Below are 66,016 nucleotides of genomic sequence, written 5' to 3' on the forward strand. Positions count from 1 at the left end.
ATATTATGTGTCAACCATTATCAAGTTAGTTGTTTACATGTATAGAAACGGTTAACTATAGGTACAAAATATGTTAACTGAAAGTACAAAATTTTTGTATTAAGATTCATAATGCAATATGAACCCTGGTCCATGGAATTGATTACTGAAACTAAAAATAGGGGTTCTTTTTAGTTATTTAATTTTGCGACATTATCACATTTTGTCATACTTTTTAAATTTTAATTTTAATTTATTTGCAACAATTAAAATTTTTAACATTTTAGTGTTTAATAAACATAACTAACATATAATTTTATCATTTAAATATATATCTTGTCCAGAAGGTAAATTTTTTCCCTTTTCTTTTAAACTATTTTAGTTGAATGATATAATTAAAAAAAAAAAAAAGTTGGCAATTTTAGACTATATTACATGCCTCAAGATTAGACTTTAATATAATATAATGTGAAATTGCTTCCATACTCATGCGATCAAAAGTATTTTTATAAAAATAAATTTTAATTAAAGACTATCCCCTTTCTTAGGTGAAAAAGAAATATTATTCATATTATACGTGCCTTTGAAAGAGTGATTAGAGCAGTTAAAGTGGCGGACCACTTTTACAGTTTTTTGGGGGATTGCTTGGATTAATTGTGGTTAAAGTGGTTCATTATATTATTACTCAATTACAATAAATAAATAAATAAATAAAATTGAAAGTAAATTACAAAATTTGTAATTTAAGGGATAAAGATAAGGTGAAAGTGGTACAACTAGACCAATTTTAAAAAATACGGAGTAATAAAGAAGAATAAGACCAATTCACTCTGTTTGATCTCGTTGCATTCTCAAAGGGAGACTAAATCTTATGGCACCTACCTTAAATCACATTAAATAGGTGAAGATTTATTATTAAAATTTTAATATAATTGAATTATACTTTTGCTCTTTGTGTTATATGGTAGTGTGATGATTTTTAATTCTTTGCTCTCAAAAGGTTGAATCTCCAACCCTAAGGGCTCCCAAGCCCCGATTCAATAAAACATATGAGAGGATGTGAATCACGGGAACTCAACTGAACACAGAGGCTAGACCTTTGCTAACTGTGCACAAGGATAATTTTTTATTTTTATTATTGAAATCAGGATGATTTTTAATTCTTGAATTATAAAAATGTTGCATTTTTAGTCTTTTTGTTAACATTTATGTTATAATAATTTATTGTTACTCTTCATAAATTTAGTTAACAAGAAGTAGTAATAAACTTTGATGGTTCTGAGCAAGCTAAAAGTCTAGAAAAAAGCGGTAGAGGTTGAATAGACTTTTCAGAATTTTATCAAAATTGCTCTGAGCATGAATGTTTCCTTACCGCGGAAGGCTTGAAGCTTGCCAATAAAAATGATGCAATATAGCTAATTCAAAAATTTTAACGTGTTAGTGTGTGTAGAGAGTATAGAGTTAGTTGCACAAAATTAATAATAGCGAAATGTGAAGAGAGAAAGAGAGAAATTTTTACTGTAGTTCGAAAAACTTTCATATATATAATATACTCCACTTTTCTCCAAACTTCAAAGAAGATTTCAATAAGGGGGTGTATTCAATCAAAACTTTTAAAAACTTTCAAAGACTTTTAAAGTGATGGATTTTAATTGACTTTTGTAGAGTTTTTGTAAACTTTCATAGAATTTTTTTAAATTTTATAAACTTTGTAAGAGTTTATAAATATCCATAGAACAAACATTTATAGAGTTTTAAAAACTTTTTCATATTAAAAAGTTTACAAAAGTCATTAAAACTCTAAATAGAATACACCCTCATTAAACATTCCATAATAACTTCTATTAATATATTATCTACAAATTATTAGTGCATTGTAAAAATATTTAAAAAAAATATTGATGTTACAAAAATAGAGTATATTATTCATAAAAAAAATATAATCAATTTTTATAAATATAACCAATAAAAATATTTCTTGAACAAATGAAACAACTAATGTTAAATTATATAAAATAAATAAAGAATCTCTTAAAAAATTCAACTTAATACAAATATATATATATATATATATATATATATATATATATATATATATATATATATAAATTAATAATTAATAAACATACAATTATATAAAATTATAAACATATTAATTAAATAAAATTTAAAAATTATAAATTAAAAAATTTGCTGCTGGTTGCAGCAAATAATTTTGCTGCGAACAGCAGCAAGCTGCTGCTATTCACAGCAGGTTCTTGCTACTCAACAATTATTTTGTTGCGATGGCAACAAAAAAATTGCTTGAACATAAAAAAAAAGTATTTATGAAAGATTTGAAACGTACCATAAAATTGATGAAAAATTTGCCTAGTTTAGATAGAAGAAAAAAAGTCTGTAGAGAATGTTGAAAAGTTTGGGGTTTGAGGGTTGGATTTCATCTATTTATATTAATAAAGAGAAAGTCAATAGAAATCATATTCTGACAGAGTTTGTGAAAGTCAATAACTTTTTAAATACCAGTAGAGTTTTAAAAACTCTATAAAAGTCTGAATCGAATACCTATATACTTTTAAAGAGTTTTGAAAAGTTTGAATTGAATACAAGTAAACTTTTAAAGAGTTTATAAACGTCTAAATTGAATACCACCAAACTTTTAAAGTGATAAAAGTATTTAAAAGTTCATAAAAGTCGTGATTGAATACACCCCCTAAGTATTTGCTACAAGAATACAAAGTGAGTTTAAGACATAATTAAGCTTCTATCGATGTCCTTCATACAATCACTACCTCTCGTAAACTTTTCTTTCATTGCCTGATCAGAGCTAGCAAGGGTTAATCACGAAGTCTCTTTGCTAGATTGATCCCCCAACTTTCTTATCCTGAAAGATGGTGTACTGTTGGACATGAAATATTCAAATTGATTCTTCTTTCAGCTTATAAGAGTAGATTATTGCAATGTGACAGTTTATCTCTCAATAGTTTTCAACAAAAGATCACATTTATCGTTTTTAGGCTCTTGGCATTTTCTTCTATGCTTGGGGTGCTCCTTTTATAGTTGAGGAAGAGTGAGCACCAACTTTGAAATTTGAATTTGCCGGTTGTCACTTAGCAAGTTGTAGCCGTCCAAAAGCTGTCATAATCTCCTAAAATTCATTGTCTTATCTCTGAACTTAACCACCTTGATAACCATCGGGTAATGACAATTTCCTTATCAATGTATAAGCACACTTTAGTCCAAAAGACTTCATAGGTGTCAAACAAGTTGTCTTGTCTAATGGTTCGTTTTGTTCTTTCTCGTATGAACTTCTTCCGAGTATGATCTTCCATAAAAGGTCTTCATTAAAGTTCAATTCACATGATCTTGGGTGATAGCATTAAATGAACTTCCATTACGATTCAAAATGTCTTATCTTGTTCAGGGCTTCTCTTCTTTCGATTTCTTTTCCTTCCAAACGCTTCCTTCTAAAACCTTTCCTTCTAATCGCTTCTTTCCGAAGTCTTTCCTTCTGGTTATGTCCTTCCAAATCTTCTTTCTTCATGTTAGATGGTTGATAAATAAAGCCTATTTGAAATGGGGGTCCCTAAAGTCTATACATGCAACAATATTACATCATCAAAATCTATTGACAATTATTCTCAAGTGATCCTATTTCTCTTTGTCCTCCCAAATCACATTCTGATCAAACTTTACATTTTAATTTATTGGCCATAAATACAAAAATATAAACCTCCATTAAACTAATAGAAATTAAACCTAAAGAAAAAAAATAGTGCAATGGAAGCTAGTGTCTAAATTTTTGGTTACTAAACTATGGAGTTAGATTGATATTTAGGGATATAACAAATACGTAAATTTTATTCGTAACACTAATCTAACTAAGAATTTTGAAAAAATTTTAATATATAAAATGATCAAAATATCATTTTATTAATAACTCAAAAGCCAAAAGTAATTACGCTTATATCATAGAGACCAAATTCATTATTATCTTATATTCTTATTATTCAAAGACCAAAAATACAAAACTTTTCATGAGATTATATTATCCACTAAAATGTGTTTCTTGCTTCCAAGTACAACTTGGATCTATCAGCTATTGACTTGTACCACACTATCTTTCACTTTATTCTTTATTTGCACATATTATATTTGTTCACAAGAAGACAAATGTAGCATTTTCCTAGATTGCACTTCCTTGCATCTTTCATAAAACTCCTCAAGATCGAAGATAAGAACTCTTATCCACTAGATAGCCTGTTAGTGTTCGTGACGTCTTAGTAAAGCGCTGTTTCAGTTCCACAAGAATAATTAATTTTAATTGACCAAACCTTGCATCCATTTCTCTTTAGTGGTTGGTATTAAATTTGTCAACAGAATAGTTCCATTCTCAACCAAAAAGATATCTCTCTTTTCTTTTTCCTTTTTTCTTTTTGTTTTTAATGTCAAAATTATGATGGGTAGCTACGTCCTGTTTTTTAAAAATGATTATTTAAAAAGAAAAAAAAAAGAGTTTCGTCCTTTTTTTTAAAAAAAAATTAATTTTAAATTTAGATGACCTGTTAGAAACTAGGAAAACCTGTAAATTAGACGAATCGCATGGAATGAGTTAGTTTAAGGATTCAATTATAATTTTTTTTTATAGATTCAATGGCCTAATATTACATTATCGTGTGCAGTTCGGAGAACATCTGTTCTGCATCCATCTAATTGTGCCCAAATAAAGGCACTATTCAATCACACAATAATGACCCATTTGAATTAAAGTGTCAATTATACAACCTATATATATATATATATATACATCACATAAGTTAAGAAGGTAGCCCCACATCAGCTACATACAACATGAGAGTTGGGCATACAAAAGTTGAAAAGGAGGATATAAGGTGAGAGACAAGAGCATGGTGGTGAGACAAATATAGAAATGCGTGTGATATTAGGAGTTTCGTAATGTTACGTTAAGTTAGTGCTATTGCAATTATTGTACACTAAACAGATATAATAGTAAGTTTGTATAAGAGGAAATATGTTAGTCCACTTTAGGTTATAGGAAAGATGACGACGATCCATAACTGTATTAGTATTAGTGCATAACACTACACCAAAAAGGTTATTTAGTGACGGTTAATTTATTATTTAGAGGCGGTTAATTTATTATTTAGAGGCGGTTCAAAACCGTCACTAAACCGTTTAGAGGCGGTTCCCCAACCGTGTCTAAATAGTGTGTCGCGAAGGATATAGAGGCGGTTTTAGACAAGTGTGAGAATTAATAGAAAACTTATTTAGCAGCGGTTTTTAATGCATTTAGCGGCGGTTTTGTAACCGCCGCTAATAATCAATTATTTTTGTCTAGAGTTTAGCGATACTTACATAACCGCTACTAAATTATTTTATTTATTTTTACTTTAAATATTAGAGGCGGTTATATAACCGCCACTAAATTAAGCTTTAGTTTTTAAATTATTTTTAAAATTATTTCTTATCTAATTGTAATGAAAGTTTTTGAACTGACATTAAAATTTTTCATTGTATTTTTATTTTTATTTTTATAATCCTCATCAATTTTATTTTTATTTTTTTATTTTTTTTTGTAAATCTCTACATTCAAATTTGCATTGCAACCACAAATAAACTCTATATACACATTTAATTGAAAAGAAAATCAATTGTAACGAATATTTATCAAATAATATCAAACAATATTCAAGTACAACCAACCGTCTACATATTAATTGAACTGTACACATAACTGAAAATTATTTTAAATGAAAAATATAAAGCAACATAATAGTTTATTCACCAATATGATGGTTTCATGCAAAAAATATTGCCCATTTACATCATCACTAGACGATGAATATCATTTTTCACCCTCGATGCCTTGTAGTATTTTGAGTCTTCGAGGACTCAAACAACTAAGGAGCTTAGAGAGCGTATGTATTGATTGAAAAGCTAATATCTTCATTTTTGCTTTCCTCAGAATAGCTCATACAACCTTCAGCCTGTATATACAACATATAATATAACCTACATTTCCTGTTTAAGTAGAAGAGATTTCCTGTTTAAGTAGAAGAGAATGTGAATAACACAATGAATTTTGATATGATTACATAATAGATAAAAATCATGAAATGTATTTCCACAAATACACGAAGGCATTTAAAAAAAAAAGAAGAAGAAGAAGGAGAAGAAAGGTAGGATTCATCTTATTAAAAGGCAATGTATGAAAATGCCTACCAAATTCGAACAAACTACAACAACTTGCTTCCCCAGAAGAGTCCCTGCGAACAATGTTAAGACATGCATGTAGCATGAAAGTATGGAGAAAAGATAAGAATTTACAGTAATTGCTCATATACACCCACTGCAAAACACAAACACAATTGAAACACAACCACTTTGAGTTGTTTTATTACTTATCATAGACTAATTCAAATAAATGAATATGAATATTTCTACTAATTAGAGCATTATTAGCTAAAGATAACAGCATCACTAGATCAGTACCTCAAATATTTGTATCAAGAATGTCTTGATTGATTTACTTTTGTCTATAAAGGTCTCGCTTCTAACTTCCAGTCTACCAATTTGCTTTGGATCAACCTCATCCTTCTCAAGAAGTGAAGTAACAGCAGTCAAATTGTAAATCAGCAAATAAATAGGTTGGACCAGATCACATAAAGACAATATTTTGTAAAAGTGAAGTTGTTCTACCACTTTAGACAACACAAATTAAAGGCATAAAGCTATTGAACTAATTAGCCCAACCAATTAAGCAAATTCCGTACCACAGCTTGACCATCTAACAGAATCCATTTTGTTCAGAAATAGAGCTAATACCTCATTGATATGACATCCTCCACCTTACTTCGAAGATGTGATGTCTCTCACAAGACAATTTGTACTTTTTAGATCTCGATGAATGCACATCAACCCTCTTACTATGCAGGTAGAAAATAACAGTCAGTTAATAAACAATAATCTACAACACAAAATCTATAATCATAATTTCATGAATGTTTTTAAACATAAAAATAACCCACCTGCATATATCACATAGCATCTTAAGTCTCCTCCGCCAGCTGAGCAGCTTCTTTTGACCACTTAAATGAATTAAATAGTAAAGTGATCCCATATCCATGTACTCAGTAACCATGGACAGATATGGCAGCTTTGTGCAAGCACCGAGAAACGATATAACTGTAAGGAAAGGACATCCGCTAAATTAGTAATGCTTCAATATCAAATAAATAAATCAACAGCAGTTGGAGAAAGGCATACAATTTGGGTCCCCGAGGCAGATAAAAACTCAAAAGAGACAAGTTAGTGTAAATACATATTGAAAGAAATAGAGTTGATTACATGGACAATATGACCATTTAAAAAAACAAGACAAAAAAATTTTAAAAAATATATAAAAGAGAGAGAGAGATGACAAGATACCTTAGGATGGAAATTTCATTGCAGAAATCCTCCATGTTTTCAACAGTCAAATCTTGCAACAAGAAAACTTTGATTACAACTTTTGTTCCATTCCAAATGCCATGAAAAACTTCTCCAAAGAATCCTAGAAATGGACAGGAATTAAACAGTAACAATAAACTGAAAAAAAATAAATAAATGGCATGAATATTTTTACCCAGACTTGCAGGTGAATCTATTTTGGCTTTCTATGCATATCTATAGATAATACTTCGTAGTGCTTTGAGAAAGAATTTGAAATATTGATAAAAAAAATCATAGTTCAGAGTGGTTAATTTTAAGCACCTAGACATATGGTTTTACTGTGATAAAGGTTGAAAGCATATTCACATTCATGAAATATAAATTATGGTAAATAAGCCACTCTTCTTGGTGGTCTTCTAATCCTTCTTCCTGCTCTGTTAACCTTTAAATATGTTCAAAAGTTAATGATATTCGTGCATCCTTGTATACTTCAATCTTCATTAGCCTTAGAACTAACCTTCTCCACCCAGGAGTACTTATACTGCGCAATCAATGGATTTTGCATTTTCAAAATCAGTGTCATCTATAGAGGAAAGATAAAGACCTAGTCTAAAGGCATGTAACAATGTGATCTTCAATACACATGCTTTAACAGTTCTCTTAGTTGTACACTCCTGTAAAGAAATATGATGACGATTTTCTGGTTAAAGATTATGCATTTCTTCTATCCTAGAAAATTCTATAATTGAACAAGTATACCTAGTTACATAGAAATCTACCGTATCTATCGTGAAAACAGAAATTTTTAAACCACATTGTTCAAAAATTAATACGAAAAATATGTTATTTTAAAAAATGAGCATTAAATGTAAAGCAGAGCAAAATGCTGAATATAGTATAACATTATAGAATTATCAGCGGTAAATGAAAAGAGAACTAAAATTCCAAATTAATTAACAAAATTCAAGCAAGGAGTATCTAAATGTAGGGCAAAGATCCAAATTGAAAGTGAGCAGAACCTTTAAAAACACACATTTTGGCATTCAACTAGGAAGCGGCGCTCCAAGGAGGAAGAGAAATAGCAAGCCATGATGAACATAGATAGCAAATTTGATTCGTACAGAAAAAGGAAAAGCTGAAAGTGGAAAAGAAAAAGAAAAGGGAGAAATTACCAGAAAAATGACTGTGAGAGCCGACGGATGGCGTGAGGCGGTGACTGTGAGAGCCGAGAGATGAGTGGAGAAGCCGAAAGTCGAAACTGAGAAGCAGAGAGTCGAAGACGACAGAGAGGCTGGAGAGACCGGCAAAGGCAGAGACGATCGACTATGAACTAGGGTTAGGATTTTTTATTACTAAATTTTTAGTGATTTAGCATAGTAGAATGGAGGATATATACATCATAGAAGGAGAGTTTTACAGAAAAGAATTTAGCCACTTATTTTTTGTGGCGGTTTATATAACCGCCGCTAAACACTTATTTAGTAGCGGTTATAACAAACCGCCACTAATATTATGTTGCTAAATGACTGATTTTTTGTAGTGTAATATAATAACAAAAGATGAATTAATTAAACTAAATTGGATTTGATGTTCAACGCATAACTAATTCTGATCTACTATGCCATATCCACTAAATAATGTATGGCCTAAACAACCATTCCTTTCAATTGCTTTTCAGTTTCATCATTCACTTGATTGATAAAGCCATTCGAGAGTTAAGGATTGGCCCATGGGGTCCATGCATGCAATGACTTGTGATATGCATTGATTGAGTGAAACAAAATTAAAGAAAAGGAATAAAAAAGTCACTATTCGAAATTTAGAATTAATAATCAATCAACATTACATTAAAAAATGTAGGCTAAAGTGCCATCCACGACCATGAACCATAAACGATTTGTCATGCCGCACCCTAGACTTTAATAAGTGACTAATCGATGCACAAACTACTAATTTTTTTTCGTCTAGAACTTTTTGCAGGTTATCAGGTTATGGGATGACGTGGCACCGGTAATGTGCTGATGTGGCATTTTTTTTTAAGTCAATTTAAGTGTTGACTGTCCTCTCTCTCTCATGGCAACTCTTCCATTTTTGCTGCTACCACCGCGAACCTCCACTCCGGTCACCACCGTGTCATTTTCCGACAAAGCTATTGTCCGAGTACAGCACACATAGTGCGATGTAATGCAAAGAACCCGAAACATAATTCCCTTCTCCAGTCTCCGACCACCACAGAAACTAAAGCTCCAGAAGGAATTGCAGAGCTTTCCTCCGATGGGTGGTCTGGAGTGGTTGATCGATCCCTGATTGCAGAGCTTTCCAGAGCGCCCACGTGACACGGAAACACGCCCGATGAATCCGGCCAGCGAGACGATGAGGATCACGAATCCGATGACGAGAAGCGGCGTTTGGAGGAACTTCTTGCAGGTGGTGCTGCTCCTCGCCATCCATAGCCCGGCGCCGATGATCGGAATGGACGCTAACAGCGTTAGGAGGTTCAAGAAACATATCACCGTGTTGCTAATGTTGTTATACATTCGATCTATCGATCTTTTTCCTTGCTTGTCTATATGATGTTTTACGTTTGGTAGGGATGATTTTGGATGTTCGTCGCGAGAGGTGCACGAGAGACGGTTCGCAGAGAATCAATGTCTCGCGAGAGATCAGTTCGCGGAGAATCCATCTCTCGAAGCTTTGATGATCCACACTAAGTGCATTGCGATGATGTCTCGCAAACTGTTTAGTGAAGCAGATCGCCTGCATGGCATTTGTTTTATGTCTGGCGTGTTGGAAATAAAGGGCAGTCACCTCTCGAACAGGCATGAACATTTCCCTTTGAAGTTCACTCTAATTCTATGCATGTGCTTATATACTTTAATATTTCTTGATTTGCATGTTCACATGCATGTGAAATATTATAATACAAATATAATCGTTTGAATTATATTTGCATGCATAGATTTAGAATTTTTACGTAAAAGCTTTTTACCTCTCGAATGAGGCAGTGAGGTTATTACTATGCATGTGATTTCACTTTTATTATTTCATAATGGCATGTACTCATGCTTTGAAATATTAAAGTATTTATATAATTGATTTAATTATATTACATGCATACTAAGATAATCCTACAGTTTCCGCCACCTTTGCCTGGAGCACTCCCATACAAGAGGATGACATAGCAGCCACGAACAAACCTTCAGAGTCCCTTAAGACACAACCAAAAGCATACACCCTGGAATTGATGTCAATCACGGCGTCCGTATTTAATTCGTCCAAACAGAATGCTCAGCCGGAGGTGACGGGGACGAAACCTGTACTTTTTGTCATGCCTCTAGATAACCCCTAGCACCCTCCAAAGTTACTGCCTGAGCTGCCGAGGACNGCGGTTATAACAAACCGCCACTAATATTATGTTGCTAAATGACTGATTTTTTGTAGTGTAATATAATAACAAAAGATGAATTAATTAAACTAAATTGGATTTGATGTTCAACGCATAACTAATTCTGATCTACTATGCCATATCCACTAAATAATGTATGGCCTAAACAACCATTCCTTTCAATTGCTTTTCAGTTTCATCATTCACTTGATTGATAAAGCCATTCGAGAGTTAAGGATTGGCCCATGGGGTCCATGCATGCAATGACTTGTGATATGCATTGATTGAGTGAAACAAAATTAAAGAAAAGGAATAAAAAAGTCACTATTCGAAATTTAGAATTAATAATCAATCAACATTACATTAAAAAATGTAGGCTAAAGTGCCATCCACGACCATGAACCATAAACGATTTGTCATGCCGCACCCTAGACTTTAATAAGTGACTAATCGATGCACAAACTACTAATTTTTTTTCGTCTAGAACTTTTTGCAGGTTATCAGGTTATGGGATGACGTGGCACCGGTAATGTGCTGATGTGGCATTTTTTTTTAAGTCAATTTAAGTGTTGACTGTCCTCTCTCTCTCATGGCAACTCTTCCATTTTTGCTGCTACCACCGCGAACCTCCACTCCGGTCACCACCGTGTCATTTTCCGACAAAGCTATTGTCCGAGTACAGCACACATAGTGCGATGTAATGCAAAGAACCCGAAACATAATTCCCTTCTCCAGTCTCCGACCACCACAGAAACTAAAGCTCCAGAAGGAATTGCAGAGCTTTCCTCCGATGGGTGGTCTGGAGTGGTTGATCGATCCCTGATTGCAGAGCTTTCCAGAGCGCCCACGTGACACGGAAACACGCCCGATGAATCCGGCCAGCGAGACGATGAGGATCACGAATCCGATGACGAGAAGCGGCGTTTGGAGGAACTTCTTGCAGGTGGTGCTGCTCCTCGCCATCCATAGCCCGGCGCCGATGATCGGAATGGACGCTAACAGCGTTAGGAGGTTCAAGAAACATATCACCGTGTTGCTAATGTTGTTATACATTCGATCTATCGATCTTTTTCCTTGCTTGTCTATATGATGTTTTACGTTTGGTAGGGATGATTTTGGATGTTCGTCGCGAGAGGTGCACGAGAGACGGTTCGCAGAGAATCAATGTCTCGCGAGAGATCAGTTCGCGGAGAATCCATCTCTCGAAGCTTTGATGATCCACACTAAGTGCATTGCGATGATGTCTCGCAAACTGTTTAGTGAAGCAGATCGCCTGCATGGCATTTGTTTTATGTCTGGCGTGTTGGAAATAAAGGGCAGTCACCTCTCGAACAGGCATGAACATTTCCCTTTGAAGTTCACTCTAATTCTATGCATGTGCTTATATACTTTAATATTTCTTGATTTGCATGTTCACATGCATGTGAAATATTATAATACAAATATAATCGTTTGAATTATATTTGCATGCATAGATTTAGAATTTTTACGTAAAAGCTTTTTACCTCTCGAATGAGGCAGTGAGGTTATTACTATGCATGTGATTTCACTTTTATTATTTCATAATGGCATGTACTCATGCTTTGAAATATTAAAGTATTTATATAATTGATTTAATTATATTACATGCATACTAAGATAATCCTACAGTTTCCGCCACCTTTGCCTGGAGCACTCCCATACAAGAGGATGACATAGCAGCCACGAACAAACCTTCAGAGTCCCTTAAGACACAACCAAAAGCATACACCCTGGAATTGATGTCAATCACGGCGTCCGTATTTAATTCGTCCAAACAGAATGCTCAGCCGGAGGTGACGGGGACGAAACCTGTACTTTTTGTCATGCCTCTAGATAACCCCTAGCACCCTCCAAAGTTACTGCCTGAGCTGCCGAGGACCCATTCCAGATTCTATTATTTCTTTCCTTCCAGATGCGGTACGACAACTTTTTCTTTCTTAATTTTGGTAATGCTTGGTGATGATGGTAGCTTAGCTAGAGTTTGATTGTCCGACGGCCTACAAGCTTAGCTATTGAGTCACCCATTCGTATGTGGCCGATCACAACGAGGATGATGATGAGGTTTCTTCTCCGTCAATAACTTCTCAAAGATGCCCATTTGATTTTCATGATTGGGTATCTAAAGCAGAGCTCCTTGAATAGTGTCTAAGAAATAATAATACGCCGGAATATTTTCGCATTCAAATTGCCATAGGCCGCCCAAGAAAAATATGAAAAAAAAAAGAAAAAAAAAATAAAAAATTCCATGTCACCATATATTACCGGTAACCCATAAGAAACCTGCAAAAAGTTCTAAACGAAAAAAAAATTAGTGGTTTGTGGATCGAATAATCACTTATTAAAGTCTAGGGTGCGGCATGACAAATCGCTTATAGTTCATGGTGCGGGATGGCACTTTAGCCAAAAATGTATGAAATAAAATGAGTATTTGATCTATGGGGTCCATGCACGCAAATACGCAATAACTATAAAATACTACTCCCTCTATCTCATTCATTTGTCAAACGGTCAAATCGACTCTTTTTTTTTTGCTTATTTTTTTTAATATTTTAAAATTATTTTAAAATTAAATTTTTTTTTTGTGTTTAATAGTATTTTTAATTTAGTTTCTAAATATATAAATTTTATATGATAATACTAATTTAACATTATGAAAAATTGAATTGAAAAGAATTTCAACCAAACATAGTTAAACTGAACTAGAAATATAAAATGAGAAGGATGGCATAATGTTTACTTTGTGGCTTGGATAATATATGCTGTTGTTGTGTAAATTGCATTTTTTAGGTCAAAAAACAAATAAAAAAATAGAAAAAAAAAAAAGTTGGCCCTGATTAAAACCAATATTAGTTAACATATCAACCCACCCCTCACCCATACGGATCCAATTATAATTCTCACCATATGATTAACTAAAACTCTCCCTCCAATAAATATGATTAGATTTATAAAATTTTGAAAATCCAAATATTTTAATTATTGAAATCAGCATTTAATTACAATACGGAGAAATCAATCCATATTCTGCAGTCACTTCATATGGGCCAATATGCGAATAAAAAGGGCTTTTTCTATAAAATTCTACCTATGGATCAATTCGATTCCATAGAGGCCCATATAACCTCAAATATTTGAACGAACCAAGAAAAAGGAAAAGAAAATACTTTCCAAGTTACAACTTAATGAAAATTGAAGAATAAAAATAATTGTGATTGAATATATATATATATATATATATATATATATATATAGTAACGCTACTTTGAGTTTGAAAGGAGAAATACGGTAATAAACTGTACAACTAAGAAAATATAAAATGTGTCAAATACCTTGTGGTTTGATGGCATTATTATTGTTGCTTTTCATAGAAAACGTCCAATTAAGGGTTGGCATAATTTGTTGAGCAGATACTATAGTTAGGTTAGAGTGTAATAAAAACAAAATGAAAGTATAAAATGTGAAGAAAATTTGATTATCATATTTATCCTCAACTTTTCAATTTTACTTTGGGTGATAACGGAATGCCGCAAACCGATAAGAGAGGTAAATCATATTAAAAAGACCACGCGATGGCTTTATCAAAAAAATTTTGACAAAAATTAAACTCATGACTTTTATAACCTCCACACAAAGTTTTTACTTTTTAGTTAGGGGTGGAAATCAATCGTTATACCCTGCACCACGGTGCACATAGCAATGTGCACCCAAAACGACGTCGTTTCGATGTTAGTGGACGCGGACGCGAATGACTCCAAGAAATTCATTATCTATAATACACATAATCATTATCTAGAACACACAGAACGTTTGCCTAGAATACACAAAATGTTTGCCCAGAATACACAGAATATTGACACAAAATACACAGAACTCATCATCCTAACATTCGAATGCACAAACACATCACAACCTGTGTTAATAACATGAATACACAGAATATTGACACAAAGTACACAGAACTCATCCTCCTAAACATTCGAATGCACAAACACATTACAACATGTGTTACTAACATGAATACACAGAACGGTTGCCTAGAATACACAGAATGATTGCCTGGAATACACAGAACGATTACCTAGAATACACAAAATATTAACATAAATACACAGACCAGTCGAAACGGGAAACATGATTTCCAAAAAAAGGGACGGTTAATTTACAATGCTCAAAACGACGTCGTTTACGTACGTAGTGCACCTTGCTGTGTGCACCACGGTGCACGATATAATTTGCCATATTAAGAGGCCTACAACTTGGCCTATTTTTGGCCTACTTATGGCTAGCCTATTTAGTAAAGAGGTCATGCCTACGTACACCTATTTAACTAAATAGGCCTATATGTGTGTGTGATTATTATAAATTTCACCTTTACTTAATATGTTTTTATACATACAAAATGTTTTTATAAATACAAAATGAAATGAACTGTATTTGAAAATTGTGATTGATGCAAAATTGTGATTGAAAAAAAAAAAAATTATAGTAACGTTACTTTGAGTTTGAAAGGAGAAATACGGAAATAAACTGTAAAAATAAGAAAATATAAAATGTGTCAAATGCCTTGTGGTTTGATGGAATAATTGTTGTTTTTCATAGGGAAGGTCCAATCAAGGGTTTACATAATTTGTTGAGATACTATAATTAGGTTAGAGTATAATAATAAAAAAAAAAAATGAAAGTATAAAATGTGAAGAAAATTTGATTATCATATTTCTCCTCAACTTTTCAATTTTACTTTGGGTGATAACGGAAAGCCGCAAACCAATAAGAGAGACAAATCATATTAAAAAGACTACACGCGATAGGCTCTACCAAGAAAATTTTGATAAAAATTGAACTCATAACTTTCATAACCTCCACACAAGGTTTTTAGCTAGGGATAGAAATAGGCTCTATCCCTATTAAGAGGCCTACAACTTGGCCTATTTTGGGCCTACCTAAGTCTAGCCTATTTAGTAAAGAGGTCATGCCTACACCTATTTAACTAAATAGGCCTATATGTGTGTGTGATTATTATATATTTCACCTTTACTTAATATGTTTTTATGCATACAAAATGTTTTTATAAATACAAAATAAAGTGAAATGAACTATGTAAATCAAACTCTAAAACCTAAATTCCCAATTTTCAATTTTTACACTTTCTTGTCTCTCCCTGTTTCCCTCCTAGTAGAATATTAGACTCATCCTTGCATATTGCATAGTTGTAGTGGAGGCGGTGAAGTGAAATGTTTGATTGATCAACAGTTGATCTTGAGTTTTTATCTTAGTTTTTTTTCAAAAAAAAAAAAAACAGTTAATGAGGTTAAGGATGTTTGTCGCTGTCACTACCTTCACACTTATTGTGTCTTACGACTGCAAATGGTTGTCTATTATTGTTATATTATGTTTAATTTTTTTTTTTTGCCAAATATGTAAGCCTTATAAAGTATATAACATGTAGATCTTAAATTGACTCCAAGCATTTTTAAAAGTCTACAATGAAGTATCTTTAATGACCTACAAATTAAATAGACCTTTAAAAAGGCTTTAGGTCAGGCCAGACCTATTGTAGGCTCAGGCTTGAGCCTAAAAAAATCCTACATATAGGCACAAGCCTAAGTTCTCATAGTGGGTCCATACCTAATTTTTCAAAACTCGGCCCAGTCTAGCTTATTTTCAACCCTATTTTTAGTTATTGAATGTGATAATACCTAAGAAAAAAAAAAGAAAAAAGAGATACCCTCCCCTTTCTTATGTATTATCACATTCATCAATTCCCTTGTGTTATTTCTCAAGTTCAAGCTCTTAGTTAATTAACTTTATATCATTTACTTCTATATTTTTACCATTATCTTATTTATTTATTTTAATTTTAAAATCTATCGAAATACATAAAAATAGTTTAACATTATTCAAGTAAAATAATCATTATAGAATTAAAAAAAAAAAAAAAAAACTCTTCAACCAAACAAATTTATATTACATACCTCAGTTTTAAACCAAACACATGAATCTAACATTCCCAACAATATAACATTCTCTAAAGTAATATAACATTTCGTGAACCAATTGGTATTCGATTAAGATTTTTAAGGAGTCTTTAAAAGTCTTTAGGCATTCGATTGAGACTTTTAAAGAACTATTGGTATTCAAAAAATTATTGACTTTTGATAGGACGATTTTTTACACACCCATAAAGTATCAAATTATAGTATAGAGTTAAAAGATGTCGTTCCACTAATGCAAAATGAAGTTAAGCACAAGCTAAAAATACCCTTAGCTTTATGAGGCTATGCTTATTGTTAATGAGTTGAGTTGATAAGATTAAGAAAATATAAAATAAGAAAAGTAAAACTAAGGACCGTGATTTAGTTGATTCAAGCTACGATGTCAAATATTGTGCTAAGGATTAGGGGATTAAATCAAGGCATATATATGGTAAGTGAGATGCACATAAGTGCCCAAATACCACTCTCGTATCTATTTGGACTTGCAACTTCACCTTGAACTCCACTCTCGTGGCAATTCGACCCAAAGTTTTCCAAACAAGAACATAAGGCAAACATTTTCCTTAACACTCAAAATACTCTCATATTGGATATCAAGTGTGTGAATGTGTGGCTAGTGTACAAGCTCTAATCTCGTAGTAATAAACACACTCCAAATAAAACATATAATTAGGATCCAACAATTATACACAATTTCACATCAAACTCAATTCACACAACAAATCCTAAAACACCTAAACAATCCCCTTTATTATATAATATAATTCAAATAGACATCAATAACAAGAAATCAAATCAAATCTTAGTCCCAAAACACTTAGGTACTTTTAATATAACAATAGATATTAGTGGACTATAATCTCACATTCAAAACTTGTTCTTAGCAACTCCCCGGCCAACGAGGTTAGAATTGCCTTCTTACAACCATTTAAATTAAAGTTTATTTAAATGGTTATTGTCGAAAAGTCAATGGTTATTTAAATAAGCCAAATTGAATGGTCGGTTTGCGTAAATTTAATGATTGCAATATTAAATTATTTATGTTAATGTTAATAAATTATGTTAGTAGCATCACTTTCCTTTGCTTCATGCGTATCTCATGGGAAGATTGTGGAGTATCTTGGTACAAAAGTTATGTGAAGGTGACTTGCAAGAAATCAACCTCTAATTACATTTTATCTCAGGCAAATTACACCGTGGACCAGGATCTACTTGCATTTTAAACCCTGGTTTAAAATTAACATTCAGATTTTGTATCGATAGTTGACATATTCTGTATCTGCAGTTGACAGCTTTTGTATTTGTAGTTGTCATATTATGTGTCAGCAATTATCAAATTATTTGTTTATATGTACAGAGACTGTTAATTGTAGGTACATAATGTGTTAACTGAATGTACAAAATTTTTGTATCAAGTTCGTAATGCAATATAAATCTGTTCCATGGTATAACAATGGTCAGGCCCGATCCTATCGTTTTATAGACCCGGTGCATAACAACAAAAATGGGCCCTATATGAAATTAATAATATATATTTTCCAAACTAAAATTTAAATAAATAAGGAAAAAAAATACTAATATCAAATAACTTGAAATAAAATTTATAAGTTTTGAACACTCTTGTGTACACAATAATAATAATAATAATAATAATAATAATAATAATGAAAACAACTCTAGATTCTTTAGTAAATGCAAAATAATTAATAACCGCATTGGTGTCTTCATAAATAAAGAATGATAGTTTATAAAAACGAATAAACAAATTAAAACCAAGTAAGCTTATAGACAATCACATTGTTATTATAGTAAATAATAAAGTAATTATTAATAAAAAATTTACAAAATAAAACTTAGAAATATGAGCAGAACATGATATCTTAATTATTGTGAGCAATAAATAAAGCACATTAAAATATGATAAATGATATTCATAACTAAATATGAAATATGATAAATGATATTCATAACTAAATATGAAACATAATTAATTGGATAAAATAGTTCAAATGGAAAAAACATTATAAATCACACACCTTCCCTATTGATATCATATTTATAAATACTTTTTCTTTTAGTTAGATCAATTTCAAGTTTTTTTTTTAAAGATTAATTTGAATACAATGACACACAATAAAGCTTCTAAACTACATTGACTAGATAAGTCATAACAGCATAAACTATCTTTTAAAACAAAGATGATAACTAAATCACAAAATATGTTACATATATATAACTCATTATAAAATTCACAAATAACACGTTCTAAATATAAATAATAAATTACTCAAATTGAAATAGATTCCAAATTTAATATGAAGCACAAATCAATCTACATTATAAATATCACTATAATTATAGAAAGGTAAAAAAAATCACAAAATTACAACTCAAAAAATACAATTAGAAATAGAAATAAATTTTATAACTTACAATTTTAATACTATATAATATCACTAAATCTTTAGAAAGCAATTTCCAAAAAAAAAAAAAAAATCTTTAGAAAGCACAAATCAATCTATATTATAAATATCACTATAATTATAGAAAAGCTAAAAAATCACAAAATTACATCTCAAAAAATACAATTAGAAATAGAAATAAATTTTATAACTTACAATTTTAATACTATATAATATCTCTAAATCTATCTTCTAAAGATAGGATGAAAAATTTTAATAGAGTATAGTTCATTTGGGGATTTGACACCCTGACTTCCAGCATTATTATACTATAATCACAAACCCATCCAACTACACTAAATAAGAATTTGTTAATTGAAACATATATTACTTACGTATACTAAAGCTCTATAGTATATATATAAATGTGATGGGCATGGGTGGTGGGCCCCTTTGAAGCATGGGCCCTGGGCAAGGACCCAGCCCGCTCTTGCCCAGGGCCGGGCCTGACAATGGTATATCTCCTTAGTTTCGCACCAAGAAAGGAAGAGACAAAGAAATGCCAGATATCCCTTGCGTACACATTTGGATACATAAATTTCTTATTAAAATGGGGTAAGCCAATTCACCAACAATTAATAAAAATAAATAGGTTTCTTTTTCTTTTTCACAAAAAAAAAAAAAAAGAAAAAAAGACTAATAAGGAGTAGTATGTAATTGTTACAGTGGAAAAAACTTTCCTTAACTTATAATATACTTTTAAAATAATAATAATAATAAAGGAGCATATAAGTACCAAAATATTTGTATTTTTTTCTTGAGAATTTTTTTGTACATATATGATTTGCTAAGCACTAAAACATAACTATAAATTTTAAGGAAAATGTTTTCTTTTTTCTCTACATATGATTTTTGGGGTGCTTGGCAATTAGATGTTAGCTGATTGAGTTATATGATAGTTGACAGCTGATCGGGTTAGTTGTTTTGACCCGTTGTTAATATTAGCTTATAGGTACGTAAAATGACTTATAAGGATATGAGTTTATTGTTGAATTTATTTAATTAACTAATATTAAATTATTTTAAATTTGATATAATTTAATAATAATAATATTAAGGTTAATAATAATGATAATAATAATATTATTATTAGTATAAAATAATAGCAATTAAATTATAGCGTATAACGTTCTTCTTGTGCACGTATGACCGTACCGGAGTAAGAGCGTACCGAGCTCGTACCAAGGGGCTATCCTGATTCTTCTCCAATTTAAGCTCCAATCATAGTCAAAATGCGTCCAACTCCCTAGAATCCACAAATGCACTCACACTTAGTCCTTGTACTTGACTTTATGCAATTTTAGGCAATTACAACCACATATCAACTCAAAAGGACATCATTAAAGAGCAAATTAACTTCAAATGACCCTATAGAATAAAGTATCTTTGGCACTTATTAACCATGGCGACTGCCAATCAAATTGATCTAGACCTCGTTGCGAGGTCCAAATATGGACAATAACTGTATAGTCCGTTTACAGACAGTCACATTGGTTGTCATTTGTCAATCACCAGAAATAGTCACCGGTCATTGACTAGACATGCGGTGACTCTTTTTTTTAATTAAAATTCTTTAAAAAAAATTGTGTATTCAGGATCCACGTAAGCATGTGATGTACCATGTGTTAATCTAGTTAGCGTTACCTAGTAGTAACCTATTGAATATGTAATAATAGGACCTAACAACACTATTTTACCTATTTAAGAAACTTTATTTTAAGTTTCTTCAATTAAGGAACACAATTGATGCCAAGGACCTTGTGGTCCAGTGGCATCAAACCCTTCCCTTTATACGGGAGGTGGTGGGTTTGAGCCTCACTGGAGGCAATACAGACTCTTGTGCTTCAATAGGTTGAGAAAAATAATTATGAACACATACTGCATTCTAATAGAGTTAGTAGGAACACAGTTGCATTATTTGTTACATTAAGGAGCCTATTTGGTAGTTTCTTTAAAGTTCATTGGCAAAAAGTCAATGGTTATTGAAATGAGCCAAATTGCGGGCATGGTCGGTTTGCGTAAATTTAATGATTGTAATATTAAATTACTTAATTATGTTAATAAATTGTGTTGGTAGTGTCATTTTGCTTTGCTTTGGTTCATGCATATCACATGGAAAGATTATTATCTTGGGACAGAAGTTATGTGAAGGTGACTTGCAAGAAATCAACCTCTAATTACATAATTATTTCTTCCGTTCGGCGTTCCACTCCCAGAAATGAAAAACCAAAGAACGAAATAAGGTCAGCTAGCATCCATTATTGCACTTTATAGTTTTTCTATGATTTGCAATTCATTTCCCATTTAATTTCAAGAAGTGAAAATTTCCAGAATTTGGTTGGAAAGAATTGCAAATTTATGAAATTACAATTTCTTAAATTTGACAAATTGCACATTATCCCACATCTCCCTTAGAAATTGCAATTTCATAATACATAAGAAGAAATTTTGGAGTATGAAGACCAAATTGCCTCCCTAATAATCTTACATCTATATTTTAGTCTTTATATTATTTGTTCCTTTTCAATTCTCATACATACCAAACACTATAATTGAAAGTATCAGTAATTCTACTTTTTCATACCAAACAATGAAATTTGAATCATACTTTATTCCTACCTTATTTCTTTCCAACAGAATTACAATTCATTTCCTCCTTGCAACCAAACTGTTAAGGTGCGATTGAGGCCTGATTCCATTGATGTATGGTAAGTTGATGGAATGCTTGCTTTTATGCTAAGACCATCTCCAACCAACCCGACAAAACACCAAATTAGCAAAAGAAATGGTGCAGGAGAGCTCCAATTAAAGCGGTATTGCGGCAAAAAACTGGTGTTTCATGTATGGCGCTGCACTATTCATCCTACGTCATTTTTGGTGCAGTAGTTTGTTTCTCATTTTGCCCGTCTTGATATGTTTTTTATAAATCCTTTTGTATCCTTTTTATTTTTTAAAAAAATATTTACATATTTTGTTAAATATTTAAATACAAATTGTATATTATTAAAAATAAATTATATCATTTGAAAGATCTCATCAACACGATTAAAATAAGACTAATATTGAATATAATCTAATTAAAATTTAAATTACATAACACATAATTAAAGTTGTAATTTACTAAAATACATTAAATTACAACTATATGTTATATTAAAATAATAAAAGTATAAATATAAACTTTAAATTTATGAGAATATAAATTATTTTAGTGTAGGAATAAAATTTGGTGTAAATAGGTTGGAGATGAAAGACATTTGGTGTAAGAATATACTGAAAATATTCATTTTGGTGTAAAAGTTTTGTACATAATTTGGTATTTTGGATTGGAGATGGCTTAAAAAACCAAGAAGGAACCCACAACAATTAAGGCCACAATGCCAGAAGGAAATTATACTCAAACAATCGTATCCTTTTATCATGGACCACGAGATTTAACAAAAAGGAAACACAAAAAGAGAGAGCAGTTAATGTCCAATCCTATATTGTTGTTATTTGTTAGGTGTACAGTAGTTAATGGTGTTTGTGACAGCAAATAATTGGTCAATTTAGGAAAACATGAATGGTTGTGCGATAAACATTCTATATATGATATATGATTCCCAAGCTGTCAAGTAATGCTAACCACAACTTTAGGTGTACTTGTATTAGGAACATGTGTTGCACACTGTTTCATTTCAAATATCTTGTCCTTCTAGGGAAGCTCTTACCCTGCTTTTTTACTTTAATATTTTATTATAAGATAATACTCCATAGTAAACAAAATAAGTAAAAATAGAAGAAGAATTGGTTTATCTAATAAGAGTTAACACCATGGGTCGTTCGAGTATAGTGATTTTTTCATATTTACCCATAAACTTTTAAATTAATCACCAATGGTCCTTTGACTTTCAAATTGTTACCATCTGTAGTCCTTCAACTTTCAAATTGTTACCATTCGTGGTCAAAGTTAACCATCCATAGTCCTTCAACTATCCAATTTTAACCACTTGTGGTCCTTCCAAGAGGGTCGCAATTGATTAAATTTTGAAAGTTGAAACACTATAGGTGGTTAACTTGGACCGCGGATGATAACAATTTTAAAGTCAAAGGACCACAGGTGGTCAATTTGAAAGTTTAGGACTAAACGTGACAAAATCACTATACTCAGAGGATCCCAGATGACATTAACTCTATCTAATGTAGATAAATAGTAAGTATGATATATAAAATATAAAACAAAGAATAATAATAAATAAGTAACAAGTTTGTCATGTAATAAATATTTTTATAGGAGGGGTCAAAAGACCTCACAGAGATTAGTAGATTCTTCTAGTGGCAATATTTCTGGCATCACGATCAAGAATAACCTTAACTTGTCGGGAGGGTGATTCAAGATTGATGTGCCCTATTAGCTGTCTTGGCCCAAGTTTGCAGGATAATCAGCACATTGATTACCCTCTTGAAATACATGTGTGATCTCACATACTTGGAACTGGTTCATGATGCATTTGCAGTCCACGATCAATGTGTCGGCTTCAGGTCCGAAATCCATGTCTTTACTTAAGGCCTGAACCATCTAATAGGAGTCTGTTTCTGCAATGATCTTATTAATGCCCCGTTTTTAGTAATGAGCAGCCCTTTCCGAAGGCTCCACAGTTCCGCAATGAAGCTATTGGTTAGGCCAATTTTGGATATATAAAATAGAACCCAAAGAATAATAATAAAGAGTTTTTTACACGTTTGGTCCTATGACTTTAGTGCTTTCGTCAATTTAGGTACACAACTTTCATTCCTGACATAAGTAGTGCTTGACTTTGATTTTTATTTTTATTTTTTCACTTTTTGTCCTTGACTTTGATTTGTTTTCCACTTTTAGTCCTTTTAGTGATCTGAGTGACAACATTTAATTGGAATCAACAAACTATTGTGCCATTAAGGGTAAAAGTGTCTTTTGATAAAGCCCTAAATATATTTATAAATAAAATCAGATAAAAAATAAAAAAAAGAAACGTTATTTGCTTGTTCTGCTTCGCTTTTTAAGCGACAACTTTTAATCGGAATCAACAAACTGTTGTGCCATTAAGGGTAAAATTGTCTATTGATAAATTCTTAAATACATTAAACGTTATTTACCCTTAATGGCACAACAGTTTGTTGATTTCGATTAAAAGTTGTCGCTCAAATGACCGAAAGGACTAAAGGTGGAAAAAAAATATCAAAGTCAAGGACTAAAAGTGACAAAAAATTAATGTCAAGCACTACTTATGTCAGGAATGAAAGTCGTGTACCTAAATTGACGGAGGCACTAAAGTTGTAAGACCAAAAGTGGAAAAAACTCTAATAATAAGTAAGTAACAAGTTTGTCATTTAATAAATATTAGTGAGCAACTAGCATTATTTGCTACAATACTATATTTAAAGAGTCACGTTTTAAAAATTAAAAGATTTTCTTTTTGAAGCGATTGGGTCCCACCCAAGCTCCAAGCAACAGGCTGGCAGGCTCCCAGCTAAAGACCCAAAATTTCATGCACCCAGAGAGAGCTTAAAAATATCAGTGTAGAAATTGTTGAGAAATTGTAGAAAAAACTCTTTCTCTCTAACAGCCACCACGGAGAATCTGTTCCTGTGGTGGGTGAACTTTTGACAGATTGGGTCCAACAATGTTTCCACTGGGTTTGTCTTCAGTCTACTCAATTTGCAGTTTTGGGGCTGGAGTTGCAGGTATCAATGCCTTTCTGGGTTAATTTTGAGCTTTTTTCAAATGAAAGTGGGAAATTGTCTTTATATTTGTGTTTCTTCTGAGAAGGGTAAGTAGTATTATGTCTTGTATGAAGAATTGGGCAGTGGAACGGAATCAATTTAAACTGTGAATACAGATTCTGTGGTTAAAGCTAGTAAATTTGGGGACTTCAATGTTTAAGTATAACTGTGTTGTTAGTTCCTTAATAAGTCTATGTCCTTTTATTGATTTCCTTAATAACTGTGTTGTGAGTTGAGATTCTTGGGATAAAGAAGTTTACTTAATTTCAAAGATTTCCTTTAATATATCTGAAATGAATTATGCTGTATAATGGAATGGCCTCTTGAGAGTTGAGATGGAACATTCATAATGTGGATCACAACTTAAAAAAAAAACAGTTTTTTTTTTGGGATCAGTGGGTAAATGTTGGATCTTATAGGCATTCTTCTCTGTTCTTTGTGAAAATGTCTGGATGAATTGCAGTAAGCATGTTTGGTAGAGAGGAATTGCAATTCCTTTTCCCGCATAATTGCAAGAAGTGAAAAATTTCAGAGTTTGGTTGGGAGGAATTACAGCTTCTCAAATTTGAGGAATTGCAAATCCACTCCTACTAGGAATTGGAATTCCATAATACATGGGAAGAAAGTTTGGAGTGTGGAGACCAAATTGCGGTCCCTAATTACATCATCCATAGGAATTGCAATTGCACAGGCATTTTGGTCTTTATACTACTTATTCCATTTCAATTTCCATATATATCGAACATTATAATTGAAATTTCCAATAACTCTATTCCTATCTACCTATCAATGAAATTTTATTCCTACCTTATTCCTTTCCTATTGAATTACAATTCTTTGCCCCCTAATTCCCTCCTTGCAACCAAAAGTGTTAAAAGTTAAACAGATTGATGCTGTTCTTGATAAACAACAACTATGTGGGATGGGTTATCTTTTTCCATGTTAATATATGTGATTTAAATTGGGATTTTTTTTGGTTTGTTTGACCAATTGCAGGGAATGTCTTTGCCTTTGTGTTGTTTGTATCTCCAATGTAAGTTAACTAACCTTGAAGAGAAGGTAGAATTGTTAGTCAATATATGTTTGTGTGTGTGGATTGATGGGATATTGGGATGTGCTGTTTCAGACCCACATTCAGGAGAATTATTAGAAGCCAATCAACAGAACAGTTCTCAGAATTGCCATATATATATGGCCTCTTGAATTGCTTAATATGCCTCTGGTATGGCACCCCGATCGTCACTCCTGGTATCATACTGGTTTTCACTGTCAATTCAATTGGAGGAGTTTTCCAGTTGGCATACATCACCATCTTCATCATATATGCAGAGAGAACGAAAAAGGTGAACCATATGTGCTTCTCAAGGTATTACAAAATGGTCTTTAATGCAATAAAACTTACACTGACAGTGTCTTTCGTGCAGTTGAAAACTTTGGGGTGGTTGCTAGGCGTTTTCGCTGTGTTTGCCATCATAGTTTCTGTCAGCATATTTGTGTTTCAGCCTCCAACTCGACAGATTTTTGTTGGATATTTGTCTGTCTTTTCCCTCATTTCCATGTTTGCTTCTCCGCTATTCATTATTGTAAGTTCACCCGCCCAGCCCACAAGCACCTTCTTCCTTAATTTGTTTCTGCCTGCAGATGGATGGCTTCTTTTCTCGAATCTCGAGACTCACTTTTGTTAAACATTTTTTTGTTTGTGTAGAACTTGGTGATCAAGACAAGAAGTGTCGAATACATGCCATTTTACCTCTCGCTCGCAACTTTCTTGATGAGTCTCTCGTTCTTCGCCTATGGATTGCTCCTCTATGATATGTTCATATCTGTAAGTAGTTTATACTCGTATATTTCAAGTGCGGTTTTCTCACCACTTCTTTCCCCTGTATAATCAATCATCACGAACCAGCAAAAGTGCGTTTTGCTTCGTGTTCTTTATGTCTGTTAACAAGACCTTTGATCTGATGATTTTTCCCCCGTTTTCAACTCCATAATAGACATTTTCCCCCCATGTATAACCAGGTACCGAATGGGATTGGAGCAGTTCTTGGGATTGTACAATTAGTGTTGTACTTCTATATCAGTGGTAGATCAGGGGAAGAGCCGAGAACGCCTCTGCTTGAATCTTATGCATGAAAAGAACATAATTTTGTTGTCTTAATCTGTTTTATGTGCTCGACGTGATTTGATCGAGGATTGGCATCATTTGACAACACAGTTCTGCAGTTGCATTCTTTGTGAACCTTAAAAGGAGCCAGTCTTGGCGGTTTTTAATGTAGTTTGGAGCTGATGAGAGGCTCAGAGGAGAGCACACTGATTATATATCAGTCTGTAAATCATTCTTTTCAAGAGTGTGTATATATGCATATAATATATGCTATATGTATGTTTGAATGCAGTTTGTCATACCAATAAAAGTTTAATTTCTATTGTTAGATTTGTTACTTTGTGCAGGTGATACTGTGATAGGGCTACTTCCACTTTTAATCTTATGAGTTTTATAAATGTGAGATGTGATTATTTGAAGTTGCAAAGTAGGTAAATAATCGAATATAATATTAGATGAGTTATTGTCATTTGGGGTCTTCGAGGATAGTGACTTTTTCATGTTTAGCCTTCAACTTTCAAATTAATATTTCATAGTCCATCAACTTTTCAAGTTAATCACATGTGATCCTTCAACTTTCAAATTTTAACTAGTTGTGATTTTTTAACTTTCAATGTTAACTAGCTGCGATCCTTCTAAAAGGATGACTTAGCCCTTATTTTACACTGCTAAAACTAACAGAAGAATCATGGTGGGTTAAAATTTAAAAGTTGAAGGACCGCGGGTGATTAACTGAAAGTTGAAGGACAATGGGTGATTAACTTGAAAGTTTAGGACTAAATTTGACGAATACTTTGAGAAGTACGAATGACATTAAGTCAACATTAAATGATGGATAAGAATTTCTAGTCCTGAGGTAATTTTTTTTTTTTTGAGTACTACTGACTCTTGTTACAATGTAGTATCTGTTCATAACTACTTTCTCAACCTACTGAAGCACAAAGAGTCAACAATTGCCTCCACTGAGGCTCAAACCTACTCCCATCATCCACTGAGGTAATTATTTTATCACAATGAGCTTGCGAAATTGTAAGTGAGTTGATTTTCTTATATAAATTGATAAATGATTTGATGTGGGAATATTGGAGTAAAGAAATGCTATAATTTATAAGATTTGAATCACTAAGCTAGGGACGTTACTATGATCTAAGTGATGATATCTATGGAGGGAATAAGGGTACCTTATATAGCATAGAGGGCTTTCTAGATGATTGACAAATATACGGCATCGACTATTCTTTAATCATTGGCCATATACGTGCCCCACTACTTGGATGTCATTAATCTTCACACGGGTAAATAGAGTATCCTACCTTTTAGTACACGATATCTTGAATGACTTGGGTGGTTGGTGCTTGTGTTGTTAACCCATAGCTCATGGGTTCGATATCCCCCGGGGTCCCTTGTCGCCATCACAAGTCCCCTTGTTGGGCCAACACCTCATCAATAAAAATAGGGCGTCCCAGGCCCTACAAGTCTAATGCGCACATGTGAGTTGCCTCCAAAGCATCGCAAACCCACATGGCTATGTGTGTACGCGGGTCACCTACCTTGCCCTGCAGGCCCAGTACTGAAAGTGAAGAGTAGTAAGAAATATTTTTATTACCTTCTCGGGTTACCTGCGAATCCAGCCACAATTTTTTTCTAGGCCTCCTAGCATGCTTCCAAGTCAGGGTATAAAATGAAGCTAAAAATTGTTTTATTACCGGCTCAAGCTACCTACATACCTAGCTTGCGAGCCTATTTGGGTGTTATTGTTTATTGTAGTGTCACCTGTCTAGACTGTAGAGCTTCCAACTCGCGTCAAGACCACTTATCCTGTAAGCGGGTCCACTACAGAGCCCTTTTTTTGGCAACTTGCGTAGACTGCAAGTCCAATCAGAAATATATGTTAATATTTTTCCAATGTAGAAAGGTCTTTTCTTACCTCCTCAGGCTGCTTGCAAGCCCATCCACCAAGGTGTTGTTATTCAATCTAGGGTCGCTACCTGGCTTGTATGCGGCCGCTTAATAGTCGGGGTACGGTCTGTACTCTAATCGATGGGTTCCTCGTGAAAGGGTTCGGGCTCCCTCCATTAAAGGTTCTCTGATTTCGGCCTTAGTTGCGGCCTCGGGCCCTTTGCACTAGGCTTCCTCCTTAGCAGTGTTATCTTCCTAGCTCATGGAGTGCTGAGTTGGGTAAGAGGATGATTTTCTTGATTGTTCGGGTCAGCGGCTGGCTATCGAGTCAAGTCGAGCTACGCCCCTTACTGCTGATGGGCAGTCCACTCGCCGGTGATGTTTGTTGTCTCCTGGGCTAAATATTGGACGCTAGGTATAATTCTCGAGGGACCTTGGTTGGTTTCGCCGATGGTAGCATCTCCTCCGACGGCTATAATGTTAGTTGGACCTCTCACCTTTCCCGGGTAGGGAATCAACCCTCGTGAACCGGACTGACCTCGCCTTTCATGCTAAGGTGTTCTTGTTGGTCTGGGGAACATTCGTGTTGTGACTTGGCCATTTCGCTGTATCTCGGGGTTGATTATGTAAAGGGAAAGGGTAGAAACTAGAACGCGTACATTTTTGTAGCGCTCCCCACAAACGAAGCCAATTATGATTTTATTGGGATTGGGTTCACCAAAAATTGGGTATGAAAGTACAAAACAGGGGTAGAAAAATAGTAATATTATTGCTCAGGACGCTAGGTCCAAAAGAACATACAAAGTTTGAGATACTGGCCCAAAATAATGGTCCAAATAATAAATAAATAATCGGTAGACCATTTAGATTTTGTTTTTAGGACCGGATTGTAGTTAAAGGTTGCCTAAGGGAAGCTTACTACGATCGCTTCTGACAGACCTTTTGTAGTTCTAACTTGATAGAAATCTCCCGTGAAGACTGACACATCTTCAGCGATAAACTAATAGAGATGTACGAAGCATATGAGGAAAGTCTTTCGTCGTCTTATATTAAGACTTGCTAGGCACATTCATTAAGGACATTTGACTTCAAGACATTTTATGACAAGAAGCAAACTTTTATTTTTTTGAAAATCGAAGCAAACTTTTATGGAAAATACTACATGGACTCCCAAGTTATACTCCCTATTTGTACTCTCTCATACAAAAGTTTGATATTGACACTTTCCTTCAGATCCACACGATAAAGATAACCTATCATATCTTGTAATGTCAGGAAGTACAAGTGAGTGAGTATAAAATGAGAATCCATGTAACAGAACTCAACTTTTATAGTGTTTCACATTTTATGACAAGATTCTCTATGACAAGAAGCAAACTTTTATAGACACGCGTTTCTACCACAAAAATTTAAAAATCGACCTTGGAAGGAACAATGAGCAATTCAAATTTTAATTCATTTTAATGTTTCATTAATTCTGCTAATATAATAATTTCTATTATAATGTAATTATTCCTATTCTTAAGGACGTGTTGCCTATCGAGGAGATGAGATATTGGGATTGCATATCTGACCAGCAAAGTATACTTTAACAGGAAAAAACAAAACTTGCTATTAAAAAAATAAAAAATAAACATTAAGGCCTTGTTAGTCATACGACTCAAACTACATGCTACATATTTTCCTCAATTATCTATAGTGTTTAAATTAAGGCAAAAACTTGTGTGAGACCGTCTCACCATGAGACGGGTCGGGTCGGGTCGGGTCAAAGTGCAAATGTAACACTTATATGCACAAATGTCATACTTATATGCTCAAATGTAATACTAATCAGGAATAAAATTTTTGTTACTTATTAGGGTAAATGTAATACTTTTAAGGGAAAATACAATACTTTTACATTTCAATTTAAAAGTGTTACATTTTTCCTCAAAAGTATTATATTTGCCCTTATAAGTGAGAGACACTTGTCAACATTACTTATTATGAAAAATGTATTACTTTTTTTTTTTTCAAAAATAAAAATATTTTATTTCTAATTAGTATTACATGAAGAAGAAGAGAGTCTTGGAGAGGAGAAACCTCTACTGTCATACAGTAGAGCCATTCTAACAGCTGATGGCAATGAATTAAAAGTAGAATAAAGAGAGGAGTGAGAGAGAGAGCAACCAAAAGAAGCTAAAGCATCAGCAACCGTGTTAGCCTCCCGGTAAGAATGTGTGATCGTAGCATTCCAATCGGAGAGCAAATAACGAATGGTGACAATAGAGGAACGGAGTTTCCATGGGATTGGAGCTTCGCAGTTAAGGATGAGGTTGACCAGAACCGAAGAGTCCACTTCAATGCTTAAGGGTTTCCTGGCTACCAAGTTACACCATCTCATGGCAAGAGCAAGAGCTTTAGCTTCTGCTTCTAGAGCGCAGGAAGCTAGAAAAGGAAAAGCTAACGCTGCAACAAAACCGCCTTGTGAATTCCGAAGTACTGCCCCACCTCCACTAGCAAACGTGGAGAAAGAAGCATCAGAATTTAACTTCAGACGGCCTGATGGAGGGCGAAGCCATTTAATCCAAAGAGTTTTCTTAGGTCTCGGAGTTGCAAAGAAAGCCACAAAGCCTAAGTGAATAAACCTACTATCTGAAGCATTAACCTGCCGGAACGGATGAGCAATTGACAGATCAAAGAAATCGCGTTTCACCTCTCTGATGATGCAATCACGTGAGTAATGTCCTCCTTCATGAATCAAAATATTATAGTTTTTCCAAAGAGACCAAAGAACAAAAACTGGTATGCAGTTACGAATGCAAATTGAAACATTGCCCAGGCTTGCATGTGAATTTGCTGAAAAATCTGCTAGCCACCATAACTGGCAGACAGAGCGTACTGAGGTGGCAAGGCTAAGGTTGATGTTCAGTAGATTAGCAAAAAAACTCCAAATATCCTTTGCGCATGAGCAATGCCACATACAATGTTCTAGTGTAGCACTTTGATTCCAGCAAAAAGGGCAGACAGAAGGGAGATTGAAACCAAACTTTTGAACACGATCTGGGAAAGGAAGGAATCCATGAAGCAGCTTCCACATAAAGACAGATTTTTTTAGGGGAATTGTTTTTGACCAGATTCGTGAAGAAGACAAGGTGATACATCTTGATGGTCTAAAAAGGTCATACGCTGTGGCTAGAGAGAAAGTACCTGAGGACGAAGGTTTCCAAATCAATTCCCCTGCTAAAAACATTGAGTTATCATCCAATGTATTACTTTTTCTCTAATAAGTAATAAAAATTGTATTTTTGATTAGTGTTATGTTTGAGCATATAAGTGTGAGATTTGCACATATAACTATGACATTTGCATGGTGCTTTGATCCGACCCGACCCGTCTCACGAATAAGGATCTATGAGACGGTCTCACACAAGTGTGACCCTTACATTAAATGTTTAATATATACATCGAAATACTGTTCTTTATTTATTGCCACATGCCAGCGATGCCACTGTTCTTTATTTCTTCACGTACAGCCACATACATATTAAAAAAATAGTAACCACAGTTTCTTTAAATTGAAACGTCAAACCACATAAAACAATGCTAGCTAATCAAATTTTGTCCTATAATGTCTGGTTTTGCGTTCACTTTCTGTATCCTCATTCGATCTAGAAAGGATTTGCCATCGAGTTTGCGAGAGAAGAATTCTTTGACGTATTCCTCCATTTTCATCCTCCTAAAAGCTGGTGGGTTTTCCTCGTTTATTAAGCATCGTGCCAGTCCAATCTCAGCCTCAAACTTTGCGTTGAAAAACATGGCAATGGAGATCCTTTCTTTAGTCGAATCCACCATCACTCTATGCTCAACACTTTTGTATAGCCCGTTGCTAAACATCTGTGTAACAAAACTAAATTTTAACATGACATTTTTGAAAATCTTACATAACTTAAAAAATTAAGTTTGAAAATCACGGTCATTAAATATGTCTCATATTTCCTTGAATCAAATAAGGACATGCAAAACATTTCATTAAAAATGTCTCATATTTCAGTTTATGTGATTGTTGAGGATAATTTCATTAACCATCGATGCTTGACATTAGCTGACAACCAAAGGTCAAGTCAGTTGCACACTTTGTAAGAGCATTTTTAAGAGTTAGATTTTTTTAGATGATTGTTTCGGTGCCACAACGTGAACATGAGAAGGAAAATGAGATAAAAAAAAAGAAAAAAAATTTTGATAAAAACATAAAATTAAATAAAAAATAAGTCACATTTACGCGCCTTGCTGGCGTGTGCACTGCTAGGCACGATAGTGCTCCAACGTGTAGCTAGCGAGACAACACTTTTTTTTTTTTTTTTTTTTTTGCAATGAATCCCACAAAAAACTAAATTTTGCCAATGGTAAAAAATTTTCTCTCTCTCACCTCTCACCTCAATCTAAACATAAAAATTATGAAGTCTTAAGGCAAAGGAGATAGAAAAAAAAATGAATCTATAAATTAATAATTTATCGTTAATGTAAAGAATTAAGAAATAGGGAAAACCTCTAAAATGTCGCCAACATTGACAACAAAGGCATCAGGGAGGAACTTCACTGGGATCCAATTCCCATCGTCAGATTTGACCTGCAACCCATCAACGCCGTTAACCTGGTGGAGGATGGTGATCAAGGTGGCATCGGAGTGCGGCGTAAGCCCCGTCACCAACTCCGGTTTAGGACACGGCGGATAATAAGTCATCCTTATGGATTGCGTCCCATCCTCTGCTATATCTTCCATTTCTCTCTTCCCAATCTTTGATGTTTGAGCAATAAACCCTAGAAGTGCTCTTGAAAGATCTTGCAATTGCAATATGTAAGCTTCTACAGCCTCCCTATGTATAATAAACACAAAACACTCCATGAAGCACACATTTTACATCATTCAATAATCAAATTAAATAATCAAAGAGATATTTGGTAAATAGTTGTTAGTTGATAACTGTTAGCTGATTGAGTTAGTAGGTTTGACTAGTTGATAGCTGATTGTAAAAAGATGTTTCGTAAATAAGTTGTTAGCTGATAACTGATTACATGCAAGTTACCTGAGTGATGAAGGGAGCTTAGGAAGTAGATGAGGATTCCTTTTGTGAATAGGGTTGGTGGTCATATAAAACCTATCAGCCCAGTCAACTTTTTGATCATCAGAGAAGAGAATGGTTTGGCCATAGCCTTCAGCTATACCAGTACTGAATTTGTATAGCATTTTCTCTTCCAGGGGAAGGCTGTAAAATTCTTCAATTCCATTCCTTAGTTTTGCCAGGACTGAAGGGTTGACTCCATGATTCACTAGCTGTAAATTGATGAAGTAGTGATATATATTATACTGTATCTCTATTCACATGCCATAAAATCTTGGATAATCTGAGAGGAAAAATAAAAAGAAAAAAAAACCTGAAATATGCCCCAGTCTTTGCAAGCTGAGTGTAGCTTCTGTAGCCCAAGATCCTTGGTTTCTTCCATGAGTAAAGCTTGGAGATCAATGGTGGGGATTGATGGGCTAGAGTTAGAAGAGGAAATTATGGGTTCTTGATTAACACAAATATAGCGATTTGGAATGGTAAGCATAGGCACTTTGGCTAGTTCTTGAATGCTTACTGAACTCTCTTTCATGGCTAGCTGTGATGATGGAGATGAGGCCATTGAATATTTTTACTTAAACGTGTATATGCATGAGGCTACCACATGCATAAGAAGGTATTTATAAGGAAACCCCATCAATATAATAAATAATGTACAAGTATTTTTTTTTTTTGAGAATAAAAACTTAATTAATTAAATCATCAACAACACAATCACCAAGAAAAGGAGGAGGGTTATCAAACCACTCCCCGCAACCTGACTCAGAAACGGCCTCCCGAGCAACAATGTGGGCGGCACAATTCGCGAATCGCTTTACAAAACGAAAATCAACATTAACAATTGACGATGCTAATTCCTTTATATCCCCTGCTATTAAACCAAAAGTAGAAACAAAATCAGGACTAAAAATAGCTTTAAAAACCAATTGAGAGTCAGTTTCCACGTCAACGTCCCCCAAACCGATATCCGTCAACCAACTCAGGGCTTCTCTCATACTAATTGCTTCAGTTTCCTTTGCTCCATAAATCCCATGCACGCACATATTTTTTGCAGCCAAGAATGTACCATTATGATCCCTCAAGACCCAACCAAAACCCATTTTACCATCGCCAACATTTGTGGCAGCATCTGTATTTATCTTCAATCTTCCATAATGTGGTTTCTCCCACCTAACAACAGAAGCCATGGATGGAGTCGCAACAGATAGGCCCATAGCAGCAAGCCAATTCTCTAGAAACAATAGCGCTTGTCTTACCATCAACTGAAGATCAAAAGTGGCGCCATTCCAAACACAAGCATTTCGGCTGGACCAAATTCCCCAACATATCATAATACATTTAGGGATCATGTCAACATGAAGGACATCAAAGCATGTAAAAAACCAATCAGTAGCCACATTACCCATAGCATAAGGCACAGATAATCCAACCACACCGTACGCTTGCCTTGCTTCATGGCACTGAGCAAACATATGTATTGCACTCTCCTCTTCCATCCTGCACATGTGGCAAATCAGAGAACAGTCAACATGTTTCCTTAATAATGCATCCCCGGTACGCAAGTAAGATGATGCCAGCTGCCAACAAAAGGATTTAACCTTTAGTGGCACATTAATATTCTAGATTTTCCGCCAAGGGCAGTCATCCTGAAACATACCCATTTGACGCTTATAACAAGTCTTAACAGTGTAGTCACCTTTCAAATCCCAATGCCATTATGCCAAACCCATGAGTCAGGTGGCTTACGCACACTAATTAGGATTTGCAAGATTAGATTGGCATCACGCTCATCAAAAATATTTTTCACACACTGAATATCCCATCCCATACCTTGCTCATTTAATAGAGAGACCACAGGATCAGTGAAAATGGGGTCATGCAGCTCAGTCTGAACAAAAGGATTATCATCAGTTGGCAACCACGCATCTTTACCAATAATGGTATCCAAATCGTTACCAACACCACGCCTACATCCATCATTCATAATGTTTTGAACTACTAACATGCCATGCCATATGAAAGAAGGGTTACTACCTGCCTTAGTTTCAAAATAAGAGCAACTAGGGAAATAACGTGCCTTGTAAACATTAGCAACTAGAGAGTTTTGGTTTTTGATCAATCGCCAAGCTTGTTTACCTAGTAATGTCAAATTCTGTTGGAAAAATAACATAAAATGACAATTTTAGTGGCTATTTTGTGGTACAAATATATGTGGGGTCCACTTCCAATTTGGGTCGGGTAAAAGTGGATTCGGGTTCTTCGTAGTTAGATGAAGAGATTAATATATTGTACGCACAAAACAGATAATAGGTGAATGGGAAATTGGTTATCAAAGTTGACCCATTTGAGTTGGAAAAGCTTTAGAGTAAGGCTTTGTCCACATTGGTCTAGGAAGTGGGTTTGTACCACTATTTATACAAGAGTCTTTCTTAGGCTTAGTGAATTGTATAGCATAGAGGCTCTCTCTCGCGCGCAGTGGTGCAAATCAAATCTCAAAATGAGCCTGAAAAGGCTTGACTCGTGTGCGCTGGCACCTGCAGGCACGAATGTCATTTGGAAAATTAGTTGGCCTTGCGGGCTGAGTTAATCATGGACTGGTCTCCAGGCCTGGCCTGAGAGCCGTGAACCAGACTGGTAGCACGACTCGCGTAATGGTTTGGCCTTAGTCCATTCGCGTAGTCTGATCACCTCGCGTTAACTCCTCGTGGTCTTATTTCGGCTCGGGTACGATTTGAGTAGTGACCTTTCAGAGTCTTGATTCATCTGTTCCGGGTTAATTCCAATTTTAATTTTCTGAATCACTTCTCAGATAGTGGTATATTGTTATAGGAGTTATAAGCATGGTTTTATGATCAGATTAAGTGCTATGATTAAATGCTATTTAATCTATCAACTCCTATATAAGTTGATGGTAGAAGCAGCAGATTTACACAACGAAATATAATTTTCTCTCTCGAAAATTTTCTTCTACTCCTTTCTTTGCATACTGTGTTCAGGCCATTGTTCTTGTTTGTCGGGTTTCTTTGTTTGAGTTCTCAAACTAGAAGCCGTAGCTTTTTTCATCCTGAGAAACCTAGGCTACAACGCTCCTAGCACCAAGAGGGGTAGCAAAGAAGGTTTTAAGGATAGTGTAGTGAGTACACGACTCAAGCTAACCACCTTCCAGAAAAAACCTTTCGTATTTGTGCTTGTTCTTTTTCAGAAATATTATTTTCGTAGTAATATTTCATAACAAATTCATCTCCTTGAGACACCTGAAGCCCAAACCACCCTTCGTTCTCGGTGCACACAGTCCACTCCACATCCTCCATCGAATTCCCTTACCACTGCCAACAGCCCCCGTCCACCAATATTCATTCATAATGACCTCAATTTCTGCACATAAGGTGACTGGTAACAAGAAAACCATCATCGCGTAGAAGGGCATAGCTTGGATAACATTTTTCAGGAGCACCTCCCTACCTGCACGAGAAAGAAAGCGTGCGTTCCAACTACGAATTTGTGCTAAAATGTGATCCTTTAAGAACTTGAGAATATCTTTTTTCCTTCGATCGACCAGTGAAGGGGGTCCTAGGTATCGACTAGCAGTATTACCCTCCCTCACACCCAGTGTATACACCACCTCCTCACGAATCGGCACCCTCACATTAGAGCTAAAACAGATGGCAGATTTATCATAATTAATCTTATGTCTCGAGGGAGCAAAATACAAATCAAGAACCGAATTCATATTCATACTTTCTCGTGCATTGGCTCTAAAGAACAGAAAACAATCATCCGCGAATAATAAGTGTGATATGCTCGGTGCTCCTCTAGCAATCGTTACTCCATGCAAGTTCCCCATTCTCATTTGTCTATCAATCAAAGCACTTAGTCTTTTTGCCACAATCAAAAATAAATAAGGCGATAATGAATCACCTTGACATAGGTCTGGATGGGGAGTATTTGGACCTAACTGACGCTGTTCATGCAAAATGTGATACCTGACAGAAGTAAATAACAGTCTCTAGAAGAATATTCGCCCACTTACGATCAAAACCCATCTTGAGTAGTACAACCTCCAAGAATCCCCACACGACCCGATCGTAAGCCTTACTCATATCCACTTTCAGCGCAGCCATATCCTCTCACCCTTGAGTCTTTCGTTTTAAGAAATGATGAACTTCGTAGGCCAGCATAATATTATCACTAATCAAATGGCCCGTAACAAAAGCACTTTGTGCTCCAGAAATTAGACCGTCAAGGAGGACTTTAAACCGGTTGGCACATACCTTTGCGACGCTTATACAATACATTACAAAGTTCTATCGGCCGTACATCCATCATAATTTCAGGGTTCGTTTTTTTGGGGATAAACACAATGAATATATCATTTGCTTTCGCGGGAAGTCTATTTGTTTCCACAAAATTTCTACAAATCGCCACTACCTCTCCACCTACAATGTGCCAAAAATGTTGAAAAAAACCCCGGTCCCAACCCGTCTAGTCTCGGAGATTTATCAGGATGCATTTGGAAGACGGCTTTGCGAACCTCATCAGCGCTCACCGACTACAATAACATTGTATTGGCCTGGGCAGTAACCTTAGGCCATTATTAAGTATTTATGTGGTGCAAATTATTTAGGCTGACTAAGTATTAGTCTTTAGTCAGCATGAGGTAATTGGTTATCTACATTGATGGGATGTAGGTATATATATAGACTTATAGTCCTCTCGCTGCTCAATTCACGACTCATACACCATCTAGCTAGAGTACTAAGAAAAGTGAGAGAAACATCTACTTGTTTATGGTCATTCCACAGCAGCCCGAGGGACTCTTGCTCAACACAAAGGACACAATCAATCAACGAGATAAAACTATGGTTGGAGGTTAGTGGGTTCATGTTTATTGCCACATATTAAATGTTTAATGTGGATTATGTGCTTACATAGAGAATCTAATTTGAAGAAAATATAGAGATATATATATAATGTAGAAAAAAAATTATAAAAAGATTGTTTTATTATTTTGGTTATCTTTTTCAATATGCTGTCATGTTGAGCGTATTATTTATAGTATTTTATTTTTATATATTAATTATTTTTAATGTTTCATTAATTCTGATAATATAATAATTTCTATTATAATGTAAATTCCTATTCTCAAGGACTTGTTGCCTATCGAAGGGATTCGAAGAGATGAGATTGGGATTGCATATCTGACCCGCAATTCCGCAAACTATACTTTAACTGGAAAAACAAAACGTGCTATTAAAAAAATAAAAAATAAACATTAAGGCCTTGTTAGTCAAAGGACTCAAACTACATGCCACATATTTTCCTCAATTATCTATAGTGTTTACTGTGAGCATAAATATAATATAAACATAAATATGCAGTACAATTATCAGCTTAGGCTTTTAGTTGCTTAGGCTTTTAGTTGGATGGAGCACATGCTTTAATTTGGTATCAGAGCCATGCAAAAGATAAAAAAAAAAAAACTATGGTCCACGTGTTGCTGGGAGCTCATCAAAGTCAATCGGCCCGCACACGTGAGGGGGTGTGTGAGCATAAATGTGCAGTCCAACTATCAGCTTAGACTTTTAGTTGGATGGAGCACATTCTTTAATTTTTACACTAAATGTTTAATATAAATCACCAGAAATACTGTTCTTTATTTCTTGCCACATGCCAGTGATGCCACTGTTCTTTATTTCTTCTCATACAGCCACATACATATTAACAAATAGTAACCATAAATTCTTGAAATTGAAAAGTCAAACCACATAATTAAAACAATGCTAGCTAATCGAATTTCGTCCTATAATGTCTGGTTTTGCGTTCACTTTCTGTATCCTCATTCGATCTAGAAAGGATTTGCCATCCAGTTTGCGAGAGAAGAATTCTTTCACGTATTCCTCCATTTTCATCCTCCTAAAAGCTGCTGGGTTTTCCTCGTTTATTAAGCAGCGTGCTGGTCCAATCTCAGCCTCAAGCTTTGCGTTGAAAAACATGGCAATGGAGATCCTTTCTTTAGTCGGATCCACCATCACTCTATGCTCAGCACTTTTGTATAGACCATTGCTAAACATCTGTGTAACGAAAATAAAATTTAACATGACATTTTTGAAAATCATACCTACCCTAAAATATCGAATTTGAAAATTACGGTCATTAAAGATATCTCATATATATTTCCTTAAATCAAATAACGTTATGCAACGCTTCAATATCTACATCTTAGGGTTATGTGATTGTTGAGAATAATATCCCTGGCCATAAAAGCTTGACAATAATTGACAACCAAAGCTCAAGTCAGTTGCACAGCGTGTAAGAGCATCTCCAAGAGTTTGATTTTTTTTTAGATGATTTCATCTGTGCCAAGTAAGATAGAAAGTGAACAGAGGAGAGAAAGAATGAGGCAAAAGAAAAGAAAAACATTGACAAAAAGCAAAAAATAAAATTAAAAAAAAAAAGTCACATTAAGGCGCCTCGCTGGCGCGTGCACTACTAGGTGCGATAGTGCACCCAACGCGTAGCTGACCAGACAACACAAATCCTTTTTTTTTTTTTTTCTTGCAATGAACCCCACAAAAAATTAGATTTTGTCAAAGAATTTTTTTTTTTCTCTCATTTCACCTCTCACATCCATATGGACATAAAAATTTACAAAAAAACATTTAAATAACTCTTGATGGAATTACTCTAATACAACATTTTTAGAGAATAAACAAAGCTTTTATGGCCAAAGACCTTGTGGTCTAGTGGCATCCAGGATTCCGGTTAACACTCCCACATAGATGATGGGAGTGGATTTGAGCCTAAGTGGAATCAACTGTTGACTCATTGCCTTTAGTAGGTTGAGAATATTACATTGTAACAGACTCAGTGGTATTAAAAAAAAAAAAAAAAAAACAAAGACACTTAAAAAAGTAACAAGGTAAAGGAGATAGAAAAAAAAACATCTATAAATTTATAATTTATCATTAAATGTAAAGAATTAAGTAGGGAAAACCTCTAGAATGTCGCCCACATTGACAACAAAGGCATCAGGGTGGAACTCCACTGGGATCCAATTCCCATCCTCAGATTTGACCTGCAACCCATCAACGCCGTTAACCTGGTGGAGGATAGTGATCATGGTGGCATCGGAGTGCGGCGTAATCCCGGTCACCAGTTCCGGTTTAGGACACGGCGGATAATATGTCATCCTCATGGATTGCATCCCATCCTCAGCCATATCTTCCATTTCTCTCTTCCCAATCTTTGATGTTTGAGCAATAAACCCTAGAAGTGTTCTTGAAAGATCTTGCAATTGCAATATGTAAGCTTCTAGGGCCTCCCTATGTTTAATAAACACAAAACACCATGAAAGACATTTTGCATCATTCAAGAATCAAATTAAATAATCAAAATGGGATAGATGTTTGGTAAATAACTATTAGCTGATTGGGTTAATGGTTTGACTAGTTTATAGCACTAGCTGATTGTATAAAGATGTTTGATAAATAGCTGATTATGTAAAAATGACTTTCCCAAAAAACTGATTGACTGTATTGTGTTAATGGTTTGAGCAGCTTTTTGCATTTTAGCTTTTGTGTTAATAAGTTGTTATAAAAAAAACTAATTAATCAAGCACTTATATTGACTGTTTAACAAGTCAAACAACTAATAGTGATCAAATAAGTTAAAATTAGCTGATAAGTTAATTATGTTACAAATAGGGCAAAAAACTTTGTCATAATGTCATCATGAAAATTTTCCAGGTACTAGATAGGTGCAACTATATGTACTATTTGCATTGATTTAGGTTATATCTAATACTGTAAGAAAAGTTTTCACCAATCATGCATACTTTATATGTATATATGTATATATCATGCTTCCTTCTAAAGGGTTAGAAACTTTATTTATCACTTCTTTCCCTTTCTTTAATTTTTGCTTTCTTTTAACAACTACGGAGTATTTTATAATATAGTTAAAACTCATCCAACATAATTGTCAATATTAGAAGATCAAGGGCTCTGAAACATGAAAAAATACATTGGATGACATTTTGGTAATTATCTCAAGTTTTAAGTACACCCGACAACACTCTCAAATAAAATATCTACAGATGTAATTTTCTTGCGTGTGGTTTACATATTATTGGATGTATTTGTAATTTTCCAAAGTGAACTACTTGTAGAGTTAAAACACTAAAGTGCACTTGGATATTATTGTAGGGTGCTCATCATTTTCACTTAATAAATGTTTAAATACTTGATCCACTATATATATATTTATGGATTGCTGATTCTAGTTAATTACCTGAGTGATGAAGGGAGCTTAGGAAGTAGATGAGGCTTCCTTTTGTGAATAGGGTTGGTGATCATATAAAACCTATCAGCCCAGTCAACTTTTTGATCATCAGAGAAGACAATGGTTTGGCCATAGCCTTCAGCTTCACCAGGCCTGAATTTGTATAGCATTTTCTCTTCCAGGGGAAGGCTGTAAAATTCTTCAATTCCATTCTTTAATTTTGCCAGGACTGAAGGGTTGACTCCATGATTCACTAGCTGTAAATTGATGAAGAGATATATAATTATACTGTATCTCTATTCATATGCCATAAAATCTTGGATAATTTGAGAGGAAAAACAAAAAACAAACCTGAAATATGCCCCAATCTTTGCAAGCTGAGTGTAGCTTTTGTAGCCCAAGATCCTTGGTTTCTTCCATGAGTAAAGCTTGGAGATCAATGGTGGGGATTGATGGGTTGGACTTAGAAGAGGAAATTGTGGGTTCTTGATTAACACAAATATAGCGATTTGGAATGGTAAGCATAGGCACTTTGGCAAGTTCTTGAAGGCTTAGTGAACTCTCTTTCATGGCTAGCTGTGATGATAGAGATGAGGCCATTGAATATTTTTACCTAAACGTGTATATGCATGAGGCTTCCATATGCATAAGAAGGTATTTATAAGGAAGCCCCATCAATAAATGATGTAGAAGCATTTTATGCATGAAAAATGTTATTCACATTATTCTTTTTTTTTCTTTTTTTTTTTTTGAAAAATTTCTATATTAAGGATCAAATAGATTATGTTAGATTCGATCTCTAACATGTTGTGTGGTTGGTTTTGTTCATAAAAGCTGGAATCAAGCCGCCCACACCTTAGTCAAGATGGAGGTGGCTTGTGATAGACGTCATAGTTGGTTTGATGTAGCCCGGAGGATGTTATTTCGATGATTGCTTAATATATATTACTCCTCCCTTCAGAAAAGACTATTAAACTATAAAGGAAACTGTAATTAGGTCATCCATTACAAAAATAATGATAATAATAATGCAAAGAAATGCTCTTTATCTCCTTTCTAATTGTAGTAATTTTTTTTTGAGTTGCATGACCAATTGTAGTTTCATATATAATTTGATGGTTTATTTGATACTTATTCAACTTTTTACTAATTTTTATTTATCTAATATTTTTATTCAATCTTTGATTTTCAAATAGGAGTAATATCAAAGTAATTATTTTCGCTGTTTTCTAATATTTCATTTTGCAAGAAAATGAAGAATTTCTTCAAGTGGTTAGCTCGAACTCAGCTCCTCATTACTCTCTAACCTAGTATACATCATTCCTAAAAAGAAAATAAAAGTTGTATTTTATATATTCATTTGTTTAGTAATGAATTGGCTTGACCAAGAGTTAATCAGATAAAATATTTTATAAAAAAAAAAAAAAAAAAAAAAAAAACTCAATCTGTCTCATTCACATGACATGTTTATAAAAGAAAAAATATTTTATCAAATCAATTCTTTCTTCTTTGCTGATTTTCTTGACTAATTTTTATTATGTGTAAATTTAATTTTTGCCCTTAATAATACTTTTAATGTAGTTTCTAAATATATAAATTTTATATATTAATATTAGACTTAATATTATGAAAAAATTGAATTAAAAAATATCTCTAATCAAGTCTTGTTAGATGAATCAGACACATAAAATGGAATGGAAGGAGTAGTTAATTAAATATAAGTTGGAAAGTAGTGGATATTAAAATTTTAATTTTAAGATGAAATGTATCACGATTTCTTATCGATGAAGTCATAATCATTTTATATTTAAAATTTTCATTGACAAGTAAATATTTTTTGCATGTACTAATAAATAAATAAAAACTTAAACACAAAATTGAATTGGTCAAATGTAGATTAATTTAAAAGATCGCGATCACATTAAAAATAGTATTACACTGGACATGCTATAATGGTATACATTTCTTAGCCTTAAAAATCCTAAAACTTGTGATTCCATAATCCATTTAGGAACCCGTTACAATCAGCCAAGATCCCACAATTACACAGAATCATAACAAAAAGTACATTTTTAATATATATTATATTAAAAGTACGTTATTCGTGTAATGAATGTACATTATATAAAATAATGTATTTTCAGTATTCAAATAATGTACTTTCCATGAATATTATGTACATTTTTAATATACTAAAAGTACATTATTTGTGTATTAAATGTACATTATTTGATAGTATGGTCCACACAACTCTGTAGATCATGGTTCATACAATAATGATTGACAATTATCTACACATTTTCCATGGTGATGCCTGCCAAATTTTTAAATTTAAATTTAATTATAATTAATATTACAAAGTTAATAAGTGTATAGTAAAATAATTTGGATAGTTTTGTCAAAAAAGAATAATTTAGATAGTTTAAATTGTTAAGCAAAATAATAATTAATGTCAAAAACTTGTATAAGACAGTCTCACGGATCCTTGTCATCTGTGAGATGGGTTGATTCAAGATCAAATGTGATATTTATACGATAAAATGTAACATAATAAGGAATAAATTTTTTGTTACTTATATAAGAAAATATAATACTTTTGAAGTAAAATATAATACTTTTACATTTTAATTAAAAGTATTACATTTTCCATTATAAGTAATAAATATTTGCCAACATTACGTATAAGAGAAAATGTAATACTTTTGATGAAAAATATAATACTTTTACACGAAAAAAGACAAAAGAAAAAAATAGTTGGGGTTTTCAAGAACAAAAAAAAAACATATAAAGTAGTATTTTGGCCGGGATTAAATTGACTCTAACCTTAAATTTTAATGTCCATAAAGAATTTGAAGTGAAAATTGTCCATACGATTGGTTATACTACATGACAAACCATTAGACCCATTTTGATCTATTTAGTCCTTTGTTAGTTATAATTTGGTGTAATTGATTCTTGAATGTTAATATATCATTGTGATCGTTAAAAAAAAAATAGTGGAGTCCACTAACAGTTGTCGATCACCATCCAATGCAAGAAAAACAGCACGACAAGATAACTTCATCAGTTCCAAATTAAAACAGATTAAATATGTCGAGTAATAATGAAATCCAATATAATCTATTCTGAATATCGTACACTTGTTCCAAATGGCTACTTTTAAAGTTTATTTAAATTGTTGAAAACAATTATTGTATGGTTGGACGTGCAAATTAGTCCGCGAATCCAAGTCCACTTTGCAAGATAGACTCACGTCTAAAATACACAATTTACATATTGAATATTTACAATTTATATACTGAATGCTCAAAATTTAAATTGTGAACATTCTGTATCTAAATTGTGANAAAAAAAAAAAAAAAAAAACAAAGACACTTAAAAAAGTAACAAGGTAAAGGAGATAGAAAAAAAAACATCTATAAATTTATAATTTATCATTAAATGTAAAGAATTAAGTAGGGAAAACCTCTAGAATGTCGCCCACATTGACAACAAAGGCATCAGGGTGGAACTCCACTGGGATCCAATTCCCATCCTCAGATTTGACCTGCAACCCATCAACGCCGTTAACCTGGTGGAGGATAGTGATCATGGTGGCATCGGAGTGCGGCGTAATCCCGGTCACCAGTTCCGGTTTAGGACACGGCGGATAATATGTCATCCTCATGGATTGCATCCCATCCTCAGCCATATCTTCCATTTCTCTCTTCCCAATCTTTGATGTTTGAGCAATAAACCCTAGAAGTGTTCTTGAAAGATCTTGCAATTGCAATATGTAAGCTTCTAGGGCCTCCCTATGTTTAATAAACACAAAACACCATGAAAGACATTTTGCATCATTCAAGAATCAAATTAAATAATCAAAATGGGATAGATGTTTGGTAAATAACTATTAGCTGATTGGGTTAATGGTTTGACTAGTTTATAGCACTAGCTGATTGTATAAAGATGTTTGATAAATAGCTGATTATGTAAAAATGACTTTCCCAAAAAACTGATTGACTGTATTGTGTTAATGGTTTGAGCAGCTTTTTGCATTTTAGCTTTTGTGTTAATAAGTTGTTATAAAAAAAACTAATTAATCAAGCACTTATATTGACTGTTTAACAAGTCAAACAACTAATAGTGATCAAATAAGTTAAAATTAGCTGATAAGTTAATTATGTTACAAATAGGGCAAAAAACTTTGTCATAATGTCATCATGAAAATTTTCCAGGTACTAGATAGGTGCAACTATATGTACTATTTGCATTGATTTAGGTTATATCTAATACTGTAAGAAAAGTTTTCACCAATCATGCATACTTTATATGTATATATGTATATATCATGCTTCCTTCTAAAGGGTTAGAAACTTTATTTATCACTTCTTTCCCTTTCTTTAATTTTTGCTTTCTTTTAACAACTACGGAGTATTTTATAATATAGTTAAAACTCATCCAACATAATTGTCAATATTAGAAGATCAAGGGCTCTGAAACATGAAAAAATACATTGGATGACATTTTGGTAATTATCTCAAGTTTTAAGTACACCCGACAACACTCTCAAATAAAATATCTACAGATGTAATTTTCTTGCGTGTGGTTTACATATTATTGGATGTATTTGTAATTTTCCAAAGTGAACTACTTGTAGAGTTAAAACACTAAAGTGCACTTGGATATTATTGTAGGGTGCTCATCATTTTCACTTAATAAATGTTTAAATACTTGATCCACTATATATATATTTATGGATTGCTGATTCTAGTTAATTACCTGAGTGATGAAGGGAGCTTAGGAAGTAGATGAGGCTTCCTTTTGTGAATAGGGTTGGTGATCATATAAAACCTATCAGCCCAGTCAACTTTTTGATCATCAGAGAAGACAATGGTTTGGCCATAGCCTTCAGCTTCACCAGGCCTGAATTTGTATAGCATTTTCTCTTCCAGGGGAAGGCTGTAAAATTCTTCAATTCCATTCTTTAATTTTGCCAGGACTGAAGGGTTGACTCCATGATTCACTAGCTGTAAATTGATGAAGAGATATATAATTATACTGTATCTCTATTCATATGCCATAAAATCTTGGATAATTTGAGAGGAAAAACAAAAAACAAACCTGAAATATGCCCCAATCTTTGCAAGCTGAGTGTAGCTTTTGTAGCCCAAGATCCTTGGTTTCTTCCATGAGTAAAGCTTGGAGATCAATGGTGGGGATTGATGGGTTGGACTTAGAAGAGGAAATTGTGGGTTCTTGATTAACACAAATATAGCGATTTGGAATGGTAAGCATAGGCACTTTGGCAAGTTCTTGAAGGCTTAGTGAACTCTCTTTCATGGCTAGCTGTGATGATAGAGATGAGGCCATTGAATATTTTTACCTAAACGTGTATATGCATGAGGCTTCCATATGCATAAGAAGGTATTTATAAGGAAGCCCCATCAATAAATGATGTAGAAGCATTTTATGCATGAAAAATGTTATTCACATTATTCTTTTTTTTTCTTTTTTTTTTTTTGAAAAATTTCTATATTAAGGATCAAATAGATTATGTTAGATTCGATCTCTAACATGTTGTGTGGTTGGTTTTGTTCATAAAAGCTGGAATCAAGCCGCCCACACCTTAGTCAAGATGGAGGTGGCTTGTGATAGACGTCATAGTTGGTTTGATGTAGCCCGGAGGATGTTATTTCGATGATTGCTTAATATATATTACTCCTCCCTTCAGAAAAGACTATTAAACTATAAAGGAAACTGTAATTAGGTCATCCATTACAAAAATAATGATAATAATAATGCAAAGAAATGCTCTTTATCTCCTTTCTAATTGTAGTAATTTTTTTTTGAGTTGCATGACCAATTGTAGTTTCATATATAATTTGATGGTTTATTTGATACTTATTCAACTTTTTACTAATTTTTATTTATCTAATATTTTTATTCAATCTTTGATTTTCAAATAGGAGTAATATCAAAGTAATTATTTTCGCTGTTTTCTAATATTTCATTTTGCAAGAAAATGAAGAATTTCTTCAAGTGGTTAGCTCGAACTCAGCTCCTCATTACTCTCTAACCTAGTATACATCATTCCTAAAAAGAAAATAAAAGTTGTATTTTATATATTCATTTGTTTAGTAATGAATTGGCTTGACCAAGAGTTAATCAGATAAAATATTTTATAAAAAAAAAAAAAAAAAAAAAAAAAACTCAATCTGTCTCATTCACATGACATGTTTATAAAAGAAAAAATATTTTATCAAATCAATTCTTTCTTCTTTGCTGATTTTCTTGACTAATTTTTATTATGTGTAAATTTAATTTTTGCCCTTAATAATACTTTTAATGTAGTTTCTAAATATATAAATTTTATATATTAATATTAGACTTAATATTATGAAAAAATTGAATTAAAAAATATCTCTAATCAAGTCTTGTTAGATGAATCAGACACATAAAATGGAATGGAAGGAGTAGTTAATTAAATATAAGTTGGAAAGTAGTGGATATTAAAATTTTAATTTTAAGATGAAATGTATCACGATTTCTTATCGATGAAGTCATAATCATTTTATATTTAAAATTTTCATTGACAAGTAAATATTTTTTGCATGTACTAATAAATAAATAAAAACTTAAACACAAAATTGAATTGGTCAAATGTAGATTAATTTAAAAGATCGCGATCACATTAAAAATAGTATTACACTGGACATGCTATAATGGTATACATTTCTTAGCCTTAAAAATCCTAAAACTTGTGATTCCATAATCCATTTAGGAACCCGTTACAATCAGCCAAGATCCCACAATTACACAGAATCATAACAAAAAGTACATTTTTAATATATATTATATTAAAAGTACGTTATTCGTGTAATGAATGTACATTATATAAAATAATGTATTTTCAGTATTCAAATAATGTACTTTCCATGAATATTATGTACATTTTTAATATACTAAAAGTACATTATTTGTGTATTAAATGTACATTATTTGATAGTATGGTCCACACAACTCTGTAGATCATGGTTCATACAATAATGATTGACAATTATCTACACATTTTCCATGGTGATGCCTGCCAAATTTTTAAATTTAAATTTAATTATAATTAATATTACAAAGTTAATAAGTGTATAGTAAAATAATTTGGATAGTTTTGTCAAAAAAGAATAATTTAGATAGTTTAAATTGTTAAGCAAAATAATAATTAATGTCAAAAACTTGTATAAGACAGTCTCACGGATCCTTGTCATCTGTGAGATGGGTTGATTCAAGATCAAATGTGATATTTATACGATAAAATGTAACATAATAAGGAATAAATTTTTTGTTACTTATATAAGAAAATATAATACTTTTGAAGTAAAATATAATACTTTTACATTTTAATTAAAAGTATTACATTTTCCATTATAAGTAATAAATATTTGCCAACATTACGTATAAGAGAAAATGTAATACTTTTGATGAAAAATATAATACTTTTACACGAAAAAAGACAAAAGAAAAAAATAGTTGGGGTTTTCAAGAACAAAAAAAAAACATATAAAGTAGTATTTTGGCCGGGATTAAATTGACTCTAACCTTAAATTTTAATGTCCATAAAGAATTTGAAGTGAAAATTGTCCATACGATTGGTTATACTACATGACAAACCATTAGACCCATTTTGATCTATTTAGTCCTTTGTTAGTTATAATTTGGTGTAATTGATTCTTGAATGTTAATATATCATTGTGATCGTTAAAAAAAAAATAGTGGAGTCCACTAACAGTTGTCGATCACCATCCAATGCAAGAAAAACAGCACGACAAGATAACTTCATCAGTTCCAAATTAAAACAGATTAAATATGTCGAGTAATAATGAAATCCAATATAATCTATTCTGAATATCGTACACTTGTTCCAAATGGCTACTTTTAAAGTTTATTTAAATTGTTGAAAACAATTATTGTATGGTTGGACGTGCAAATTAGTCCGCGAATCCAAGTCCACTTTGCAAGATAGACTCACGTCTAAAATACACAATTTACATATTGAATATTTACAATTTATATACTGAATGCTCAAAATTTAAATTGTGAACATTCTGTATCTAAATTGTGACGGATCCATCTTACAAAATGGATCTCGGTCTATGATATAACTGATGGTGGTTAGCTGCTCTAGTGGTGGCCTACCACTTTGGCTCCGACAAGTTGGCATGAAGTTGAGGTTTGGTTGGTGTCTGCAGTTACTGAAATTGTTTTGTCGGCGTATAGGTCTACTCCCCAATTATTGTCGGCATATCGATAGATAAGGGGCAAGGGCGGTGTGCCACCCATTGTGTGTGTGTGTTTTTTTCTTAAACCATGTGTTGGTTTGCGAAAGATGTGTTATCTGACATATTTAAATTTTTGTGAGTTTTATAAAATTTATTTTGTTTCAATGGATATATAAATTTAGAGCAATATATTTAATTTAATGCATTAATTAAATGATATGTTTCCAAATCTCTCTAAGTAATTATTATTTTAATACAAAAATATTATATGTGGTAGATTGGAAATCACTTTCTTTTGAAATATTCTACCTTGACTTTTGAAAATCACGTTCTTTTGGAATTTTCAATCTTGAAGTACACTCGAACTTGAAAAATAAAACATGCTTATTCGTGGTATTAAAACGATAAGATTAAAGAAACATTACGGCCTTGTTAGTCAAACGACTCAAACCGCATGTATTGTGTTAAAACACATGGCAAATTAAATTAACAACTAAACTTTATTGTCAAGGATAGACTTTCTTGCACCCCCAACCCTCATCTTTTATTTTCAAGAGATAGACTTTTTCACAAATTAAACATGATTAAAAAATCGCTAGGCACTCCTCGCCTCCTCGGGCGCTCGGTGAGTGCCTAGGACGCCTAGACGGGGATTAATCGGCGTCTAGGCACCAGTGTATTTTTTTATTTTATTTTTTATTTTTTTAAATATTTGTCTAAGTATTTTTAATTTTTTAAAGACTAATAAATATAAATTATATAATACTTTAATAGTTAATACTAAAATATTAAATATTAACCTTAAAAATATCTAGAGTTTGTACAATTTAGGGTTACTTCACTCAAAACGATGTTGTTTTGAGTGAAATAACCCATTAAAATAGAAGAACAATAGTTAATTTGCCGATTAGGTGGCCTAGTCAGTGCCTAGGAGGTCTAGTCGGCACCTAGGAGACATAGGCGGTCAGCACCATATATAAGCGGTTTAGGCGGTGCTTAGGCGGCCTAGGTGGTCACCTAGTCGGCCAACCGCCTAAACCACCATTTAAGGTGATACGCTAGGCGGTCGACCGACGTCTAGCGCCTAGGCGGGGATTAATCGGCGCCTAGGCGAGATTTTTGCAACACTGAAATTAAATTATTAGTTGTTATGCCATGGACCCGGAAAGGTGGACCCAAGTCCATGTTCACAATTTTAGAATTCCGTATTCACACTTTTTGAACTCTATGTTTATGATTTTTTGAATTCTATGTTCACAATTACAGAATTCTATGTTCACAATTGCATAACTCTATGTTCACAATTTCCTAAACTCTATGTTTATAAATCCAGAACTCTATGTTCACAATTTCATAACTCTATATTCAATAGTTGAACACAACTTTTTAATCTATATAACAAAATTGTGAATATAGAGTTCAAAAATTGTGAATATTGAGTCATGTAATTTTGTATATTAAGATTAAGATTTAAAATTGTGAACATAGAATTTTAAAATTGTGAACATGGACCAGGATCCACCTTGCAAGGTGGACCTGGGTCTATAGCATAATTTACCTTAAACTATATGGTGGACTAGCTAAGGTTTATCGTGGGCATTATGGACTCTAGTTCAAATCATTTACATATAATTGACATATTATGTATTTTTAGAATTTATTACCGAAATGGCCCCTCGACTATTGTGAAATTACCAATTTGGTCATTGACAATTTTTCTTGCCCAATTAGGTCCCTCAACTTTGAAAATTTAACCAATTTAGTCCTCCATTTATTTTACCGTTTGATTTCCGTTAAATCGGGACCAAATTGGTAATTTCATTATAGTCAAGGGACAATTTCAGTCAAAATTAATTACTGAAATGGTCCCTTGACTATAGCAAAATTACCAATTTAGTCCCAATTTAACGGTTGTTTAACACCAAAATAAACGGAGGATCAAATTGGTTAAAATTTTCAAAGTCGAGGGACCTAATTGGGCAAGAAAAATTGTCGATGACCAAATTGGTAATTTCGCAATAGTCGAGGGACCATTTTGGTAATAAACTCGTATTTTTATTACATTAAAAATGAACTTCAAGCCTTCCCGAGATGTAAAAATGCTTTCCCAATAGTAGTTGAAGATCCCAAAAGTGTCTTGAAACATTGCTTGAAGTCTAGAAACGAAAAGTCTCTCAAAAGGGTTAAAAACACAGCTTAAAACGATTTTTCGATAGTCAACACACCCGTGACATACATGGCCATGTCCCTGGGCATGTTGATTTATGTTCATGTTTTTCTTCATGTTTTGGACCAAATCTTTAAAAGCTTTGAACACAAAAGTTGTAGAGGGCTATCTCAGCTTTCTAGGGAAACTTGAATCGCCTCAATTTGATTTCGTATGAGAGAGATATGACAAAAATACTCTCAACATGTTTCAAGGTGGTATCCCTAGGCGTGCCAAATTCTTCGTGCCAAATTATATAGCTTTCTTCCACATGGTTAAACCAATCCTTGATGAGTTCTCTTGCCAATTCCGAGTAGTCTCTCAATGTAAGCCGCAGCCATTTCAATGAGGCAACATTCATTATACAAGAGAGAGTAAAACCATAGTATGTGCCTGCCAACTTCGTTCCATAGAACAAAGCTTACCAAATCAATAAATAGGAAAGAACTGGCAAAACGAAACTAACAAACTTATAAGTTTTAAACAAAGGAATCAAATGATGTAAATTACAGGCCCGCCTACGTGGGTGGGTAGGGGGCCTTCCCCCAAACACCTCACCCAACCCAGAAAATTTAAGAAATATTTATGTATATATTATTACATTAAGAATAAAAGTTCTCTTTGGGCCTCCCTTCATTTTTTTTAAAAAATTCTATGTATATATATTAAATAAGCCCAAATTAAAACATATGTTGAAGTCCAAATTTACTAAATAAAAAAGAAATAAATCAAGTAATTATTGTGTATTTTTATAATGTTTTTACACTTTTAGGATATACATCTGTTAATTCAAAAGATTAGTTTTGAAATTGGAAAAATTAATGTTAATATTTATTCTTTTATTCCTGATTTTCAGTTTTGTTTCATCCCTCAAATTTTGAAAAATTAAGTTAATTAGTAAAATGAATATCAATTAGTTATGTAAAAAAATTGTTGCTAAAAAATAATTGACAACTTTTAGTTGATAAAAGAGTGAAAAACAAGATTATGATTGTATATACTTTGTGTTATGTGAAAATTTATGTAATAATGATTGGTATCGATGTCAATCGTTACCTAAAGTATCATTAAAACTTATTATCGTTAATACATAATATAATTATGTATAGTATATATAATGATATATATCATGTATAATCAATACTCTTGTTGATTGACATTGTAATACTTTGCAGTACTTTCCACCTCTAGACAAAAATTTTCTGGCTCCGCCCTGATAAGATGATAATGATATTTTGACAATAAACACATCCTACCAAAATCTAACATTTTATTTGTTCAAGATAGACTATCATTTTATGTTAAAGCTTCAATACAATACAAAATATACATATATATCACCCACCATCAAGAAGGTACTACATTGTAACAGAGTCAATAGTATTAAAAAAAAAAAAAAAACAATACAGTCCTATATTTCTTCACGTGCAAGAACTAGCGAACGCATCCGAACAGCAGGAAGCTAAGACATATTCACAGATCGATTATTTCTTGAAATTGAAACTTCAAATTAAACCACATAAACAAGATGCTAATAATCCTTAAACAAATTTAGTTACGTTGTCACCTTTGGTATCCTCATTCGATCAAGAACGGACTTGCCATCGAGTTTGCGAGAGAAGAATTCTTTCACATATTCCTCCATTTTCAACCTCTTGAAAGCTGGTGGATTTTGGTCGTTTGTTAAGCAGGGTGAGGGTCCAATCTCGGCCTCCACCTTTGGGTTAAAAAACATGGCAATGGAGATCCTTTCTTTAATCGAATTCACCAGCGCTCTATGCTCAACACTTTTATATAAACCGTTGGTGAATATCTGCACATGTGAAAGAAATTATATCTAAAATTAAAGAAAAGTTTAAAATATTTATACATGAAATTAAAGTACTCGTCTTTATAATCATTTTGCATATTTGATAACTAATTTATCAAACATTTTTCTATATACAACTAATATTAGCAGTTGATTAATACCATTAACAAAATTAACTATCTGTTAATTGCCGAACATTTGTTTAATAAGTCCAATGTAGTTGTGTAGTTATATTGAGTGTATATTGTCTAATAATACTATAGTTATGTTGTAATGAAACTATAGTGTATATAAAATGAAACTGAATAAAAGTTTCATATATTTGAGTGTATACTGTCCAATGAAATTATAGTTATATCGAAATGATATTGTAGTTGTGTTGTAATGAAACTACAGTGTATATAAAATGAAACTGAAAATCAGTTTCACATATTTGGGTGTATGTTGTCCAATGAATCATAGTTGAATTAGAATTAGAATTTAATAGTATTGTAATAGACTACAGTATGTATAAAATAAAATTCAATAATGTGTCTCACTATAATAAGACTATTGTATATATAATGCTGAATGAAACTATAGTTGGAACAAAATGAAATTGTTATACAAGTAGAGCTACCTACGCGGAACGAGCGCCGCTTCTTTTTATTAAAAGAAACGGCACCGTTTTGGATCATGATCCACAGCATAATTTGAGTGATAAACGTATCTAAGTCTAAATGAAAAAAAAAAAAAAATCTTACATATTTTTAAAGGGCTATGGGTTAGGATGAGTCAAGTTTTTTATTGTTTGGCACAGTTCGACTAAATCTATATTTTAACCGGACTAGCTTAGTCTAAGTATAATAATCAAATAGATTACAGACCAAAAAATATTTCTTTATAAAATATTTGCTATTAGTAGCCAAATCTTTAAAAATCCAAAAAATCACTTCACATAGTCATTTTCTAGATTGTGTAAACCTACCCTTAATTGAAGACTTGCCTATTCGAAAGCTGAAAAGTGCATGCGCAAACAATAGATCAATAAATTAATGATATAACAAAAAAAAAATAGTAAATAAGTATAGAAAACCTCTAGAATGTCTCCAATATTGACAACAAAGGCATCAGGGTGGAACTCCACCGGGGACCAATTCCCATCGTCAGATTTGACCTGCAACCCATCAACACCGTTAACCTGGTGGAGGATAGTGATCAAGGTGGCATCGGAGTGCGGCGTAAGCCCCGTCACCAGCTCCGGTTTAGGACACGGCGGATAATAAGTCATCCTCATGGATTGCATCCCATCCTCTGCCATATCTTCCATTTCTCTCTTCCCAATCTTTGATGTTTGAGCAATAAACCCTAGAAGTGTTCTTGAAAGATCTTGCAATTGCAAGATGTAAGCTTCTAGGGCCTCCCTATGTTAAATATAAACAAAATAAAACAATTTAAAAAAAAAATCTTGAAGACTTTTTTTTTTTTTTTAACATCAATTAGCTATTCAAGAATCAAAATAAACAAAATTTATAGATTTAAAATATATATATATATATATATATATATATATATATATATATATATATAATTTGGATCAAATAAGAATATTGCTACAAGAGAGAACTAGTATAAATCAATCAGAGTTATCAATTTGGGATGATCTAACAGTTTTAAAATAAAGAGGAAAAAATACAGTATCATTTTCATAAATAACTCAAATTTTAAAGTAAAATTATTAATGCTATACTACTGTATAGTTCAAATACCGACCCCATAAAGTCCCTTCGTCATATGTATTAGTGCAATACCATAAAGTCCATTCGTCATATGTATTTGCGCAGGGATTGATTGACTTTATAGTTTTGCTATAAGTGTTGATAGTTGTATTTTAAAGTTCAAACTATTTATAAAAATGTCATCACATTTTCAACCGATATACTTTGTAACATTGCTTAGTTGCAATTTATAATGTTACTAGTTGCACTTTAAATTTTGAGTTATTTATAAAAATATCACAACAGTTGGTTTCTCTAATTGTTCCAAATTGGTTAAATCTTTCCACATGAACAACTCTAATTGGTTTTAATTTTCTCTAGCAAAGTAGTTTTCACAGGAGTTTGTTATACATACATACATGCATAAATAGAAGTTTGAATAAATATATCATGTATATTTACCTAAAATACGGTGTGCTTAAGTTTTTTTTTTTTTTTTAATATCTAAAAATGTTTATATTCATGCGTATTTAGTTCAAAATCATGCAAGTTTTTACCAAAGTAATGTGATTTCAATCAAAATGATGCAGGCATATCCCAAGCTTATATATGCATGATTTTTTTTTTTTTTTACATATATACAAAAATGTTACCACCATTTACATTTAAACTTATGCAAATTTTTCAAAACAATGTTGTTGTGCTTTAAATTATGTTGTTTTCTGTTAAACAATGATGCAATAAAATTTTTACATACTTCTTAGTTGAATTAAAGACAAATTATAATTTTCGTCCATAAGTTATAAGATAATTGTAATTTGTCCTTAAATGTTAAACGTACTAACTTTTTGGCTATAATTTATCATTGACGTTACACTTTTTTATCATTTATTAACTTTTAGTGCTCACTTTTCGTCCCTAAGTTATACTAAAGTTACAAATTTCAATTTGTCCCTAATGTTTTGTTAGTAAAGGAACGAAAACTGCAACGCTGATAACTTATAGACGAAAAGTGAGCATGACCAACAATTAAGAACGGATTTTACAATTATCGTATAACTTAGGGACGAAAAGTATAATATTCCCTTGAATTAATTACCTGAGTGATGAAGGGAGCTTAGGAAGTAGATAAGGCTTCCTTCTGTAAATAGGGTTGGTGGTCATGTAAAACCTATCAGCCCAGTCAACTTTTTTATCATCACAGTAGACACTGCTTTGGCCATAGCCTTCAACTTCTCCAGGCCTGACTTTGTATAACAATTTTTCTTCTAATGGAAGGCTGTAAAATTCTTCAATTCCATTCCTAAGTTTCTCCAAGACTGAAGGGTTGACTCCATGATTCACTAGCTGTAATTAAATTGAAGTGATATATTATATATGTATATTGTATCTCTATTCTCATGCATGTATCACAAATGTAATTGATATATTAATTAATTTGTAAATTGAAAGCTTACCCCCCAAAAAAAAATGATAGAAAAAAAAAAAAAAAACCTGAAATATGCCCCAGTCTTTGCAAGCTGAGTGCAGCTTCTCTAGCCCTTGATCTTTGGTTTCTTCCATGAGTAAAGTTTGGAGATCAATGGTGGGGATTGATGGGTTGGAGTTAGAAGATGAAATTGTGGGTTCTTGATTAACACAAATATAGCGATTTGGGATGGCAAGTATAGGCACTTTGACTAGTTCTTGAAGGCTTAGGGAGCTCTCTTGCCATGCTAGTTGTGGTGGTGATGAAGCCATTGAGTTATTTTACTTAAATGTGAACATGGATGATGCTACTACATAGAAATAATAGTAAGTATTTATAAGCTAGCTAGGAAACCTCACCCATATACAACATCAATATTATCTATACAAATTTAATATTTTCATCTCCTAACTTTACCTTGAATGCTCAACTTTTGATGAGGTATTGAGGTGTGAATAAAACTTATTTATTTATGTATTGAATCCTTTGAATTGACAAAGCTTATCAGAGTTAATTTAGAAGGAAAATGTAACATTGTTCTACTTAAAATATTTTGAACAGAAAAGATTATAGAAAAAAAAAATGAAAAATATGCTCTTTTAGTAAAAATCTCAATTGACATGGTCTATTTTGATTTGTTAAAAAGGCTATTTCTCCTTCAAGGTAGCAATTGTCATGTCAAATATTATAAGACTTTTAATTTGGTTAACTTTAATGTGTCACATCAAATGAACTTTACCCATGTTATAAGTAAGGCGAAACTTTATTTTACTAGCTTGTATAGTAGTCAACGCCAATATATATATTTCAGTGGTACGATAATCGATTCGGCCATTTAAGAAGTCTCCGCCCAACAAATTAACGTTTAACTCAATAGATAGAGCATAATGGAGAGGGTGATAAATTATGCCTCAATTTGGATAGTAAATTTGGGTTTGAATTACATATTTCTATCTCTTTCAAAAAATTGCAGATTTCCATCCACTTCAACCTAGCTTATTAAAAAATAAAAATGGAAAAATGAAATTTATTCATTTCTTTGACTCATCATTACTTTTTCTATCTATAATAACTCTTTAAAAAAAAATCTTAATGACCTGCTAATAAAATACTGGTTGCACAAAATAGTCAAATGTAGATTAATTTATAAGATTGTAATCCAATTAACGACATTATTATATCATTGGGAAAGAATAACATGTTTAAATGAATTGAAATTCATTTCATTGTTTGACCTTAAATAAAAAAGAGTATTCCTTTTCATAAGGAACACCTCAGGTCCGAGTCTCATTATGTACTGAAAGAACTATTGAACAAATACTATTTTTATTATTATACCATTATAATGTATTAAAAAATATTATTCTATTATACTTACCTTTTCGCTCCTTTTATTCGTTTTATTTTTATCTTTTTCAAATTAAAATATGTAACAAGAGTTTTATTGCATGTGAGTATGCTTATCATTTTCTAAATAAAATAAAATAAGCCTCAAGATTACGGTCCGCACAACTATGTAGACTATGGTCTAAAACAACGTCGTTTTGATGTTAAAAAAAAATATTTTGCTCCGCGCCCGTGTTAGAATAATGAACATTCTATGGTAAGATAATGTATTTTATGAGTTAGAATAATGTACTTTATGTGTTAGAATAATTTACTTTATATGTGTTAGAATAATGAAATTTCTGGGGTAATAAGATAATGTATTTTATGAGTTAGAATAATGTATAATGTACTTTATGTGTTAGAATAATGAAATTTTAGACGTAAGATAATGTGTTTTATATGTTAGAATAATGTATTTATGTTGATGGACTAGATTAACCTGGGTGGCCCGAATTACTTAACCTAATAATAAAGGAAAAAATAAATGAATAATAGTATAGAAAAGGTAGCGAATATGTGTAGCGGAGATAAATCTTCTGTTAATGAATGTTGTAGGATGATTACAAGTGAATAAGTGATGTCTTAACAAGACAATGGTAAGTTAATTTATACTAAGGCTTCCTCTTAACCGCTCCCATGAGAATAGGGTGGGCGGTTGATCATGTTTGACCATTTCCCTAGCCGAGGCAAGGTCGGCCTTGGCACGCGGAGCGCACAAGGCTGAGGTTGCCTCAAGCCGAGGCCGCCTTGGGACAGGGTTAGCCTTGGGCGACACCCTAGGCTGAGGCCGGCTTCCGGGTTATTCTCGTTTCTTTCTCGAGTTGGCTTGCTCCGACTCTATCTCTAATATGTCCACCAACAGTCCCCCAAACTCTAAGTTGTGAGTCTTCATCAGCGATGGAGAATAATCTCGAGCCATAATCCGATCCAAATTCACAAAAATAATTATTTGTTGTAGCCCCCATCCGTGCATCTCTGATGGCAACCGCCTCCTCTCATGTTGTTGATGTCCCCTTGGAGGCATGTAACAGAGACCCTCCTTGATTCGTCAGCAAGAAGACATTCACCTACCTAGTTACATAGCCGACCTCATTTAGCACCCTGCTGGCACTAAGCAGCTCGCGTCGAGCTCCCCTCCCGAGGCTTAGATTAGTCTTCCTTTATGCTCCTAAGTTTTCGCCATGTATTTTGAACTCCTTTTTATTATGAATGAAGTACATATCTTTTGGTTCTCCCTTGCTTCCTTCGTGTGTTTGCCTTGGATTGTTGGCCTCCCTGCTTTGTCTCGCATGTATAGTGTCATTACATCGAGCTTTGATGACCTTGCCTTAGCTCGAGGTCTCCATGACCGAATTCAAGCCACCTACATTCAAGAGGATAGAGCTCAAGCTCCACGTAGCCACCTCGAGGTGGCTAGATTTGAGTCCCCCATGCTTAATTAACTTGGTTGAGCTGGTTCTTGACTAAGCCTTGGACCTAAGGAGGTCAGATTGAGCTCTGTGCTCGGCCTAGACTTAGCTTGAAGAGGCTGGGTTGAGCTCGGATCTTGGCTTAGGTTTGACTTATAGAGGTTGGATTGAGTTCTGAGCTCGACCTAGCCTTGACCTGAGGAGGTCGAGTCGGGCTCGGAGCTTGGCTTAGGCTTGACCTATAGAGGTCAGATTGATCGAGCTCTAAGCTCGGCCTAGCCTTGACCTAAGGAGGTCGAGTCGAACTTAGAGCTCAACCTAGTTTCAACCTAAGGAGGTTGGGTCAAGCTCAGAACTCGACTTAGTTTTTACTTAAGGAAGTCGGGTCGAGCTCAGAGCTCAGCCTAGTTTGGACCTAAGGAGGTCGCGTCGATCTCGGAGCTCGGCCTAGCCTCGACCTAAGGAATTCGGGTCGAGTTTGGAGCTCGTAGCTCGGAGATCGACTTAGTTTTGACCTAAAGATGTCGGGTCGAGCTTGGAGCTCGGCCTAGTTTTCACGTTATCTACTCGATTTTCTATTTTTGTTTTTATTTTTGTTTTTGTTTTGTTTTGTTTATATATATATATTTTTTTTGTGTTGGTTTTAGTCATTTTTGGGCAAGGTTTCTCCTTGAACCCAAAAGGCTCTTTATCTGGCGGTAGGCAAGGTCGAACCTCGTACCGCGCTAAGGGCACTAGCCGTTTGACTAAGGTCATGCGAACTCAAGGTAAAAGACTCTTCCATCCGGCGGTAGGCAAGGTCAGACCTCGTACTGCCACAAGGGCACTAGCTGTTTGACTGAGGTGATGCGACCTCGAGCCAAAAGACTCTTCCGTCCTGAGGTAGGCAAAGTCGGACTTCGTACCGCCCCAATTGATCTCAAATATGTTCATCATATGCGTTAGAATAATGCATTTTATAATTTAAAATAATTTACTTTATGTGATTTTTTTTTAGAACAAAGGGAAGGGCGAGGCCCCAGAAAGCAAAAAAACAAAATCAGTCGCCACGGGCGAACGGACTCCCAATACGATCTCTACGAACAAACTCATCAAGAATAGCATTTGGGCACTGGTTTAGCAAAACCAAATTGGTATCAGCTCCTTGATACTTTATGTGTTTTTAGATTATGATTTCATACAATTGTATGGATCATGGTCCACGCAATAATAATTGTGATTTGAGTTATGACAGCTAAATACATATTTGTTTCGACAATCCATAAATGGTCCGGAGACCACGCCCACCACAACTATCCCTCAATTATATGCACGTTTTCAAAATGTGAAACTCATTCCAAGTCACATCTCACATGTAGCCTATGGCAGGGAGTGAAGCAAATTATAGCCAGCCTTTTTTGTTATTTCTTCTCCTTCTGTTTAGTCAATATTTACTTTTTCATAACTACGTAATATGTTAATTATAGTTATGTCATGTGTTAATTATAAATGTACTATATAAAGTAATTTTATTAATGCTTTAATTTCATAATATTTGAATTGTAGGTAAATAAATTTAAAGCTAAAAGTTTATTAACTCAGTGTTTGACTTGTAATCATAATTTTGGTATATTTAAGATATATTTGATTGAAAAATAACAAGTTTTTATGATTGACTTAGATATTGATTTTATATGCATGGAGTTAATAGATTATGTAACTGAAGTTTACATATTATGTATGTACATATAGTACCAACATTGTTTCATATTCCGAAAAAAAAAAAAAAAAGCACATCACTAAAGGCACCATTTATGTAAGTTATAAAACTGTAGGTAAATAAGCTTAAAGCTAAATGTTCATAAATTGAGTGTTTGACATGTTATCTTGATGATTGTGGTATAGTTTTAAGAGATGTTTGGTTGAAAATTAGCAAGTTTTTATTATAGACTTAAGCTATTAATTTTATAAACATGTCGTTAACCGATTATTTACATGTAGTACCAACATTGTTTCTGATTATGCGAATAAAAAAAAATTGACACCCTAAAAGCACCGTTTATATAAATTACAAAATAGTCATTTTGAATCAAAGTTCACATTATAAAGTGAACCATGATTCACAATATAATGATGGGGGAGTGAGGTCTTCATGATCAAATCGAGTTTCATTATTTGCTTTTAATAATGGACTAATAAATGAATGATACAATTAAATAAAATCCAATAAGTCTACAAGAATAAGAATAGACCATTTAAATTGACCCATCAAAAGAAAGAAAAATTACTTTTATTTAAACTTTTAGGAATAATTGATAAATTTTGATGATGTTATTGGATCAATGAATGATACATTGCTTCAGCTAAATGTTTTAATGAAATTCATAAAATTAAGAAGGGATTCTAATCACCTAAATGTTGTAACGAAATTTTGTTATATACATGCATGCATAATCTTATGCACTATATTAATCATATAAAAGTAAAATACTAATTTTTTTTAATTTCTAAATGTATATTAATCAAACAATATAAAGTATAAATAGGTAAATTATTTTATAAAATTAGCCTAAAAATATATTAATAAATATATTCATTATATAATCATATCTAAAAACTTAATAAGTCTGAATGAAGGTTATGCCCTTCATTTATGTCCGTTTTTTACGTTAAATTTTTTTTATGCGTTATGCTATAAAAGTTGTACTTTACAATATTTTGGACAATCATACTCCTAGCGTTATAACTTCCGTTATCTTTTCCACTATTGTTACCATGCACATGCATCCACCATATATTTTCTTATCTTTTTCAATAAAAATAATAAAATATATACATTATATATTGGAATTATATGTTAGTTATTTCATAAAATATAAATATAAAATTTATAAAAATGTTTTACATTATTATTATTATTTATAATAATTTAAATATCTAGCTAAAATCTAAATAAATTTAAAATTTTAATATTGGGCACCTATATTTTGCGCATCGCGCATAAAAAGATACTAGTAAGAAAATACGTATGATTAAGTCAAAATGTACTTAAACAAAATTTATTATTTATATCTTTTGATTTCTAAATATAATACACTTAATTATTATTTGTATCGTTGCAATTATAATATATGTGAAATAGAATTACGAAAAAATCAATTTAATTATATAAATTTCGTTTATAATTTATCTAAATATGTACATCATTAGGAACAATGTTAACCATACAAAATTTTAATTTTAATTGTGTATGCTATGAAAATACGTACCTAACCAAATATATAAAATGCCCACATATATTATTAATCCTCCCACACTCGCCAACTCCCATCATTATTGCATGGATCATGGTCCACATAGCTGCATAGACCATAAATAAAAGGTACATTTTTAATATACTAAAAATACATTATTTTTGTACATAAAGTACACTATTTAAGTACTGAAGGTACATTATTTTATATATACTATCAAATAATGTATCTTCGGTACAAAAATAATGTATTTTTAATATAATAAAAATGTATTTATTTTTTGTTCACACAGCTGTGTGGACCATGATCCACGACTCAGAATTAGCTTTTCTAGCCCCATTCGTGTATTACATTGATAAAGCACTAGTTTAGTTTATAAACTACATCAGTTTTGAATTGTCAATTTTAAAATTAATCATCAAAATGTTTTCAATCACTAACATAGATAAATATATATAGAAAAAAATACATTAATTAAATATAGCGATTTAAATTAAAATAAAAAAGATTTAACACCATCCCAACTGTATTTTAATAATAAATATAACTATTAATATTCTAAATTAGTTATAATAAATATTAATTGAATATAATAATATTAACAATAAATGTATGTTCAGATTTTTAATAAATTCAAGTATATATTTTTAAATAATGATTAATATTTACCTACTCAAATTGATAAATTATTTTTGTAAAAGTTTTTAAAAAAAATCAACAAGAGCAAACATATTTATTATAAAATATTTTATTAGCAATTGAAAGACATTTGAAAGCACCACCATGGGCATACACTAGTTTATTAAATATGTGATTAGGGAAAATTGTAATTTTTGCCCCTCCATAATATGCCAATTATCAATGTCACGCCTGAATTATTAGTGGTGTAAATGTTGCCCCTCAATTTTTAAAAACAATACATATATTGCCTCTCCCGCACCGACAGGAGAGGCAATATTTACAGTTTTACACCATGGGAGGGGCAATATATGTACAATTTTTTTAAAAAAAATTGAGGGACAATATTTACACCACTAATAATTCAGGGGTGACATTGATAATTGGCATATTATAGAGAGGCATAAATTACAATTTTCCTATGTGATTACTATATACTGTTATGTTTTGCTTCCCAAAAGGTACTTCGTTTCTAACACTTCTACTAGGCGCTAGTAAGACTCCATCCCTGATCTTTCTTCCCAAATTTTACCTTGTGACCAACTGAGTTGCCTATGCGGGTTATATATTGTTATTTTCTAACAATGAAATTTGTTCCTGAGTTGCCTATGCGGGGGGTAGTCAATAAACTAATTCTATTAGATTGTAGTATCTGTTCATATATCTTTCTCAACCTGTTGAAACACCACAAAGAGACAAAGAGTTAGTATCACCTCGACTGAGGCTCGATCTCGTGACAAAGAGTTAGTATCACCTCCACTGAGGCTCGATCTCGTGACCTCCCATATGGGAGAGCCACTACAACACAAAGAGTTAGTATTGCCTCCACTGAGGCTCGATCTCGTGATCTCCCATATGGGAGAGCCACTACATGTCATTTGAGCACAAGGCTAATGGCATATTAATTTCAATGATAGGAGCTAAACATTAAGAAGAAAAAATAGCATTATTTAGTACTCCGTAATAAATATCTATTATACTAATAAGAGCCAAAGAGAGTTAGGCCTAAAATGGGTATAAAAATGGCGGTCAAACTATTTAATCAAATGGATGGTTCAGATGAATTATTTAATTAAATTGATGGTTAAGATAATTCATATTAATATTATTAATAGAGATTACCTAATTTAACCTTACTTTTATGATTATCCGTTAAGTTTTCCGTTAAATATTCTCTTTTCCGTTAATATTCCGTTAACTTTTAACTTACCCATTAATTTCTATAAGAAATGTTTTAGGTTCGAACCTCATCTCAATCAAATTTGACATAATTAAGTTTCTCACTCTATTTTACTCTTATTAAATTAAATAAATTAGTAACTACAACAAAAAAATGATACATATGTATTTCTTTAATTTAAAATTATGTGTCTACAATACTTTTATTTAAAAAAATAATTCATTATCAAAAAATTAAATTAAATAAGAGAAATAATTTCATTAGTTATGTTGTCT

At 32.9% G+C, this 66,016-nt stretch overlaps 6 protein-coding genes across 6 annotated transcripts; 1 reads left to right on the forward strand and 5 right to left on the reverse strand.

The window, feature by feature from the left end:
• The first annotated feature begins 24,820 nt into the window (after positions 1–24,820).
• LOC116031908 (bidirectional sugar transporter SWEET2a-like) lies at positions 24,821–27,472 on the forward strand. The gene is made up of 6 exons (XM_031274260.1): positions 24,821–24,992; positions 26,028–26,064; positions 26,158–26,374; positions 26,456–26,614; positions 26,737–26,856; positions 27,051–27,472. The coding sequence occupies exons 1-6, from the start codon at positions 24,932–24,934 to the stop codon at positions 27,162–27,164; spliced, it is 708 nt and encodes a 235-aa protein (XP_031130120.1). The 5' UTR covers positions 24,821–24,931; the 3' UTR covers positions 27,165–27,472.
• A 1,432-nt stretch (positions 27,473–28,904) lies between these two features.
• Positions 28,905–32,113, reverse strand: LOC116032326. The gene is made up of 2 exons (XM_031274828.1): positions 31,131–32,113; positions 28,905–29,001 (listed from the first exon to the last, which is right to left on the reverse strand). Exons 1-2 carry the CDS (start codon positions 32,111–32,113, stop codon positions 28,905–28,907), a joined length of 1,080 nt encoding a protein of 359 aa, XP_031130688.1.
• A 506-nt stretch (positions 32,114–32,619) lies between these two features.
• LOC116032327 (codeine O-demethylase-like) lies at positions 32,620–34,698 on the reverse strand. The gene is made up of 5 exons (XM_031274829.1): positions 34,450–34,698; positions 34,101–34,348; positions 33,563–33,890; positions 33,450–33,455; positions 32,620–32,910 (listed from the first exon to the last, which is right to left on the reverse strand). Exons 1-5 carry the CDS (start codon positions 34,696–34,698, stop codon positions 32,620–32,622), a joined length of 1,122 nt encoding a protein of 373 aa, XP_031130689.1.
• A 5,061-nt stretch (positions 34,699–39,759) lies between these two features.
• Positions 39,760–43,019, reverse strand: LOC116033622 (codeine O-demethylase-like). The gene is made up of 4 exons (XM_031276379.1): positions 42,768–43,019; positions 42,426–42,673; positions 41,131–41,458; positions 39,760–40,207 (listed from the first exon to the last, which is right to left on the reverse strand). Exons 1-4 carry the CDS (start codon positions 43,014–43,016, stop codon positions 39,917–39,919), a joined length of 1,116 nt encoding a protein of 371 aa, XP_031132239.1. The 5' UTR covers positions 43,017–43,019; the 3' UTR covers positions 39,760–39,916.
• Positions 43,020–45,867: 2,848 nt separating this feature from the next.
• LOC116032328 (codeine O-demethylase-like) lies at positions 45,868–47,771 on the reverse strand. The gene is made up of 3 exons (XM_031274830.1): positions 47,520–47,771; positions 47,178–47,425; positions 45,868–46,210 (listed from the first exon to the last, which is right to left on the reverse strand). Exons 1-3 carry the CDS (start codon positions 47,766–47,768, stop codon positions 45,868–45,870), a joined length of 840 nt encoding a protein of 279 aa, XP_031130690.1. The 5' UTR covers positions 47,769–47,771.
• A 6,511-nt stretch (positions 47,772–54,282) lies between these two features.
• LOC116032329 (protein SRG1-like) lies at positions 54,283–58,124 on the reverse strand. The gene is made up of 4 exons (XM_031274831.1): positions 57,879–58,124; positions 57,484–57,731; positions 55,763–56,090; positions 54,283–54,690 (listed from the first exon to the last, which is right to left on the reverse strand). Exons 1-4 carry the CDS (start codon positions 58,122–58,124, stop codon positions 54,433–54,435), a joined length of 1,080 nt encoding a protein of 359 aa, XP_031130691.1. The 3' UTR covers positions 54,283–54,432.
• Between the last annotated feature and the right edge of the window lie 7,892 nt (positions 58,125–66,016).

The sequence above is a fragment of the Ipomoea triloba genome, chromosome 10, assembly GCF_003576645.1.
Source record: "Ipomoea triloba cultivar NCNSP0323 chromosome 10, ASM357664v1".
Taxonomy (NCBI): domain Eukaryota; kingdom Viridiplantae; phylum Streptophyta; class Magnoliopsida; order Solanales; family Convolvulaceae; genus Ipomoea; species Ipomoea triloba.

Coding starts and splice junctions, on each gene's coding strand:
- LOC116031908 (XM_031274260.1), top strand. CDS start 24,932: ATGTTTCCACTGGGTTTGTCTTCAGTCTACTCAATTTGCAGTTTTGGG. Junction 26,065..26,157: donor GTGTTGTTTGTATCTCCAAT/GTAAGTTAACTA, acceptor GTGCTGTTTCAG/ACCCACATTCAGGAGAATTA. Junction 26,375..26,455: donor ATGCAGAGAGAACGAAAAAG/GTGAACCATATG, acceptor TCTTTCGTGCAG/TTGAAAACTTTGGGGTGGTT.
- LOC116032326 (XM_031274828.1), bottom strand. CDS start 32,113: ATGTGGAAGCTGCTTCATGGATTCCTTCCTTTCCCAGATCGTGTTCAA. Junction 29,002..31,130: donor GCTGTTAGAATGGCTCTACT/GTATGACAGTAG, acceptor TTGGACTTGCAG/TCTACGCAAGTTGCCAAAAA.
- LOC116032327 (XM_031274829.1), bottom strand. CDS start 34,698: ATGGCCTCATCTCCATCATCACAGCTAGCCATGAAAGAGAGTTCAGTA. Junction 34,349..34,449: donor AAGACTGGGGCATATTTCAG/GTTTTTTTTTCT, acceptor ATCAATTTACAG/CTAGTGAATCATGGAGTCAA. Junction 33,891..34,100: donor AAGCTCCCTTCATCACTCAG/GTAACTTGCATG, acceptor TATTATACATAG/GGAGGCTGTAGAAGCTTACA.
- LOC116033622 (XM_031276379.1), bottom strand. CDS start 43,016: ATGGCCTCATCTCTATCATCACAGCTAGCCATGAAAGAGAGTTCACTA. Junction 42,674..42,767: donor AAGATTGGGGCATATTTCAG/GTTTGTTTTTTG, acceptor ATCAATTTACAG/CTAGTGAATCATGGAGTCAA. Junction 40,208..41,130: donor ATGTGGGCGACATTCTAGAG/GTTTTCCCTACT, acceptor TTCGTTACACAG/ATGTTTAGCAATGGTCTATA.
- LOC116032328 (XM_031274830.1), bottom strand. CDS start 47,768: ATGGCCTCATCTCTATCATCACAGCTAGCCATGAAAGAGAGTTCACTA. Junction 47,426..47,519: donor AAGATTGGGGCATATTTCAG/GTTTGTTTTTTG, acceptor ATCAATTTACAG/CTAGTGAATCATGGAGTCAA. Junction 46,211..47,177: donor AAGCTCCCTTCATCACTCAG/GTAATTAACTAG, acceptor TATTAAACATAG/GGAGGCCCTAGAAGCTTACA.
- LOC116032329 (XM_031274831.1), bottom strand. CDS start 58,124: ATGGCTTCATCACCACCACAACTAGCATGGCAAGAGAGCTCCCTAAGC. Junction 56,091..57,483: donor AAGCTCCCTTCATCACTCAG/GTAATTAATTCA, acceptor TATTTAACATAG/GGAGGCCCTAGAAGCTTACA. Junction 54,691..55,762: donor ATATTGGAGACATTCTAGAG/GTTTTCTATACT, acceptor TCACATGTGCAG/ATATTCACCAACGGTTTATA.